This window comes from Alligator mississippiensis, chromosome 5, assembly GCF_030867095.1.
Source record: "Alligator mississippiensis isolate rAllMis1 chromosome 5, rAllMis1, whole genome shotgun sequence".
In the NCBI taxonomy this organism is placed as follows: Eukaryota; Metazoa; Chordata; order Crocodylia; family Alligatoridae; genus Alligator; species Alligator mississippiensis.
In genome coordinates this window covers 4,252,695-4,323,522 of record NC_081828.1, presented here as the reverse complement: position 1 = coordinate 4,323,522, position 70,828 = coordinate 4,252,695, and the positions used below count along the sequence as shown (strand labels likewise).

At 49.0% G+C, this 70,828-nt stretch overlaps 1 protein-coding gene across 4 annotated transcripts; it reads left to right on the top strand.

The window, feature by feature from the left end:
• Positions 1 to 10,169: 10,169 nt before the first annotated feature.
• Positions 10,170 to 67,714, top strand: MOB3C (MOB kinase activator 3C). Of its 4 annotated transcripts, none has more exons than XM_019479284.2 (4): positions 10,179 to 10,487; positions 27,638 to 28,154; positions 47,454 to 47,656; positions 62,687 to 67,714. In XM_019479284.2, exons 2-4 carry the CDS (start codon positions 27,737 to 27,739, stop codon positions 62,714 to 62,716), a joined length of 651 nt encoding a protein of 216 aa, XP_019334829.1. In that variant the 5' UTR covers positions 10,179 to 10,487; positions 27,638 to 27,736; the 3' UTR covers positions 62,717 to 67,714. The 4 variants fall into 4 exon arrangements, with proteins under 4 accessions (XP_019334832.1, XP_019334829.1, XP_006264101.1 ...); XM_006264039.4 differs by having other exon boundaries at positions 10,180 to 10,494; XM_059727806.1 differs by lacking the exon at positions 10,179 to 10,487 and adding an exon at positions 18,772 to 18,976.
• The last annotated feature ends 3,114 nt before the right edge of the window (positions 67,715 to 70,828 follow it).

Genomic DNA, 70,828 nt, shown 5'->3' with positions numbered 1-70,828 from the left:
AAAACATGTCAAGAGCCCAGCTGGGCTGATGGGCCAGCTGAGGTGCATCCCACTGGCCATGCCTCTCCCTCTTCTGAGCGTCTGGGAGGGGCGGCAGGTCCTTTACTTAAACCCACTTGTGGGAAATGGGCCTCAGTCTCTTCCAGAGGCCGGCTTCGAAGTGCCAGCTGCTTTGCTCCTGGGCCCTGTGCCCCTGGCCATAGTTTGGCCCTGGCTGGGGGGGACTCTAGTTCCTGCCAGCAGGTCTGACTGCTCTCCTCCAGGTATCCTGATATTACAGGTGGGGAAACTGAGGCAGGGGGAGAGGAAACAGGTGAAGTCATCCGTGCCCACAACTTGGAAGTCATCTGTGCCCATAGCAGAGCTGAGAACAAAACTCGGGTCTCCTGCTGCTGGAGCAATGGCTGTCGGCTGGTCCCAGCTCCCAGCCCTCGATGCCTCGCGCCAGCGACCAGACTCCCGGAGGTGTCGGAGACCACCAGTTCCTCGGGTGCATCCTCTGCTCTGTGGGCAATATGAGGTGGCTCGAGCTGCAAACCAGGCCTCCCCAGTGCCATCACGGGGCCCTGCCAGGATATAGCGAGCACTGCTGGGAGAGAGTAGTAGCATGGGCGTATTTCTTGGTCCTGCTTTCTCTAGGTGTGAGAGGCGGCTGCAGCCTGGGGTCCATCCTCGGGGAAACCCCCCTAGCAAGCACAGGCCATTGAGCAGAATCAAAGTGGGGTGTCGCTGTGCAAAACATAAGTCGTGGCTGGGTCTGCTGGCAAGTAGGGAGGGCCTAGGTGACTTCGGGGCTGTAGACAAGCCTAGTCCATGTAGGTGAGGCTGCTCTCCTTCTGGCCCCTCTCTCCACCCCACCGCCTCCCCGGACAGCTTGCTCTTGCACTTGGCACCCATGATAAAAGCACTAGGCTGCTCCCACCTCTGGCACTGCCCTGCGCAGAAGCTCGCATCTGCTGTATTAGCCTCTAGGCTCAGCACTGACCTTGCACAGCGAGCTTTTGAACAACTCGTTAGCTCCCTGTGGTATTATTACCTGGGTAATTACACGTAGCTACACCGAGCAGCCACTGCGTGGCAGTGCAAATGTAAACCCCTGCTTTGCTATATGAACTCGCTGCTATAAACTGGTACTGTTGCAGGGCTTGCACTGAGACATCACATTTGCTTCTGCTTTGCAGCGCTCTCTTTCTGGTCAGTGACAGGCTCCCGACTCTCCCCCTAGGCTGAAGAATACTGCACACTTGTATCGGATTAATTCATCTCATTGTGGCCTTTAGGGGCAGCACATCCAGCAGGGAAAAAAAGTTAAGGTCTCTGGTATAGCCAGAGTGAAAGGTGTTTTAAAAACAGGATGGTTTATATGATATCTGAGAGAAGAAGTTAGCTGTGTTAGTCTGAAGTCGGTCAGAAGGCAGGGTAGGGATGTTAGAGATGTACTTTTTATAGATTAAATAAGATTTTGTGTGTGTGTGTGTGTGTGTATAGAGATCTATATAATCTATAGCTATATCTTTATCTATTGATAGATAGATATAGCTATATATAACTATATAGATCTCTCTCTCTCTTATCCATCCATCCATCCACACAGCACAAGCTTTCCTGAACCCAAGTTCACTTCATTGCTTATAGATGGCACCATGCTCAGCTGAATGAAAACGGCGTCTGATGAAGTGAACTTGGGTTCACAAAAGTTTCTGTTCTCTCTCTCTCTATTTTATTTACTTAGTCTATATAAAGGTACATGTCTACCCTGCCTTGATATGATTTCTGCCTTACTTAAAAGCTTGGGTAGGGGTTTGGGGGTTAGACTGTTCCCCAGTAGTGTCTGCCTTAGTTTCCCCTTTAATCATCTGGCCAGAGAGAGAGTGTCTTTAAGCCTTTCTGAGCCCTGGACACCATCCCCTCCCATCTCCTCCCCCATCCCCATGTTGCAGATGGCTGACAAATTCCTGTAGAAACCTGCTTAGCAAGGCCATGGGAGTCCAGCCGGCCATCCCGGCTGGCAGGTCCAGCATTGCAAGCGTGTGTTGCAGAGGAGGGCAGCCGCAGTGTTTCCTCTTCCTCTTGGAGTGCATCCCCCTGGCAAGACTAGTGAATGAACACAACATCTGCATACAGTGCCATATCAAGGACTCCTAGATCATTGATTTGGAGCTGCCGGCAGTCACAGGTGTGGAGTTCATCCCTGCTCAGCACCGACTGGATGGGAGCAGCGAGCCACAAACCACAGAGGAGGCGAGTGTCCAATTGGCCCCAGGTACACAGCATCCGCCTGCAGCTCGAGCTGTATTGTTTTGTAAGAGGGGGCGAGGGAAGTTGCTCCAGCCAAAAAACTAATCCAGGGTTGCAGGCCAAACCTTTTGAGATTCCCTGCTGGTTCCCATGCGGTCGCTAACTCTACCGCTTTAGGCCCAGCTTCCTGCTGGCAGTCGGCTTTGGGGTCCCAGCCCGCAGCCTCTCCTCTCCGACCTTTCTGCATGAGCTGCGCTCGGTGCTGTGCAGCTGCGCTTAGCGGGTCTTTGGAGCTCAGCCCCAAGCCTATCGTATCTTCGTCCTGTTATGAAACTGAAGTGTCCTATGGTGACGCTTGGCCGTTCTCCAGCAAGACCCTTCTGTGGATCATCTTAAGGTCGCCCTCCCAGTGTCCCAGGTGCTAACGGACTCCTAAAGAGGGAGTAGGGGTGACTGCTTCAGCCCCCAATGGGGAATTGATCCTCTCTGATCTCATTCACAAGGAAACAGCGGCCTGACCTTTGCTGCCATTCCTCATTTTTGCATTAAACTTCTTGATTGTCCCCAGGTTGCCCTTCTTCTCTTTTCCTTGCTGCCAGGTTTTGTAAAGAGGCTGCTCAGTTCAACAAAACGAGCCCTTCACGACTGCCAGGATTGAAAGTGGGGAACTGGCTCTTTTATTTAGCAACCTCCCCACTGCACAACGGAAGGCATGGCTACAGCAGGCCATAGCACTCGGGTAACCCCGTTCCTTCATTTCAACCCCTTTGCCACATACAGGACGTCATGTGGAGTCTTTGGTCGTGCCTGGTTCTGGGCCATGCCCCAGGTGGATGCTGGCATTACAGTGAAACCTGGAAACTGTGGCTTTGAAGATGTGAGCTTCTTGATCTACCGTATTTACTCACATGCCACGTGCACTCCCCCACTTCCCCACCCCTCCCAAAAAAAGAGCCTTCCAAGATTAGGGTGCACGTGTTAAATGGAGAATCTGATCTTTCTGCCCAGAAAGGAATCTATTTCGGCAGTGCTGAGGCAGCGGATTGACTTCACGGCACATTATAATCTACTTGATTCCTGCTCACTGCTGTTCACTTCAGCAGGGGTTAATGACCCACTCTCCCTTTTAATGGTCTTGATAGGCTGCTAATCAAGATAACTTTTCTTTGGCAATTCTGATGAAGAATTTGCAATTTTGCTACTCCTGGTCTCTCCTCCTCTGTTTCTAGCACTTTTCAAACTCTGAGATCTGCCCCATGGAGTCCCAGTCTTCAGCAGCACCTGTGGCTTCAGCTTTTGGCTGAGCTGGCAGTCCAGCTGTGAAAGGGTTAAAACAGCTTTCGTCTGAGCAGGAAAGGGACGATGAATGTGCTGAAGATTGGGACCATAACTCTGGAAAAGTCTTCTTAGTTCTGCCTTCCCCAAAACAGCATGCATCTTGAGGGTGTGTGGCAGGCAAGATAATAGAGTACAAGTCCCACCTGGAGCAAAATCCTCAACTTCTGCCCGCAGTCCTATTGCCACCGGAGGACAACAGAGCAGTCATTACACTGTCAGTAATGCACAAACTGAGAAATAACCCAGGAAGCAAACAGGGAAAGGAGGCAGCCTGTCCAGAAGCAGCAACCTGGTCTATGTGCTCTCTACCAAGGGCCCCAGTGGCTTCAGTTTGAGGCCGAGGGGCTCTGTGCGCAAGGCGCTGTACAAACCCAGACCCAAGAAGAGTGTTCCTTCCCCGGAACGTACAGTGTGATTGTGTGATGGATGCAATGGGTTGATGAAGGCTGGAAAGGAAACTGGGGGGGTGGGGAAAGGAGTGAGATTTGTGTAATACAAAGCAATCTCCATTAGGGCTAGTGCCGGGCATGGCATCCTGAAGGGGCACGGGGTGCATTTTATGGAAAGTATTAAAAAAAAAATGGAGCAACTTTGCCTCGCTCTATTCTATATCATCATCAGCGATTCCTAGGAAGCATCTCGAAACAAGGCTGAGATGCTGCAATGGTTTTGTTTGATATTTTCCTTCATTCCCCAAATGAGACTGGGGCCGTGCTGTGCAAGCTAGTGCCTGGCAGGTATGTGTGGACTCTGACCCCTCCAGGCCCGACGGGTAGAAGTCGCGAGTCTGTAGCAAGCACCAGGACCTGGCTATTTAGTCTAATAGTCATTGCACTATTGGTCATGTCTGCTGCCCTTGAGGTCCATGGTTCAATCCCTGGGGCCATCACGGTGCAATCCCTAGGGCTGCCGCGGCCGTGACAATAGCACGGCCAGCAAAGATGGTGTCTGAGATGAGTGTAGAGCAGTGGTCCTCAACCTCTCAGAAAATGCCGCCTCTTAGTTTTCACTTTTTTTGAATACAGTAAAATAGCAGAGCATTTCTTTTGTTGCAAAGAGCTCTGAAAGACTCTAGCAGGTCAGAGTGTTTTTACTGCTGTGGGTTCCTGTTTAAAATCTCTGGGTTTATGTGGCGCTAAGGAAATCCTGATGTGTTATTGCTTATTGGGAGGGTCTCAGGGGTTGGTTCAGGCCGGGAGCAGCATCTTCTGTGTGTCTGCCTCTGCTGTCTCCTCTGCACCGATCAGTCTGGAAGGTGAAAAACAGTCAGTGCCCTACAGGTGGCGAATGGCCATTCGGCTGTAAGGGGATTTTTTGTATTAAGGCTGCTACACACAAATGGGCCCGGTGGTTGTCCCTCACTCCCAAGCTAAACCTGGCTGTAGCATCCATTTGTATGGCTGTCCCTAAATCCTCCTTGAGGCATCGTAAAAGAGAAGCCCCTTTACTTATTATTAATATTTTTATTATTGCACAGCGATTCCCATCATGAATCAAGACTCCGCTGTGATACGTGATCGGTTCTGTGCAAATGCAGACCAAAGATAATTGGCGGCAGGTCCCTTTGAATGAAAGTCCTTAGGTTGGTCGATTCATTATCAGCCTCCCCAAGCAAACAAACCAGAGCTCGTTAGAAACTGAAACAAATAGTTTGCCAGGGTGGCAGGCTTAGTGTTAATATTCAGTCACGGTCCCTGAATCCGGTGGCATAAAAACAAAGCCCAGCATCATCTGAGAGCAGAGACCAGGGTGACAAGGAGCTGATGTTGCTCCTGCGTATATGGACATCTCGCAGACCTGCGCCGTTCTGTAAGTGGTAGGTAAGACGTGTGTGTCCAACAGATGCTGTCTGCGTGCGAGCACATGGAGCCCTGGGGCCACATCTGATCTTCGAACCATCCACCCAGAGCGAAAGCAAAGCTTGGAAAACACATTCCCCAAAGCCCCTGGTTGGATGCAAAAATATAATAGTCCTAATGAGACTGGCAGTACCAGCATGGCAGTCCCAGGGACGGCGAGAGCCTCCAGTGAGGACTGAACAAGAGTGTGAGCCACAGCTCCTGCAAACTGCCCTGGCTTCAGCAAGGCTGAGCTGGCTTGTAACAGCCGAGGTTGTGGTTGGGGGAGAGACGCTGCAAAGCGGAAATAGGTCTGCATCGAGCCGCGGCCTCCTTGTTTCCTGCTGCTCTTGATGCACAGTTGAGACCGCTGGGGAGGGCGGGTCTGCGACGTTGCAGCTTAATGGGTTTGTGGCTTCCTGCCTCTCACTGTCACTCTGGTCACGGCCGTTCAACGAAATCCCATAACGTGACAGCAAGGGAGAAGCAAAATGAAGTGCACCACCCATCTCACACCAGGCTGCGGTGGCAGGTGACGCCCACCCCGTCCCAGGAATAGCTGGTGAGACGATGAAGATAAGTGACACTGGCCGACCACAGGCCCCAATTTGCAGCCTCCTGGTGTCAACAGGAGTCATTCGGTGAACTAACTCCAGCGGGCGTTGGATCCGATACCAATGGCTCTGATCTCCCGTGACGCTCATGGGCAACTCTAAACCGAACCCGCGCAAACCACGGGAGATGCAGCTATTTGATGCACAAATGGAAAATTAAAAACTCTCCGGTGTGTGACTACGGTCACCCAGAACAAATTGTGGAACATGTAACGACTTAATGTCCAATCCCCAAATACGAAGGAGGTTGCACAGTGATTGATGCTCGTCACGCAATGGTCTGGCTCAACCACCTAAATGTAAAACTCGAGTCGCTGTTCTGTGTCGACATCAGCCGTACGAAAGAAGAAGATTGGATCAGAACTGCATTAGTGTTGACGCTGGCAGGTTGGGAATGAAACAAAACCCTGGCTCTTGCTCCAGTTTTACCCTTTGGGTAATCTCCTTAAGCATTCCTGAATTTTGGAGTGGTTCCACTCTAGATGTAAAATGCTGAGGTTTTGGGGGTATTCACCCCATAAGGATCCTCATGCATTGCATAGCATTTCAAGCTGGCTGTTGGGAAGCTGGTAAGCAAAGGAAAGAAAGATGGGATTTGATCTGTGTGGAAGTCCCTAGGCTTGTCTGTAGTTGCAGATGACTGAATTAATGCCTCTTCCTTTAGGAGTGGCTGTGATTTCAGAGCACGGCAGCAAGGATGTGAGCAAGAGGGGACCTGACAAAGGCATGCCAATGATGAATCACCGGTCGAGGGAGGATCAGCTGGGAACTCCTTCCTTGCAATGCCAGGACCAAGGGGCAGGCAAATCATTTGAAACGTGAGAGACGGACAGTGCTTCTGAAGCAATCACCCAATGCAACTCCCTGCCACGGGATCTTACTTACTTCCTGGGTGGCACCAGGAAGCTCCATGGGCAAAAGCTAGATCCTAGATGAGGATTTGGCCACTCCAGGGATAACGACTGTCGCTAACCAGAGACTAGAGAACCTGGACCTTTTCAGCCTCCGCAAGAGAAGGTTGAGAGGCGACCTTGTGGCTGCCTATAAGTGCATCACGGGGGCACAGAAGGGAATTGGTGAGGATTTATTCACCAAGGCACCCCCGGGGGTTACAAGAAACAATGGCCACAAGCTAGCAGAGAGCAGATTTAGACTGGACATTAGGAAGAACTTCTTCACAGTTCGAGTGGCCAAGGTCTGGAACGGGCTCCCAAGGGAGGTGATGCTCTCCCCTACCCTGGGGGTCTTCAAGAGGAGGTTAGATGAGCATCTAGCTGGGGTCATCTAGACCCAGCACTCTTTCCTGCTTATGCAGGGGGTCAGACTCGATGATCTATTGAGGTCCCTTCTGACCCTAACATCTATGAATCTATAACCAGGTTGAAAATGTAACCTGACCACCACTCAGAAAAAAAATGATTTTTTAAAATGTTTTAATATATTTATTTATTATGTTTTTTTATTGTAACTCTATTTTCTATTATAATTTTATGATGTTATTTTATTAGATATTATAAATGAAATATATTATAACACAGTTATTCAGTGTTACGCTTTTGCATTTAATTCTGAAGCCTCTGCGATGTTGATTCCCTGGCATTCTGGGCTGATACGATGATTTTTGGGACCTCCCTGTACACTTGATGAGTCGTGGTCATTGCTTAAGAATTAGCAGGGAATTTATGAAATTCACCCCGGTGCAATGACTCTCTCTGCTGTCGTGGAAGTAGGGGAGGGATGCTGAGGATGACTTGTGTGATCCTGACATGGGTACAGTTCATGGGACCATAGGAAATGATCAGCCAGACAGAAAAGGCCACCGCTGCCTTGCTCTGTGAAGACCCTGGAGGTCCAAAGGAAGCGGCGACTGACTGTAAGAGCAGTCAGACGATGGACAATCTGTCTGGGGAAGCTGGGCAAGCAGAGAGGCATCTGTCCGGGATAGTTTGGAACTGGACATCCTGCCCGGGGTACGAGTCGATGACCCCTGGAAGGGTCAGTGGACAAATGACTCTGCCCACCAACTACTATTTGAGCTGATGTCACATCTCTTCCAGCCTCAAGACAAGGGAGAGCCAGTTACCCGTGTGACTCCCGTGGGACGCTGGAAGCCCTGAAGCCAAGAAGATCCACATCTGTCTGTTGTGCTCTTCCCTCCGCTCTAGGCTTGGCCAAGAACAAGACCAAAGACTCTTCCAGGCCCTATGAAAACGGATGGACTTGGAGAGAGAGAGAGATGAGGCAGAGGGGGCCTGTTAAGTGACCCAGCTGAAGGAAGTCGGCTGTGGAAGTCAAAGCAGGGATCCGTTAAGAAATGCCTATGCCTGATTGCTTCCATCCTTACGTGTCCCCAGAGGTGTAGTCTAGCGTGCCTGCAAGGTGGTGGCCTGGGACAGAGCGCAGGTAAGTCGTCATGCTGCCTTTAGCAGGGTCCACATTGCAACCGAGCAGCTGGATCATAGGGACCCACTTCCAAAGCAAGGGATTAGCAGCAGATTTTGGGCCTTGGAAGTGTGCTAGAGAGGCCGGAGAAGGGGGTTGAGGGGGTCTATCAAGAACACGGGCCAAGCAAGTGGGCCCAAAGACCACTTCTTGCCAAGGACAGGAGTGGGATGTAATCCCATCAACAGGACTGGGATATAATCCCAATGACCTGCAGGTTGGAATTGGGAGCCGGAGGGGGGATAATTCGGAGGGTGGCACCAGGAAGCTCCCCGGGCTCGGAGTAGCACGCGGCAGCAAGCAGCAGCACTGGATCCGGCGCGCTTAAATAAAGCTGTGGGTTGCTGCGGTCCAAATGGAGCCCCTTTATTGTTGCACAGTGCTCCTCGCATGAAACCTTGATGTGGAAGGGGCCTCCTTAAGAAGAAGAAAAGTATTAGCACTAAATTGCCGGGCAGCCCTTTGTGGGGGAGGGAGGGGGCAGTGGTGTGATCCAGTCAAGCCGTTTAGCCGAGCTGTAAATTGATATGATCAATAGGGAAGCGCGCCAGAGTTAAACTCTCATAAAACACAAAACCAAAAGTGCTTTATTAAAAAAGCAATGACCTAATAGAAAACTCCCCTGGGGTTTCCCTTCCCAGTGAAAACCACCTCCGCAAATGCTCTCCAGCTACACCGGCGACTCAAACATCGCCCTGTAGCGAAGCCGACCAGGCACGAAGGCCCAGCACCTCGCTGGCCGCAGCGCAGGTCGGCTGAGCAAACCCATTGCGAGATCAGTCAGGCACTGAAAAGCTTTTTGGGTTTTTTTTATTCTGGACCTGGGAACTGGAATAAGATGGGAGATGCCTCGTCCGAATCGGAGAATGGCTGAGCTGGCAGGGCCCTCGGGAGCCCGCCTAGCCGGACCCCCTGCTTAAGGCAGGATCAGCCCTGTCTGCACCCTCCCAGCCCAGCATTTGTCTGTCCCGATGATGGGAATTCCTCTGCTGCTCTGGATAATCTCTTCCAGCACTGAGCCGCCCTCCTAAACGCCGGGGAGCAGGGGGGAAGCGTGACTATTTCATACCTCCCTCCAGTGCCCAGAGGCTTTTTCCAGACCTCTTGGCAGAGCCCAGACGCCGAGATCCCTTTCAAGAAGCGGAGAGGCAGCATGACTCTCCCCAAGTCCCAGCCCTGCCTCCAGCCAGGGGCTGACGTCAGGGTTACTCACACCGAATTGCAGGGGCAGACCTTTATTCTCAGAGCCACGCTTAAAGAAAGCAGCTGAGAGCCGACTGCTTTGATAAGACATTTCCTGGCAGCCCAAGGGCCAAAAACAAAAACAGAAAGTAACTTTTATTGCTCAAAAAAGCCTTTTTTTTTTACCCTGAGAACTGACCAGGACTAAAAAGTTATGTATAGGGTTTAAATGGGTGCAGGAGGGAAGAAAAGTAGCATGTGTCTATTCCTCTCTGCCCGCTTTAACATATTCTTTTGAGCTATAGCATTTTATATATATATATATATATATATATATATATATATATATATATATATATATATATATAGTTCCTGAAGTCTCTGGTTTAGAGCCAAGCAGGGGGACGCCAAGTGGATGGACCCGTAGCCAAAAGATTTCGTACGGCAGCCAAAAACGCAGTGCGTGTGTGCGTGTGTGCGAGACACTTTCCCAAGAAGCTCGCTGCACGGTGAAAGGCCCCACAGCGTGGGAGCAAGAGGGAGGGCGGTGGGGGCAGGGAGCGCCGCTTGCCTTTCTTGCAAGCGAGTTATTACAAGGACAGCTGTAGTTTGAGACACAATCAGGATGTGACATCACTGACAGGGCGAAAAAAAAATAGAAGAGGGAGAGTCCGGCCAGAGTTTCTTTTAATGAAAACCCCAGGACGGTTTTGGGCGCGTGAGTTTTCTCCCTGGCACCCAGGGAGGGGGGCTTGAGAGCTGACCCTGGAGGGATTCAAAGCAGTTCTCCCAGCGTTTGCTGCCTTAACACGGTGGATTAAATTCTTCGGCTCTGGTAGGAGGTGAGTGGTTTTTAAGGGAGGTTTTGGGTTTTTTTGCTCTGAGAATTGCCGTCTCCCAGCAAAGTTGGCTGCTCCTGCGGGGCGGTGTAGGGGAGCTCTGTTCCTTGGGGAAAGGGGCTGGTTTCTGACGGTGGAAGGAAGGTAGCGATGGGGCTGGGGGGCACTCGCGGGTTTGATGCCGTGAAGGGTGGGGCAGGGAAGCAGCTGGCGAGTGTGTCGGTATTTCGTGGCAGGGGAAGGGGTGGCATTTAGCGTGGCAGCGGAGGAGTCAGTGGCACTTTCTGGAGCAGACGTGGTCTCAAGTGGCTGAAGTTGGGAAGCGGCATCCAGCGTTTGGCAGGTCTGGGTGGTGGCACGCTGCTGTGTTTAGGAGTCCCCTAGGGACACTCCAGTTTGTGGTCAGAAAGCCCTTGGAAACTGTCTGAGTCACCAAAGAGGTTAATTGGGAGGCGAGGCCGTGCGCACTGGGAGTTATTAGTCTGTTTGAACGGGGGGTGCAGCACACGGGAGGATCTCACCCCAGGCGCTTGGTAACAAGTGTTGTGGGTCTGAGTCTTTTACCAAACCCACCGGCTCCAGAGGCCAGAGTGTCTTGGGTCTGGCCCTGTATCCCTTTTCCCAGGGATTGAATCCAGACCCCTCCAGGCGAAAACACGGGCGACTGCATCATTCCCCTGGCTTAGGATCAGCCCCCAAGTTCCCCAGCTGTTAGCTGCGATGAATTCATGTCCTCCGCGGGTCTGAATCCCTAAGGGGTCATAGCTACGTGCCAGGTTTTGGCCAGAAGGATTTGGGTTCAAGTCCTGGCTCTGCTACAAGCATCGCATGGGACATTGGGCAAATCACTTAATGCCTCCATACCTCCTTTTCCTGGCTGTAAAATGGGGATAAAATCATACAATGATAGCAAATGAGGGTGGGAAGGGACCTCGGGAGGTCACATCTAGTCCAACCCCTTGCTCAAAGCAGAACCGTCCCCATAGTCGCTGCACTTGCTCCCGTTGGGCTCGGGAGGATAGAGACGGAGGGGTGCTCGGTTACGACGGTGATGGATCGAGGAGGGTCAATAGCCCTTGTACAAATGGGGGGGTCCAGGTAGGAGGCTGAAGCAGCCAGGAGCCATTACAGGGCCGGGGAGGAGGCAGGTTGAGTAGCCCTAGGCGGGGAGCATGGAGGCAGCGGATGGCGCATGGCGGGGGGCAGAGTCAAGGGGACCGTTGGCTGCAGCCCAGGAGCAGAAACCTCGAGCAGATCTAGCTTTGTGTTGCTTGCGGAGGGGAAATGCAGGGGGGTTTCCAAGTCCGGAAGGAAGCAGAAAGGAGCAGCCACAGGGGAGCAGGCTTCCTGGCAGTGGCGTTGGTTTTGGAGGGGCTAGGACGGGCCCACCAGGAAGCCCCTGCCCATCTCGTGCTGCTTCTGCCCCCAGAAGCCATCTGGGGAGATCTCGCTCGCGGCAGTCCATCCCACCCCCCCACATCTTCAGACCTGGCTGTTAGGTCGGGTTAGACCTCTTTGGGCTTTCCCGCTGGCCCCAGCCTATCTTGCACGGGCCAGCCAAAGATAATCCCCACCTCCCACCCCTCCCTGCTATTTTTTTGGCCGGTTTCCTGGAATTTTCCACAGTTGGCAGGAGGCTGCGAGCTCGGGGACGCGGCTCAGCTGGGGTCTGCAGGGAGCAAGGAGAAGCCAGCCCACTTTGGCGGGGACTTCTGCTCCTGGTACCCGCACGAGCGGCCTGGCCCTGCCACCCCCCCAGGGACAGGGCTGGAGGTCAGGGTCGGCTGACTCACACCCCGCTCCTGCTGGATCCAGAGTGGTCCCCATCCATTTGCAAGCGTGCTGGTATTCGGGTGATGCTTTGCCCTATGGCCGAATGAAGCCCATCCTTGTGCATCCTGATGCTGGGGCTCGGTTGTAAGGGCAGGGAGCGGAGGGAATCAGTTTGTGAATAGAGACCATATTTAGTGACCGGGAAGGGGGAATTTAGCGTGGATTTGTGAGCAGAGGAATGCACGGCACTGTCTGGAGCAAAGTGGTCCGAAGTTGGGCCGCGGCGCCCTGTGTTTGGCAGGATCTGGGTGGCCGCGTGCTTCCGCGCCTTGCCGGCTGCAGCGAGACCTGCTTCGTGCTTAAAATGAGCCAGGGGTTCAGGGGCTTGGAGAATCGGGGCCCAGCTAGTCGATCCAGTCGTAGGTGCGTTGTGGGACGATCGCTCGTTTTAAGCTCCAACTCGCAGCACCGCTGCTAACGCTGCCAGGAAGGGAAGCCTCAATTTTTATCATTGAGGAAAAGAAGGGAATCACCTGAACGGTGGAACCGAAACCAAGGGCCAGATGGTGAGGGTGAAGAGGAGCGGCAGCTTAGCGTTGGAGGCAGCTGCACGCCCTTGATTGCATTCGGCTTGGCATGTCGGCCACCAAGGTCATTCCCACCTGCAACGCATGGCAGGAGAGAGGGGGATGCCATGACCGTCATCCCCCCTGCAAAGCTCAAGCCACAGTGAATAGCATGGCCCTCTACCTAGGATCTCTTGAGCATAGATTAGCTATCTTTTATAGAAGCAGGACGTGGGATGCCAGGGTCCTCCTGCCTTATCTGTGGCAGGTTCGGGTGTTGTGTTTTGCGTTGCGTCGATGGTAGTTTTATGAAGAGTTTAGATTATGGATTTATATAGGATGGTTTGGATAAGGATGATCCCATCTCAGGGGTTGGACTTTCCTTCCAGCCCCGCTTCTCTACACCTCTGTGACTCCTGAGCAGGGTCTAGCCTGGGAAGGGCAAAGGAGCAGGACCGAGTTGATCCAGGAGGTGCTGGGACACCTGTAGGCACGTCCAGGACTGCATGTGTCCGGCAGGGATTGATGTTGCAGCGAGCTTGCAAGTAGTTACTGGTAGCTGCAGGCTTTGAAGAGGCAGAGACGGGTTCAAATGGACACGCTGATCTTTGCACAGGGAGGAACGCCTGCAATTTTGCATAGCAGCCCCCACATGTTGTCATGTCTTCCCTTCCCACTGTCATGTTTGGGGCCTCAAACTAGGCCCCACATCTAGTGGTCCCCACTGAATTATTTTTCCTCTGTATCCTCCCTTTTTGGAAAGACCAAGTTGAAGGGGCTGCCTTCTACCAGGCTTCCCCATCTGAGCGTCTCCCTAGGAGTCAGCACGGCATAAGTGCTGCCCTACTGAAATCGGGTACCCAGGTTGTAGCTGTATTGGCCTAGAAGAAAAGGCAATCAGGACTCGTAGTACAATGTTATCTTTTATTAGACCAGCAAGATTTTTGTAGAAAAATGGGGGTTTTTTTGCAAAAATCTTGCTGGTCTAATAAAAGACATCATCTCTACTACGAACCCTAATGAAATGTGTGGTTTCATCAGGGCGCTAGAGGCCTTGCTCTGTCCCAGGGTGAGAACAGCTGTTACCGCTGATTATGCCGTTTGGAGAGCGCTGCTAAGTGCTGCCTGAGGTTTCGGCATCGCATGCTTGTGTGAGTATGTAACCGCCGGTGGGGGGGACGGACGGGACTCAACCCACCCAGCGTTTCGGCCAGCCTTGCCCCTGCTCAGTCCTGTGCAGTATCCAGTTATGTGAGCTGGCAAAGGCCTTTCTGTGTCTGGTCTGTCCATCCCGAGCACCGCCCCGCGCTGATGAGCCTCCTTTCTTGTTTTCTCAGCAGTCCATAGGAGCTGTTTGCTTTTTACTTACTTGCTCTCCCAACTCACGAAGTGCTTTGCAACCTTGAGGGCAGCCCTGGCTCGGCTTTGAAGCGCCGCGATATGCAATGGCATCGAAGCGGAGAGAAGCGAGCTCAAGGAACGGAGGCAAGGAGCTTGTGTCCTGCCTGGTCCTGGGTCTGCTTACCCTCTCCCGTCCCCAGTGAATGTGCTCCCAAACTGTCTGCTTCCCACGTGAGTGGCAATGGGGGGCAACGCTGGGGTGGCTTCCCCACCACGTTTCCACGTGGAGGATGGGGGGCGTCCCTAGGCAGGCACGGTTCTTTTATTAGATCAACTAAACAGTTGGAAAAATGTGTTGGGTTTTTTTTTTTTAAGGAAAATTTTTCGTGTCCAAAGTCAAATCAGCCAAATCCATTCCAAATCCATGAGTCATTCAAAAACCATATGTGGCCCTAGCACCGGCGAGCATCCTCCAGCCCTGCCTGCGGCTTCAGATGCATCCAAATCCTTTAGCAGGCATCCTATGTGCAGGCCCGAGCTCGGAGACTTGGGGTTCGGATGCCCCCAAGTTTTGCTTGCTCTTGGCTGTACGGCTACAGGAGCAAGCTAGGGAGGGGTCCCCCCTTTCCATAAAGTCGGCGTGTAGCTGAGATCTTCCCACTGGGAGCGTCAGTGGGAGGCTAACTGTGCAGTACTTCAGTCAGGGTTACTATTCCCTACCAGGAAAGTGGTTTTCCCCTGCTAGTAGGAAAACCACCTTGGTGGTCATGGTATTTCCCCTGCCTGGTAAATAGTTGCAAGCTGCCGGGCACAAGCACCCTTCTTCCTCGCTGTGGGGTGTCCTCAGAGGCATCCTTCCCTGAACCCACGTGTACATACCTGCGCGTCCAAGTCAGAGCTGGGGTGCTGATCCGTTCCCGTGCCACGTCCTTGTACCTGACCACAACCCTCGTCTGCGTGCCATCGGAGCCGTGCTGGTTAGGGAGGTGGACAACTCAGACCTTCCAGCTCTGCCTCTCTGCCGACCTGCATCTCTTTCCCGGCGGGCCTGGCTGCCGTGGTTGTAGCCCGCTTGGCATAGACCAGTGGTACTCAAATGGGGTGCCACAGCATCCGGGGGTGCCTCGAGAGCCTTTCAAGGATGCGGTGAGGTGCTTAGCCCTGTCAGGCTTGCCGACGGGATTCACAAGATAAACCCAACTTGTTCAAATAGAAACACATAGGCTCAAAAGCATGCTGCCCTGCTTTGGGCTTTTTCGGAGTTTGTCGCAACAGCAGAGTTGCTCTGCTATATTTCTTTAGTGGTGAACGACCTGGCGTTTTCCAAGGGGTGCCTCGAGTCTAAAAGTTGAGAACTACCGGTGCAGACGCACGCTACTTGAAAGCATTTTATAAAGGAGCATGAGTGAATGAAACAGGGGTCAACTTAAATGATTTCAATACATTTATACAGCCATGGGAGCGGAGAGATTGAAATGACATTGGAACGTCATCTACCCGTGTCGTTGAGTGTTGCTATACCTGTTACATCTGTCCAGGCCCGCAGGAGCTCCAGGCTCTCCCGGTCTTTTCCTTCTCCGCTACAACAGAGTCAGATTTTTCAATTGAAGTATTTATTTTTCCCTGGCAAATCCTGTCGATTTTGCAACCACCAAAGCACCGCGTGAATTGGTCTTGGTTTTACGGGGATGTATTTGGTAGGCGTGTTGGTCAGAGGGACAGATTTCCATCTTCAGCTTCCTCTGTGCAAAAATGAAGTTTATTTTCTACCTATGGGACTTTTTATCATCTTTAATTTTCCCCGAGCCTGAGAAAGGGCGCGTGCACCCAAAAGCTTGTGGGAAAAGATGATTTTTTTTTTCGTGATTTCTTCATTGGTCTCCTAAAAAGTATCTTCGCTGAACCAAGAGTTTTTTAGAGTTTTGTATTTCTTTTTTGGTTTGACTGTGTTGTCTGTGTTGGGCTGGGGGGTCATTTGGGTCTTCTTCAAAGTGACTCCTGAAATGTCCTTCCGTGTCCTGGTTAAAAAGTTGGAATGACTTAAACTTCACATTTGAAATGAAACACTTTATTTGACCCCCAATATTTTGGGTTTGGAGTTTTTTTGTAGAGGCTGAAAAACAATCGTGTGTCTTTACTGGTTATATCCCGGGGTCTGTTTTTTTTAGCGTGGCGTCTCACCCACGTCTCTTTTTAGCGTGGCCTCTCGTTCACGTGCTACGACCCTGTCTCCTTCGGCGTGTTTCGGGACATGAAGGTCGAGGTAAGGCACCTGCAGCCGGGTTGGTTTTGTGCGCGTCCTGCTGCTGTCTGTCAGGAGGCTGCTCCGGTGCGCGGGTCGCTGGGACGTGTCTGTAGGTCGTCTGATGATTTCGCCGAAAGGCTGGCGGAGGAAGCCTGCACGCTGTTTTATTTGTGGCTCCCGACGTAGCACCAACCGAGGCCAGAGCTCCACTGTGCAAGGCGCTGTACAGTCCGGGTGGCAAATGATGGGCCCTGCCTTGATCACAGTCTACTCTAAATAGACAAGGCCGGCAAAAGATGGGAGAAGACACAGAGGGCGAGACAGGTGAAGTGGCTTCTGGGGACAGGTGAAGCCGCAGAGGGCTGGACAGGTGAAGTGGCTTGCCTAAAGTCATGTAACACCAGAACCAGGTGTCCGAGGCCCAGTCCCATGCTATCTCCTGGCCCATGCTGCTCCTCTGCCTTGGTCAGGTGTTGCATGGCTTTGGGCCAGTCGCATAGTCCCCCTGCCTCAGTTTTCCTGTCTGTAAAATGGAGAGAAAAAAAGGGATGAAGCCAGTTTTGTAGGGAGCCTGGAAGCGAATAGGTAAAACTCTTAACTCCAGCCATGCTCTCCAGGCACTGGGAAGGCTGTTCATGGGGCATTGTGTTGGGAGAAGAGGCAGGCTTCTTCACTTTGGGCTTTCACGTCTCAGGACCAAATTGAACTGGTTTTTTTTTTCCCTTTAACTGGTCCTAAGCCTCTTCTTCGGGACATTTTTAGCTCAGTACAACTGTGTTAGTGGTCAGTGCTACCCCTCGTCTGGACTCGGTTCTGTTGGTGCCGTACGGCGTTATGCACAGCGCCATCGATTCACCATCCCCTATGGACACACCTATGCCTGCACAGCACATTCACGGGGCGATCACTGTGCCCACCTGGCAGGACCTGCCCCAGTGGTCGAATCCAGATGTCATTTGAGGGGGTCAAAAGTCTCTGCGTCAAAACCACACCTTCGTCTCTCGCCTTAGCTTTGCTGTCACCCCCCTGCTTCAGCCACTCGTGGTTAACCCTGCCACGTGTGCATGTGCGTGCATCTGTGTGCATGCATCTGCCTCTGTGTGTGCATCTTCAACTTGCTTTGCTAAATCGGTGGGCTTAATTTAAAACCCTGTGTTAAACCGGTGTCAGAGTCCAGGCAGGGGTTTTCCCGGGTTTCTGTGTGCGGATGAAGCTGGGTGGGTCCAGGGCTGAGGCTGTTGCAGTGATGCTCGGTGGGACAGGACAGGGGCAGCGGAGCGAGTGTCCGGCGGGTATCATTCCTCCCCCGGGACAGCGACGGCTGCTCGGTGGCAATGGGAACAATGATGAGGCGGGAGGGAAATGTCGGTGCTCGAGCTTCCTGCCTCTTCCCGTGCCATTGTGAGAGGAAGGCCCCATGGACAATGGGGCCGGCAGGGCCGGAAAGGCAGCCGGGGCCCCCGGTCACCTCCCACATCTGCTCCTACCCCTCCTGCAGCTGGAGCACGGAAACAGGGTGTCCTGCCACCCGCCGGGGTGGACGTGGCTGCTGGAAGTGCAGAGAAGCCCGTATCGCAGCTCAGGCCCCGCACGGTGTGGCAGGACACTGGGCGTCCATTCCTGTCTCTGCCACTGACTTGCGAGATGTCCTTGGTCCAGTCACTTACTGATGATGTGCCTCAGTTTCCCCCTCCTCTTCCTTTATTGTGCTTGTTTGGTGTGTAACTGCCTCAGGGCAGAGAGCATTTCCTCCTGTTTGTGTGTGTACATGTGTGTATACATGTATGTGTGTCTGGCACCTGGCCTTATGGGAGCTCAGTGGGCTCCTGCACTGTAGTCCTCAGCAACAGTGACTTTTCTGAGATCCTGCTCGAGATGGGTCCAAAGTGAAACCCCGGGTGCAAGTACACCCCACTGGCCGGGGGCAGAGAGAGCGTGCCATCCTGATCGGGAGGTGTCTGCGCTAGGAAATCGGACGGCTCCCACAGCGTGGAAGCCAGCTAGCTCGCATCACCTAAAGCTACACAACAAAATAAGGTGCCCAACTCCCACTGATTTGATTTTTTTAAATGGAAATCAGCATCTAAGCCCCTTTTGGGGAGCGGGGCCTCAGTTTCCGTGCGCCTCACTTTGCTGTCTGTAAAATGGGGATAACAGCGCTTCCCAAGGAAGTTGTGAGCACGTGTTGAAGAAGGAGCACGGGGGTCATTCTGGACACGGGGGACATATCAGGGCCGGAGAGGAGATACGGAAACGGGGCCAAGTTAATAATGTTTTGTTTCCGTGAAGGAAGTGTGCCCGTGGGCGGTTCGCGTGAGGCAGGTGATGTGTGGGAAAAGCCTCACCTGTTTGTTTTTTTTGCCCAAGGTAAATTGTACATCTGAACTCACAAAGAAAGCAAACCTCAACCGACCTGTTCAGCTGGGTTTCATTCTCCTGCGGACTTCCTGGCATGTCAAGCCAGGGTCAAGTTCACCGGTGGAAAGAGCAGCTTGTTCGGCACGGGTTTTGCACCAGCCGCTGCATCATGCCAGGGCCGTAAGTGGGACAAAGGCTGAAGGTTATTATCCTTCTCTGGCATTCATGTGAGAGGGGAAAGAGTGATGACATATCCTCAGGGGTGAAAGGGCAGCTGTGAAAATGCTTTCTGATTCAGATTCAGCAGCTCCATCACGTGGTAGTCTATCTCCTGGTTGCCAGAACCAGGCTGCGGTCTCTGATCTGTCCACCTCCGCCCCGGGTCACTCTGAAATTCAGCCCCTTGCAGCTGCGTTGTGCAGCCGAAAGGGGTAGCGCGTCCTCGGCAGATCGGGAATCTCTCCGAGGAGCTCCGAGCAAATGCGATGCAGCAGCATGCGCTGTACGGGGCATCGCCTCCGTTGCTCGGAGGAGGGAAGAGGCACAGAGAAGCGACAGCTGTTTTCACGGGTGCTGTTTTGTCTCTGTCGGCTTTGATGCACAGGCTGCCAGGGTGGTGGGTCCTGAGCGGCCGGCACTAGCAAGCCGTCTTCCACGTACCAAAGGCGACACAGAAACGAGGACTCAAATCCGTGTTCAGCGGCAAAAACTCCGAAACTGTCCCTGGACAGCCCCCGAGTTGGTGTGGTTAGTGGTCAGCAAAGCTCGCCGGTGGGAGGTAGCAGCACAGTACGGTCTTTATGCTCCTCGAGGTCTCCACAAGGAACAGGTCTCGCCGCCCCTGTATTTATACTCGAGCACCGTCTCGTATCAATTCTCTCTCTGTCCAAATGTTCACTTGCACTAGCTTCCTTTGCAGAATTGCCACCCCTGTGCTAAGGTTTCAGCAACCCCTGTCTCATTAGCAAGTTTTGACATTGTGTTTGTCCTTGAGGTTGGTTTTTTTTTCAGCTGCTGTTTTCTTGCTCCCTTCTTTGAATCAGTGCCTTTTCACTCATTAGCGTGGTTTTCTTTTTTCCTTCCTTATTGGGTCATCCAGTGGTAAGGAGGCCCGTTTCCCCCCGGGCTGCTTTTCGGCACTTTTGCTTTAGCATGACCAGAACTCCTCCAACAGCTGCTTGTGCCCCAGGTCACGCAGTGAGCCCACGGCAGAGACAGGAATACAAGCCAGGTTCCCCATTAGCCCCATGAAAAATGCAGCAGCCCAGGCAGAAGTCACAATATTTGCATGTTGCTTAGGGGAGAGATGTCCAACTCACCTGGTCCCACACGCCGAGTCGTACCCACGGACCCTCTCTTGCCCTGCTTCCCAGCCCCGGTGCACGAGGTGCTCGCTTTGGCCAGTCCAGGACCTGGTGGGAAGAGGCCTGGCATCCCAGGGGCTTGGGCTGGGAACAAGAACTGTGGTGCTGGTGGGGATCCGATGCTGCGGGTTTTACCCAGATGCTTGACTGGCACCGGGGGACGGTCCCCCTCGAGGCTGCGGGCTGGATGCTCGACACCCCTGGCTTCGGCAACTCTTAGGTCAACAAATCGTTTCTTGAATGAAGGGGGGAAACTGAGGCACGCAGAATGGATCCTTCGATCCTACCTTTAGGGAACTGCCAGCAAATCTGGCTCCACGCGGTCCCCCTCCGCCAGCCCCCGAAGTCCTCATCTTCCAAGCAAATGCTTTCTATTTGCATTTCCTTAGTTTGATTTCAGCCATCTCCCTGGTGGAGTTTGCAATATCCTGTTGGAGTGAGATGGGGCTGTTCTCCCCTGAGGATCTGATCCTTTTAAGAAGGACGTCGATGTGAACATTAAAGGTACAGCTATGTCGACACTAAGCCGGGCCAGGGTGCATGGGAGAGGGTCGGCAGCACGAATGGTGTCGGCCCAAGGCTGCTCTGGTCTGGGTGCGTGGGAAACCCCTGTAGCATAGATGGACGGTGGGAGCCCAGACCCCCTACCTGGGACCCCGTGAGAAGCAGCTGGTTTTCTAAGGAGCGCATGGTAGAGGAATTCATAGCCTCAACGAGATGCCATTGGACTCGACGTGTCAGCTGCGACTTGGCGGATCTCCTGTTTTCCTACCATGTGTTGTGGACCCGCCAACCCCTCTTTGTATTTGCTTGCTCTGTCTAAGTAGCATGTTTCTAGTTGGGGTTTCCTTCCTGTGGATTTGAGTCACAAAGTCTGTTTAAGTCAAGGGAATCCATTTCCCTGGCCTTTGTCTCCAGACTGTATCGGGGAGCCCACAGCTAAGGGCATCAATAATAATGCTCTGCAGTCATATAGCACCTTCCCTGGCAACTCTTCTCAAATTTCTCTTTCCAACGGGTAGAGAATAGTTTGCTAAAGATGGGGAAACTGAGGCACAGAGTGCTAAAGGAGCTAAGTTTGCATTCACATGGTTGGGCAGCCAGGAATGGGACCTGGGTTTGCTGAATCCTGTTGCAAAGTGTTAAGCCCAAGACCCAGAGCTGGGATGAGACCCTACATCTGCTCTCCCTGATCTTGTCGGTGGGACGGCAAAGCTCCTGTTGACTTGAGCATAGCCAGGATTTCTCCCACAGGCCCCTCTTGAGACTGAGCCCACGTACTTTCCTCCTGCAGGACTCGCATTGTTTAAAAACCTCCGACTCCGGAGGGAGACCGACCCGAGGTAGCTTTGCAGCTCTGCAAGCCAAAGGTGAGATCCAGTTTCATCCCATAAGTGCTATAATGGGATGCCCTGCATTTGGCCTTAGCATGCCTGCTTCTCCAGTGAGTATTTGTTCTCGCTGATGCGTGAACAGCGTTTGGAGAACTGCTCTGACTTCCTGCAAAGATTGACGAGGCCGGGCAGCCTTAATGACTTAGCAACTTGGCAGGGATGCCGGGAGTCATTCAGTAAGCAAAACCACAGCGAATAATTGCCATGTGCCCCACTGCGCACCGAGCATCCAGCCTGGACGGCAGTGACTGTGCATGTTCTGCACTGCCTTTTCGGGGGCGGTGATGAAAGGGTCTGAGCATTGGGAAATCGGCTTGTTTTTGCTCCGGTGGTTTGTGTCAACGTTGTACGGCCGCGCCGTCTATACAACAGGGCAGATGCTTCATAGCCTCATTGATTTTAATGGGCTTTTGTTAAGGCAGCGGCATCTAGAAATGAAAGGCGTCACCATCTGCCTGATGATGGATGAGTTCCCTTCGTGCTGGAACATGAAACGATGCGGTGGAATAGGTTTCTGTTGTGACATGTGTCCGCACAAGCTGGTTTTTGGAGCAGGGCTGCTTCCCACTGGGTATAAAGGATTTGCTAAGGAGCAGCGTAATAGAGAACGTGAGGATTTCAGGGACAGGTCGTTAAAACTTGTTGTCACCGCGAAGTGCCGACTTTTTTTTTTTCTCCTGCCCCTTCTTTTAGTGACAAGTTTTATGGTCTCTCACCTGCCGCAGCCTTTTGTACCGAGGATTCGCTGTAGACTTGGGTACCACAGAGCCCAAAGGGCATGCCTATATGGCTTTCGTGATGCCAGCATGGTCCCACCCACACATTCCCAGGCTGCATGGGCTTAGCTGGGAAATGGGGCAATGAAGCTGCTGCTGGGGGTACCCCAGCTATTGCTCTCAAGTTTCCTATCTCTGCATGTCCTGAGCCACACTTCTCCACCTGCTGCAGAAGTGTAGATGCGATTGAAAAGAAGACAGGCTTTGCCTCGATGGGCTTGAAGTCGGAGGCAAGCGCAGAGGTGCTGGACAGCAGTGAGAAACTCTTAAGGAAGTGACCAAGGGAAGCCTCTATTAGCACGTGACCTCACACAGCGAATGTCCCTGATGGCCAACCCTAGATGCACCAGAATCACTTGGATTGCAGGAGAGTTACTCTGCATGTGTGCGGGGCTGTGACAGGAGAGGCATCTTCCTGCCGGTCCAGAGCTGTCTTGGATCTGTGCTAACTCCGCTTACCCTCGCTGGCAACGGACACTTGGTTCTTCAAGCTAGGGGACCAAAGGCAGCTGGGGGTGTCACTCCCTTGGGTGCTGTAGGCTACAGAAGCTGTTGCGATATAACCACGTGACCCTCAAGAGCCATCTAGGATTGGGCCACCCCTTGACTTCAGAGTTTCTGGGTGCGTCTACACATTCAATGAATGCGCTTGAGGTTATGCACATTAAATCTAGTACCTCCATTGTGAGGTACTAGGAGAATGGGCATTAGCGTATTTTAATGCTCATTAGCTAAAGAGCTTTTTTTTTCTCTAATGCTTTAATGTGCATGAAAACAGGCTAATGCACATTAAAGTGCATGTGTTGATGTGCCTTCTCTGATGCAAAATAAGTTCCATCTCCTACACTTGCATCAACCAAAGTCCCTAGAAAGGTGAGACCCATACAGTGCCAGACAAGATAAAGTGAAGCTGGAGTGACCTCTCCATGCTGCAAAGGCCTGGAGACGCCGGGCCGTCTGCACCCCGGTATATGGAGACGCCGGGTCATCCGCACCCTGGTATACGGAGACGCCAGGTCATCTGCACCCCGGTATACGGAGACGCCGGGTCGTCCGCACCCCGGTATACGGAGACGCCGGGCCATCAGCACCCCGGTGTCCTCCTCTCAGCCTTGCTGGTTGAATCCAAAGGAAAATTAGGTGCTGACCAAGCTTGGCTGCAGGAGCTGCCCAAACAAGGGAGATCATTCACTTGTCTGTCTGTTGGGGCTCTGCACTGAGAGTAGCTGCCAACTGGGATTAAAAAGCAGTCTACCCCATTAGGGAGAGGACTTCAGTCCCGTAACCTTTGGGTGGCATTTCCTGTGCCAGGTGTAATACTTGTATTCCTCTCTAAGGTGCTCTTCTGACCAAAGCCTAGATTTGCCATGTTATTTAACGGCCACCTAGCACATGACATTACAAGCACAGGTAGTATTGTCTACTGTAAATTATGGTAGCAGGCCAACCTGCCCTGACCTGCACCAGTCCTAGGTTGTCCCTATAATACAGCGTGATGGCTTTACCTTCTGCCCTGCACAGCGAGGAGGGGTAAAAGGCTGTGCCCTGTATTATGTACAAAGTCAGACCAAACCCTTATAGTGGCTCCTTAAAATACGTGACAAAAGTGCAGATGCTGGTCTAGATGAACTGAGGATTTGGCATGTTGGGAATATACTGGTGTGAAAATGAAGTAATAGAGTTGTGAATCAAGTGTGCGCAAGTGTGAGAGAGAAACCTAGAGTATGCATGTGACGGCATTTTAGAATCGCAGACAATGATGGTTGAAGGGAGCTTAGGAGTCACATCTAGTCCAGCCCCTGCTCCAAGCAGCACCAGCCCCAACTACAGCATCCCAGACAAGGCTTTATCCTCCTGGGTCTTGAACAGCTCCAAGCATGGAGACTCCACCACCTCTCTGGGGAGCCTGTTCCGGTGCTTCACCACCCTCCTCGGGAGAAAGCCTCAACTTCCCTTGCTGCAACATGAGCCCATTGCTCCTTGTCCTGCCATCTGCCCCCACTGAGAACAACCCAGCTCCATGCTCTTTGCGGCCCCCCTGCAGGGAGGTGAAGGCTGCTATTTTAGCAAAGTGCAGATTTCAATGCAGCCTTAAATATGGAGCCACAGTGTTCAGTAGCACTTCGCGTGCGCAGTGATTATGCTGCTGTTTAGGTAACTATTTCAATGTGCACGTTTATCAGGATAGAGCTTTTATAGGGCTATGCAAAGCAGCTGAGAGAGCTCCCATAATGCCGTGCTAGTTATGTTAAAGCAAGGGTGTCCAACTCATCTGGCCCCGCGAGCTGGGTGAGCGGCTGGTCTGTGGGTCAGGTCAGGCCTGTGGACCCCTCCCCTCCACATGCCTGATCCAGCACATGCAGCACCCACCGGGGCCAGTCTGCAATGTCCTGGGACCCAGTCCGAGCGGGCAGCACGTGTCCGAGGTACCGCACTGGGCCAGTCTGGTGTAGCGTGTACGTCAATGGGGCAGCACCGGATTATGGGGCTTTCCGAGCTGGATCCAGCCAGCAAGCTAGACATGTGACACCCCCCATTAATAGCATTTTAGTTTATGCCCGCTTAACCGTTGTGAGAATCATCCAGTCTTTCCTTTCTCCATTGAATTGTCCGAGTTGTGTGAAGGAAGCCCTTTCAGGCTGCGCTGACCCAAACTTCCTGCTTCACATGAAATCAATGGGGTCCGGGGGGGGGGGTCGCGTGAAGCAGGTGCTTTCGCTGCTTCGCCGGATCCGGGCCCCGCACCGTCTATTCTTAGACGCGGCTGGAACTGGCTGTGTTCGGAGGGCCGAGAGCGGTGGAGAGCCAGCTGGTATCAGCAGGATGTGCCTTGAAAATGTGACAGCCGTGCAGGAAAACCCACGATAAGGCCCATTCTTTCTAGTGCAGCAGTTCCCGGTGCTGCCTGGGAAAGTTTTGTCTGCTTTGGCTTGAAACCCCTTGGCCTCTATTCTGAAACCCCCCACTCGCACCCCTGCTCTCGGTGGCTTTGTCCTGTGCTACTCGACAGGGAAGGGTCACGCCACTGGTGTGGCCTGGAGCTGATGGTCGGCAGGAGAGGGCTAGGGCTGAAGTGAGGCACCAAAAAAACTCCTGTTATCCCTGAGGAACCATTGGAAAGAGGCAAGTGGCCCCGTTTCGTAACGTGCATGCCAAAAATATGCATCGTGTACAAGCCCCCTTCACCTGCGATGGCACCTGGTTCAGACAGAGCAGAGCTATCTCAGGTACGGCCAGCCACAGCGCAAAGCTCGGTGCAAGCAGCAAAACCCACTGGAGGATCTGGGTGATCCCCGGGGCTGCTAGCTTGTACTGAGGTGCAGGCTGCTTGCAGGGCTCTGATACGAGCTGCATTGAAGCACCTTGGCAGCATGGACATGGCCACAGCCTCAAGAGGAAACCCCTCTCCCTTGAGTTTTAGCAGTATTTGTAATAGGCAGTTGCTGCGTGCCGTTACGGAGCTGCGGCGCTATACCCCCCAGAGGTGCCATGCTTTACTCTAGTGAGCAAAGGAGTTCATGGATACCTTGCAAAGGTGGTTGTAAAGGCCCTGTGTGAATATACAGGGCTGCTCGTATTGAGGCTATATAGCCCAGAAAATAGATCGGACTTGGGTTCTTGTCCCTTCTGCGCGTTACTTTGGGCAAGTGGCTTCTCCTGTGTGGGTTTCTCTCTCCCCTCCATCCAGGAAGAGCACACACCAACTGCAGATGCTTCCTCAGCCTGACAAAGGGTATTTCTACCCGAAAGCTTGCAAAGAAGATTTTTTTCCCAATTATTTGAGTTGGTTTAATAAAAGATATCAGATTTACCCAAAGAACCTGGTCTGCCGATGTCCTTAGACCGACATGGCTCCAGTCGATACGTCTCTTCCCTCCTGACCTTTCTCTACCTTATCTATAGTGTGCAAGCCATTCTGGGACTCTGGCTTCCTATGTATACGTGCAGCACCTTGCACAGCGGGGCCCTCGTCACAGCCATTAGCATGATTTGCATTGGGTGCTGGGTAAACATGCGCAGTGTCTTTGAGTGGGTCCTTGTGAAGTCTGCAGAGCTCCTTTGGAGAATCGGAAACCCGGCTGGGATTTTCAGTTCAGCCTTCCAGGAGAATAAACTGGATCTGCTTCCATGCCGGGGAATCGAAGCAGGCAAGAAGGCAGCTGGGAGTTGAATTAAGTTTGGTGCATGGAGAGCCCTCCACGTTGCTCCCCCCGGGTTGATGATGACCCCATGCCCTCTCCTCAGCACCCCCAACGCTCCCTCAGCAGGGACAGAGATAATGTCAAGACCGATACGGGGCCAATCTAAAATGCATTTAACTTATCCCTCCCAACACAGGCGGAACGAGACCACTGTGCTGCCGTTGTGTTTCTGCTTTGCATGCGGAGGGGGCTGTTTCGTTTTATGTCCCTTTGTTACACTCAGCTGGTGCCTCCCTTGGGACTGCTTTCTGCATCAGATTGGGGCCTAAAGGACTTCTTCTTTTTTAATTTTTACAATAACAAATACCACCCCCGCCCTCGCTACACATCAGTAATAGTCCTGTGTGAACCACCGGCCATCTGCATTCACAGCACACCCCCAGGGGAACCGCCAGCCAGCTACAGGGGCAGGCCAGAAGACCTATTTTTATGAGCTGAAAAGCTCTTGGGGGGGTGGAAACATCGCTCTTGCCCAAAAAGGAAACCTACACTAAGCTGCTTCAGTTGTGATTGGACGGGGAGTTTAGGCGGATGTTGGGGGATGCTGGGAAGACCTGGTTGGAGGCAAGTGATTTTTTTGCTTCAGAGCAACAGTTGTTTAAATGCCCCGGCGATATCCGTGCGATTGGAGACTTGTTCGGTAAAAGATCATGGCATGGTTCAGAGGATAGTGGCTTAGCCTCCCATAAGACATGTCTTGGTTTATACATGCGACGCATCTTGAGAGGCCATGGTTGGTAGCACCAGTAGTATATCTTGCAATCTGGGTTTGTGGGATTTGCAGACTTCCACTGAGATTAGGGACTCCCTCTTGCAAGGCACTAAAACTACACATAGACGCGGTCCCTTTCATCTAAATCTTAACTAAGGGGGTAATATTATACCCATTTTGCAGATGGGGCAGGTAAGGAACACAGAAGGGGTCGCAGGACTTGTCCCAGGCCACCAAGATAAACTATGGCAGAACCAGGACCTGAACCCAGTTCATTTTTGTCCCAGTCCAGGTCTTTAGAAACTAAGTCGCCCGTCCTCTTGAACATGCTGCCAGTTTCTCATGAGCAGCCCCAGCAGTGAGGTCCCGGTACAGCTGGCTTGCTGTATAACTGATCTATCCATTTGCCTTTCAGAAACCTGCAGCATCGCTCACAATGAAGCTTCTGGCCTAGGAGAGATTTTCTCAGGGGGTCGAGCTGCTGTGCTTTGAAACCTGGCTGTCCTCACTCAAAATGGCTTTATGCCTCAAGCAAGTGTTCAACAAGGACAAAACCTTTCGTCCCCGGAAGAAATTTGAGCCTGGCACGCAGCGGTTTGAGCTGTACAAGAAAGCCCAGGCTTCTCTCAAGTCTGGGCTGGACTTGAAGGCCGTGGTCCAGCTACCACCAGGGGAGAACATCAATGACTGGATCGCGGTGCATGTGGTTGACTTCTTCAACAGGATCAACCTCATCTATGGGACCATGTCCGAATTCTGCACTGAGAAGACCTGTCCCATCATGTCCGGTGGGCTCAAGTACGAGTACAGGTGGCAAGATGATAACAAATACAAGAAGCCGACCAAACTGTCTGCACCCCAGTATATGTGCAGGCTGATGGACTGGATCGAGACGCTCATTAACAACGAGGACATTTTTCCTACCAGGATAGGTAAGCAGCCTACAGTAAACTACTGGCGGGTCCTATATCTACCTACCTGTGTATCACATGCACCCCTTCCCCCAAAATCAGCCCTACAAAGTTGGGATGCATGTCTTAAGTTGGGAATTTAATTTTCTTCCCTGGAATAGAAGCAAGGAGAGACTGCTGCAAAATGGCTGCCGTGCTTGCATCTTGGCACCCTTCAGGGTCAGAGCGACAGTGTTAACCCTGTCACAGCCACAGCTGCTGTAGTCAGGGTCACTTGTGGTCAGTGTTTAGCCATGACTGGAAAGATGTTTTTTTTGGTCTTCATTCTTCCTTTCCAAAACAAGGTCTGCATCTTATTTGCGGGTGTATGATATGCAAGATAATACGGTAGCTTAAAGCAGGGGTTCCAGATGTGCAACCCGAGGGCTCCTTGTGATCCACAGCCTTTGTATTGGGTTATTTGTCTCAAATGATCAGCGAGAGAATTTGTATACGTGTTGACATATGATGAACCAAGCAATGATCCTCCTCGTTAGAGCTTCGTTATATGTTAAGTTGAGCAAAAAAGGATTGCATTGCAGGTTCACTTGGTGGTGTGGCTCCTTATATCACCTCCCACCTTTCAAGTGGCCTTCCAGGAACAGAAATGTGGGAACTGGTGGTTTAAGACCCAATAAAGATATTATTGTGATCATATATCACAGGCGATGGAATTTCATCCAGGGATTCCCACATCCTGCCCTGACAAGTCATGGGACTTTTTTTAGCCAATGATTCAGACTTGATTTCAAGCTGATGAATGATGGAGAATCTACCACATCCTGGTAATCTCCTTCCATGCATAATTATTCTCCCTCTTTAAAAAGAATTGCCTCAGACTAATTGGAAAGGGAAGGGAAAATTAGCTGATTGCAGCACAAAGCTGGTGTAATGAAGTGGTACTAGCTTGTGGAAGTGTATTTTTTCTTAAACCTGGGCCTTTGTAGAGGTGGGAGAAGTCCTAGAGCCAGGCAGGCTGTGTGGGCAGGCGCATCTCAGGCTTCCTGCAAACTCTTCTACACATGCACCTTGCTCTTGACCTATGTTGTACCTGATACGCCTCGTCTTAATGACGGTGGGAACAGCCAACGAGGTGGTGTTACTTCTTAAATCACCACTGAGGGAATTAGGACTTGGCACACCAGAAATACATGCTCTTACCACCTGAGCCATGATTTGAAACCTGGCTCCTAGAAGCCAAACACGGATGAATTACTCAGTGCTGTTGCTTAACCTTCAGATTTAATCCTCGTTAACCAGCCGGGGTAATGTTACACCTGCTAATCAGGTTCTTCTGCATTCTTTGAGAAGCTGAGAGTTCAGGAATGGAAGTGTTGTGCTCTGTGGTGGGTATCGGTGAACCACCCTGCTCTCTGAAGCACAATTACTATCAATTTTGTTTCCTAAGAGGTTGCTCTCATTGTGTTCAGTGTTTTCACGAAGGGCTGGGACTCTATAAATAAACTTCCCCCTAGATAGCAGTCTCTCCTCTCATTGGTTTATATGCCACCAAGCCTTTCTGTCTGTCTTGGAAATGTTGTCTTTTCAAATGAAAGAGGAAATTCTTTATTTTTAAGAGAAACTGATAAGTAGTTACTGATGAATATAATCTTTCCATCAAGCCACGCTGACTGGCATGTGGTTTTTATCATTTCTGTTTTTCAAGGCATGTGAATCTGGGATAAATCTTTGCATTTTAGGATTCCTTTTTCAGTTATCATGTTAGAAGTACCTTCAAAATTACCCAAGAAAAGGCTGATGAAGGATGACTGGGCGAGCTCTTCAGCTGGTGTGAAGTGGCATAGCTCCTCATCCCCTCTGGTCTGTTTCCAAGGCTAGGGACACAAATTACACATAAACCGGTATAAGTGATTGGAAACCAGTTCAGATCTGTAACACAACAGAAGTTCAGTGCACATAAACTGCTTGCAGAATGGCCGAAACCGGTTTAAGGTAAACCTGGATGGATGTAGTATCAGACTTAACTGATTTAAGTTAAATCGGTTTATTGAACTTCTGTCCTTGATTCCCCCCCGCAGATTCAAGTGAACTCACAGTCCCCCAAGATGCTTTGCATCTCCCCTACAAACCCTGCTTGTTAGGTGGGTGGGCTAGCCTCGGCCCAAGCTGTCTGCTCCAGCTGAGCAGGGAGGCGTGGTCTAGCGCCCCCTGGCTTCTGGCCTGGGCCACTGCAAGCACATGGCTGCATTTCCAGAATCAAAAGTGAATGTCTGTTCACTTGTTTCCTGGTTCAATCTATGCAGCTTAGACTAACCTGTCAAAATTGAATTGACTCAGCCTCGGGCTTTTTGACTCTGCACTTAGCCCAAATGACTTGTATGAATTAGGATTCCATTAATCCCAAAAGATGATTTTTGCATACCTTAGGGATATGCCTGTGTTACGTGCACAGGCCGGCTCCTCAGTCTGTCTCGATAACCAGACCCAAGATAAGTCAGTGCAATGCAGTGAGTGCAGACTCACATTGCGCACACGGGCAGTGGTTGCATCCCTGACTCTGTGCTACCACAGCATTCAGATGTGTTCTGGCATGCTGTGTCGGACACTGCATGGCCTTCTGGGAGAACTTGGAAGGAAAGGCTTGATTGGAGGCTGACTGGAGAGGACAAGGTTAAGTGGCAAAGTGGTTTCTAGCCTGGGTCACTTCTTGCTGTAAGAGGATAGGCAGGTGGCAGATCATGAGAAGATCATGGGGTACTGTGGGATAGCATTGGAGGACTGCCTTGGGCTGATGGTTGTACCAGAGCACTGCTGTCCTATAGAATCATAGAAAATGAGGGTTGGAAGGGACCTCAGGAGGTCATTTAGTCCAACCCCCTGCTCCAAGAAGGACCAGCCTCAACTACATCATCCCAGACAAGGCTTTGTCCACCCGGGTCTTCAATACCTCCAAGGATGGAGACTGCACCACCTCTCTGGGTAACCTGTTCCACTGCTTCACCACCCTCCTGGTGAGAGAGTTTTTTTCCTAACACATCTGTGTTGGGTCCAACACAATTGAGGTACATACTCTTCATCCTAACCTGGGACTGCTCATGGGCTGTAATTTGGGGTCTTTACGCCGAGCAGGGAAGCACGCAGAATTCCTATGAGTCAAAACAAAGATGCAAGGAGAGAACTGCGAATTTTTTAAGCAAAGCTTTCTAATTGGCTTCCTAGCTTCATCCCAAGGGACACAGCCCAAATCCAGACTAAACACAGTTACACCCTGATCTTACAGGTGATGGAACGAAATACAGTAACCTTGGCTGTAAGTTGGGTAGCATTGAGAGCACCTTTGCAGAGGTGTCTGCAGGAGATGATGGAATGAGTGGATATTGACTGTTGCCATAGGACAAAGGTATTAATTGTCCTCTTCTTGTGCTGACCCACAGGTGCTTGCATGAGCCACCACTAAGACTGTCCAAAGCAGGTACTGTAATGCATCCTCCTAAATAAGCGTCTCGGTTAACAGAGGTTCTGAGTAGCCAGAGCTGCTAACAACGTAAGGATCTACTGCTTTGCTTGACACTTTTGGAAGATCAGCGCTCCTGAGTACTTAAATACAGATTAAAGTGCCTAAGTTTTAGCCAATTTCCTAACCTGAGATCGAAAGCTGCTCAATAACTTCAAGATCTAGCACTTTTGTTGACTGCCACCCATCACTGGGGCATCCGTGCTCCTCCTTCAAATCAGTAAGGGCAGTGAAGTCTTTTTTTTTTTTTTTTTGCATTTCATGGCATCTCTGACCCATGAGGAAGAATCCTTTCCAGGGGTCCACGTTTTGCATGGTGAAAGCAGTGGTCTCTCTGTTGGTTTTGGTTTCAGTTCTGTGGCGAGGAGGATTGGGTTGGATAAGAAGATGCCAGTGCATCAGTGCAGGTGGGGACTCGTGTCCAGAAAGTCTTCCTCGTGACAGCCAACCCAGAACCGTTCTGTCGTGTCTTCAAGCCACGTTGTGAACAGAGCAATTATTAAGCCCACATTAATGATGCATTTGCTATGTTGATGTGTCCTGAATCCCAGTCCAGGCTCCTCATTCTGGGGTCCTGCACCTTCTGCTTGGGCAAGAGCAGGTCAGTTAGCGAGAAAGAGGTCCAGGCTCCTTGGATGAAGACTCCAAGGGCTGTGGACAATTCACCATGGCCCTAAGCTGCTCCAATGGATAATTACCCTCCTGGTTAGCATTTGCACCTCATGCTTAGCTGGAATTTATCTAACTTCAGGTTCTAACTACCAGACCTCATTACTCCTTCTCCCAGCTGGATTAAAGAGCTGTCAATGATCAGAAATCTCTTCTCCATGTGGGTACCTCAAGGTTATTGTCAAGTTGCCTCTTAACCTTCTTGGCTGCATCCAGACGAGCACAGCCATGCAGTATGTGGAGCCACAGACGCATCCGCCATGCTACATACCACACATTCAGCTGTTCTCTATGCTGCAAGAGAGCAGCTCAAGGAGGTTTGTTGGCCCCCAGATATCCAGGGGTCAAAAAAACCTGTGCAAAGGGGAAAAAAAAGCAGAGCAGCAGCATACACTGCTCAAAACCAGAGCCTGGCCGGCTGGAGCCACGCTTCGGCAGGATTGGGAGGCCCCCAGGTAAGGCTTCTGGGGCCAGCGCAGTGCTTGTCCCAGCCTCTCCTACCCCACCTGGGGTAACCTGCCGTGTACCAGAGGGCACGTGGCATGGGTGTTATCCAGGGATAACTAGCGGTGGTACAAGGTGTGCCGTCACTAGTTGTTCCTGGGATACCAAATGTCCTTGCTCATGTCGACTCGGCCACTGGTTCAGGTCACCACCTTCCAGTCATGGTGATGCTGGCACACCACAGAGAGGCCGTACCCCCTGCCCTAGTGATAATTGATATTCCCTACTTGTTCATTTAGGGATCCTGATCTCTTCACTATTGCACTTCACTGGGAGCTCATTGACTTGCTTATTGGCCATCAGTTCCAGGTACTTTTCAAAGTTGCCTCATTCGATCCCCTGTGTTTTGACTTCTTTGAAAAAAAATGATCCCCCGCCCCCCTTTTCTGTTTGGAAATGGAGACATTTTTCACTTTCATTTGAATTTTTTTTTTTTAAATGACAATTTTTTTGTGCTAAAAATATTCGGGTTTTCCTTCTCGCGCACTTTCCATAGCCAGGAGAAGCCAGATAAAGGATTATCACACAACACTGACACATCGCGTAATGTCTTTCATAGCGCTACCGTCATGTGGCAAAATCCTTACTTAATTTCTGATCAAATGAGGATTTTGTAAGATCCTTGTCTAAGCCCTTTACTGACTGGAGGAGGTTTGCCCTGGTTTCCGAGTCCCTCTTCTGCATATTGGTGTTGTCTTTTTTCTCTCATGGCACGATGTTGCCATGTCCTATGGACTTCTCCAAGGGCAAGCAGCTTCCTGGCAGGGGCTGACAGATGCCTGGCAAACAGTCTGTTCTTGGAAATGTCGAGCGTTGCTTGGATTCACTAACATTGTTTGAGGTTAACCTCAACTTTCCTCGTTTGTCCCAAAATCACAAGCCCAGGGATAGGGCACGGTTCAGGAAGACGAGACAACCGCCCACATTGACAGACGGTGAACCCGTTCACCCTGCACACCCGACATGGAGAGCGATTCATCCTGGATTGAGGAGAAGAAACCCTGTAAGCCTTCTTCTCCAGTGCAGCTCCTTATACGAAGGTCTGTCAGATGTACTTTCCCAGATGCATTCGAGCATGGCCTGGAAGACGTACATACTTTACTATTATTTCATTATTATTAAGTGGTATTATTTCATGATTATTAAGTTGGCTACGTTCTAACCAACTTAAATCCTTACCGTGGTTTCTAATGCACACAGTATTCTCAAGTGTTGCGGTATCGCTGAGTGCTGTTTGGCAGATTTTCATAGATTTCATAGACATTAGGTCTGGAAGGGACCTTAAAGATCATCAAGTCCAGCCTCCTGCCCCAGTAACAGTAGTAAAGTCCAGTAAAGTCTTTCTTTTGCTAGCATTGCTGCAGAGGTAGAGGTATGACTTTTTCCTCCCCTGCATTGTACAACTTTAAAACAGAGGCCAAGTCTTAGTCCCGTAGCAGAAGAGCAATGAGCTATAGTGATAGACTGGGGCACAGGTGCTATCTGTGTTCATATTGTGGGTTATATTATGAGAATCATTTCAGTAAAAAATTGCACTGGTACCCCAAATAATTTTTCTAGTTCAAATCCTAGTTGTAGACCAGGGGAGCCACATCCAAAAAGGCAGTCAGGAAGCTAACTCTTACTTAGGTGCCCAACTCCTGCTGGAGACCAGAAATATTTGGACATGCAGGTGCTTAAGAAGACGCTGGACACAAAAATACCTTTCTGGATCTCTGGTGCGATTGAAAAATCATAGCAACCCCGTAAGTTTGGACAGGGAAACTAATGAGCTTTATTTCTGCTCTTGAGATTCAAGCGAGCATCAAAAGGAGATTTTGTTTGCATCTTATATAATGCACTTTCCCAAAGAGCACACTTACATTAAAATCAAAACCATCTCAGACTTCTTTGCATAATAAAGGAAAAATCATAGCAATCTTTGACCGCAGCGTGTTGTTGATGTTTTCTCAGCTGGCTGCTTTTGCAAAAAGTTTTCTTTCCTCTTTTTTTTCATCTCCTTCCAAAATCAACACCAAGTAATGTTTGCAGCTGCTCTTATACAATTAATTATAAGTAGTGTTTTTTTTAAAGGCATTCATAAAAAAGGGACAATTCAATTACCAGTAAGCTGACAAAACCAGGATTTAAAAATAATAATAATGTCTGCTGTAACAATCAATAATTTTTGTGTGTGTTTGTTTTACTATTTCATGGTATTGGTTAATAATTAATTTAGCTGGCCCCAGTCTAATCTGGGCAAAGTAGTTCTGGCAAGAGAGATACAAGACATATTAGGCTGCCATTCCCTTAGTTATGAGTGCTTTCAGATTTCTCTTGTTTTAATGCCCTATTTCGCGCTGCCCCACATGGTTCCCTTCTGTTTTGAGGCGATCAGTGTAGCGTGCAGAAAACATAATTCTCTAAGCATTAAAGCCCAACTGTGGGTTTCAAGCAAAGCATCTAAACAAAGCTAAAATTGAGATGCTGAATCAGTGCCCAGCTATGAATTGCTCCTCGTCCCATTCTCCTGGCCATCTCCCAACTAGGGAAATTTATATTCTAACCAACTTATATCCTTAGTGTGGTTTTTAATGCATGCCGTTTCCTCGAGTATTGTGGTATTGCTGAGCACCGTTCAGCAGATGTTCTCTTCCACCTCGGACAGGATTTCTACGAATTATTCTTCTAGATGTAGATTGTCCCATTAGTGGAGTAGGACAAAAACTTGAGGACAGCAGCCATTATAATTGATTGACCATTCATAGAATAATAGGAAATGAGGGCTGGAAAGAAGCTCAGGAGGTCACGTCTAGTCCAACCCCCTGCTCCAAGCAGGACCAGCCCCAACTACATCATCCCAGACACGGCTTTGTGAAGGTCTTCAAAACCTCCAAGGATGGAGACTCCCCCACCTCTCTGGGTAGCCTGGTCCAGTGTTTTACTTCCTTCCTAGTGAGAGAGTTTTTCCTAATATCCACCCTCAACTTCCCTTGCTGCAACTTGACTGCTGATACCCTTGCTTGCGTGGGAGGAAACCTTGGTGCATTATTAAATGAGAGGAGTTATTTTTAATTATGCCCCTTAATCAAAGTGAATCCTGTGGAATAGGACTGCGGCAATACCAGAGCATATCATTTTAGTTGTCGCACAGTGTCCCTTTTTCACGGTCACTTCCAGGAGGCTTATTCTGTATCTTGACTTGGGTTAATCTGAATTTTAGAACCACGATATTTCTTTGTCCTGGAAACCATGAATGTCTATAATAACCAGCTGTCAATATTTATATTGTCATTATGCTTACAGGACTGTGCTGGCTAGACAGTGTGTGGGCAGTGAGAAACAGCCCCCGGCCCTAAAATATTTAATATTCTCACATACACAGGACGGGGAAAAATCATACTTGCAGTTTAACAGATTCAGCTTCCAGCCTAGAGGCAAAGTGCCTTAAAGCACTTCATCATGGCAGAGCCCAGGTCTCTTGAGCCCCATGTTTTGACCTGCAAAACCATGCTTCCTCTCATTTTGTCCATCTCTACCTGAGGAAGAAAATATGTTTTTTAATAACATTTTCATTGCCCTCTGTTGGACTCTCTCCAACTTGTCCATGTCCTTTCTGTTGTGGAGGGCCTACAACTGGACACAGGACTACAGATGTGGCCTCCCCAGTGCAGAATAGAGGGGAAGAATCAGTGCCTCGATCTGCTGGCAACACTCCTACCAATGCAGCCCAGGATGCCGGTAGCCTTCTTGACAACAAGGGCACAGTGCCAGCTCATATTCAGCTTATTGTTCACTGTCAGCCCCAGGTCCTTTTCTGCAGAGCTGCTGCTTAGCCAGTTGGTCCCAAGCTTGTACCGGTGCAGGGGATCGCTCCCTCCTCAGTGCAGGACTTTGCACGTGTCCTTGTTGAACCTCATGAGATTCCTTTTGGCCCAAACCTCCAATGTGTCGAGGTCTCTCTCCGAATCCTAGCCCTCCCCTCCAGTGTATTTGCTACTCCCCCCAGCTGGGTGTCATCTGCAAACTTGCTGCGGGTGCTCTCTGCCATCTTCCAGGTTGTTCATGAAGACATTGAACAAAATCAGCCCCAGGACTGACCCCTGGGGCACTCTACTTGATACCAGCTGCCAATGAGACGTTGAGCCATTGATTACTACCCTCTGAGCCCGATGATCCAGCCTGTCTTCTTTCCACCATTTATCCAGCCCATACTTCATTAGCTTGCCTGCAAGAACATTGTGGGAGACTGTATGAGAAGCCTTGCTAAAGTCAAAGTCCACCACATCCACTGGTTTCCCTACATCCACAGAGACAGTCATGTCATCATAGAGGGCAATCAGGTTGGTCAGGCAGGACTTGCCCTTGGTCAACCCATGCTGACTGTTCCTAATCACCTTCTCCTCCAAATGCTTAGAAATGGATTCCTTGAGGACCTGCTCCATAATTTTTTCAGGGACCGGTGTGTAGTTCCCCGGATCCTCCTTCCCTTTCTTAAAGATGGGCACTAGATTTGCCCTTTTCCAATCATCCAGGACCTTTCCCAGTAATCATGAGCTTTCATGGCCAGCAGCTCTTCAATCACATCTGCCAACCTCTGCAGCACCCTCAGCTGCTTTCTACATCCCCATCATGGGCTGACTTTTGGCTCAAGGGATGCAATTGCTGTAATTGCTAGGGAAAGGGAACAAGAAACAAGGAGAGAAGGAGCGATGACTTCTCTTCAAGGGTTCTCCAAAATGGGTAACCATTCGTGGGGAACCTGTGTAACCCCACAAGAGAAGGGGGAGGTTTATTCCCCTCTAATGGATGGTCAACATAAGAGGATTGAATCACGTGCTGCTACCTTGCCTACGGGCTTGAAGCATCACTCAACACAGTGGATCTATGCAGATTTTTGACCAGCCGGTGACCTGGCCTGTTTAGCTTTTTTTTAATTTCTCCTTGCAGATCCCTCCCAGCTGTCCCCCAATCATTTTCTGCTGCTTTTCTTGATGTTTCTGACACTGGATTCATGGCACTTTAATGACTCTGTGTCTCTGGTTAGTAAATGTATCCCCAGGCATTCAGACCAGAAGGCTCCTCTTCTAAGAAGGATGGAGTGAGAGGGCGACTCATGTAGCTCTTCAGGTCCCTGCTTGTAGCAGAAGCCCATGACAAGTCCTGCTCTGCTGTCAGGTCAGATATTGGTCATTGTTTTAGGGGCAGCTCAGACAAGAGCCAAAAGAGAAAGCATTGCAAATGCACATGCACGGCAATGGTATTTAAGGAGATATTGGTCATTGTTTTAGGGGAAGCTCAGGCAAGAGCCAAGAGACAAAGCATTGCAAATGCATGGGATGATATTTAAGGAGCTCTACAAGATTAAATGCAGCAGGGCATGACATGAGCTGGTATTGTGTTGTGGCTGGGGGTAGGAGAGGGGATAGCAGGTTGTTGTGCATTCAGGAAGATCTGACTCCAAAGCTCTTCACCGAGGAGAGGAAGAAAATATGAAGCTGGCGCTTGCTGCTTTGTAACTTGTCACCCTTTGAAGTTCAGCATCTTGCTGTTATGACTTAGCTGGGTGGAGGCAGCAGGATGGTAAAAAGCCTTGAGAGCTTTGGAAATTTGCAGTGGCTTATAAAGAGAGGACAGATGGCTTATCAGATTTCCACCATGCTTCCTGCCCAGAGGAAGGTCTTCAGTCATCTCACCAGCCCCCCACGCTGAACAGATCCTGTGGACCCAACCTTGGCTCTTTGCTTCCTTGCTTTTAAACACTGGGCCGTGGCCTGTGTTAAGATCTGACTGGGCAAAATGGGGAAGTCTGTTTTCCTGCAGTGGAAATCTACCTCTGGCGCAATTGTCAGGGGGGAGAAGCTGAGACTCTATAGTCCAATCTCCACGCGCCGGGTCATTTCCTGGTCACAGTCGTGTCAGGAAGGAATTATGACTTCCCATTCCCCTAGACAATTGTTCCACACTCATGTTTTCTCCTCCCCTTCCCCATTCATCTAAAGCGAGCTGCCGGAAGACCAGACGTCACGGATCAGTCTAACAAAATCTGAGTTAAGCCAGCATCTCTCTCTAGCATGGCCTGTGGCTGATCAGATTTGAGGTGGATGTTTAGCAACGCAATGCTGTTTCAGGTTAAAAAAAAATCAAGTGCCGTTTGCAGCTGTATTATCAGCATTGCCTGCAAAGCACAGCAGCTGATAATACCACTCTACTCGGTATTGCTCGAGCCACAGCTGGCATATTGTTTGCAGTTTTGGACACTGCCTTTAAAGAAGGAGGTAGAGAAGCTGGAGAGGATTCAGAGACAACAGACAGATGACAACGCGCTTGGGAGCTATATGAGGAAAGGCTTAGAGGATGCAGTAGGGTGAGTATGGACAAAAGGAAATGAAGAGGAGACATGATTGCAGCTTTTGGAGGTTTGAAAGTGACTCTAAAGAAAAAGGAGAAACGAAGTTCTCCCTGCTTTAGTATGTCAGACACTAAGCGATGGAGCAAAGCAGATTTCAAGCAACATTTCCTTGCTAAGGACAGTAGGGACATGAACCAAGCTGTCTGGGGAAGTTGTGGGAATCTCCTTCCTTGGGCAGTTTTCAAGAAGGCTTTGGATGGAGGCATCTGCCTGGAATGGATCAGGAACAGGGAGCCCTGCATCTGTGCAGGGAGGTTGGACTAGATAACCCGTGAGTTCCCCTCCTGCCCTGTGATTCAAATGGCAGCCGTGCAGCTGGCTGCTAGACCCAAGTGATGGTAGATATGGGTGGAGAAGACATCCACGCTCCTGCCCACCCAAATATGAACACCCACACCCACCCACACACCCACGCGCGCACACACACGTCTGAGTGAAGATTGAAGGGCAGTTACTGGTTAAATGTAAGTGCATCTTTTGCCAAATGTGGTCATACTGGTCTGCCTGGTGCTGTTACATCTAGTGCAAAGCCCCTTTCCCATTCTCTATACTGGGATACTCAACCCTTGGCCAACGGGCCCCATCTGGCCTGTGGATCCATGTCATGTGGCCTGTGGGACTCCCTGCAGGTCCAAAAATTGGAGAACGGGGGAGCAATGGCAGTGTGAATTGCTCCTCCCCTGCTGCCAAATCTCCAGACCTGTGGGAAGCCCGGTGGGCTGGGTGGTGTGGCTCTGGGTGCTAGATTGGGTGCATGGGACCAGGGTGGCACAGGGCCCAATCTGGGTGTGCGCGGTTGTTTGAGGCCATATCTGGGCATGCGGGTCCCAATCTGGGTGCCAGCCTCGCGGATTTGGTCTGCGGCCCAGCCCTGGGCCGTTTGTCTGGCTTGCGAGACCAAAAGGTTTGAGCACCACTGCTCTAGGCTCCTCCCAATGAAATCAGGTGGATACAGGACCGCTGACTCTACTTTCCTTGGGAAGCACAGTCCTTTTAGTCTGCAGAAGAGAAGACTGAGGGGGATTGAATAGCAGCCTCCAACTCCTTGCAGGTGGGTTGCAACGAGGATGGAGCTGGACTGATCTCAGTGGGGGCAGATGACAGGACAAGGAGCAATGGGCTCAAGCTGCAGCAAGGGAAGTTGAGGTTGGATATTAGGTACAAGTTTCTCATGAGGAGGGTGGTGAAGCACTGAATAGGTTATCCAGAGAGTTGGTGGCATCTCCATCCTTGGAGGTTTTGAAGACCTTCACAAAGCCTTGTCTGGGGTGATATAGTTGGGGCTGGTCCTGCTTGGAGCAGGGGTTGGACTAGCTGTGACCTCTTGAGGTCCTGTCCAACCCTCATTTCCTACATTTCTACGATTCTTCCATCCAACTTGCTCTTTCCATATTTCCTGGCTGCTTTTTTTTTATTTCCCCAGCACTTCTTTCTCCCCCACTGTCCCCAAGGTGACCTCACCCATCCAGTAGGCTCAAATGTCTTCTTTGCCGCTTGTTTTTGTCAGGAAAGCAACGGGGGAAACAGCCTCTGTGATAAACAGCAGGCGACAAATGCAAAGCCCCATGCTGAGTTCCTGGTAGTGAGAGCCCTTCACCGGGGACTTAGGGATACGCGCTGTTCAGAACAGAGTGTATTTCCCAGTGGAAGCATCAGTACCATCTCCTCATTAGAGGTAATTTACTGTGATGGATTTTCTTTATTAAGGGGAGCGTTTCTGGCTGCCGCTTCACAGCTCTGCAGGCTGCGACGGGTCTGATGGGGCCACGGTGCCCTGCAGAAGCGCAGATGCGATTCGCACAGAGGTAAATCTCCGATGCTTTGTGCTCGGAGTTGTTGTTATTCCAAGCCCCAGAGCCTGGTGAAATCAATAGAAAGGCTTTGGAGCAAGGGGCTTTGAATCTGGACCTGGGTGGGCTCTATAGGGGGGATAGGATAGGCAAGACTTTCAGTTGAGCTCTCGCAGGATCCCATAGTCTTCAGGGAGAGCTTGGCCCTGGCTGTGCAATTTGGTTACCTTGGAGATAATTTCATGTGTTATTAATATATATTGTGATGTATATGCCAGGGGCCTCAAAGATGTGGTACCCAAAATAGATAAGGCAGGATTGCTCCTGGCTTGTACAGTGAATTGTCTTAGGTGGGTCAAGAAGCCTGTGGCAGAGATGGACGGAGCACACATCTCCCAAGTCCTCAAAGCGCAGGTGTGCACTGCATCCAGTAGCCAAGAAATTAATAAAAAATCCTTTTCTAACAGATAACCATGTACATTATAGCAAAGGGGCAAAGACGCTGAGTGCGAAGAGTGGTTTTCTTTCCTTTAGTAAAGGAAACTTACAGCTCCGTTCTCTTCCTCTTGCGTAAAACTAACATGGTTCCAGCAAACCCATGGGAATGACTTATCCCAGCATCAAGGAGAGCGGAATCTGGTCCGCTGGCTGTATACCTCTTGGTGGATATATTTTGAGCAGGATGAGCTTTTTGTTTTGTTGTGTTTTCAGCAACACAGCGGGCATGTCTGCATGTGCATTTACTGCACAGTAAATTTACAAGTAAGCAGATTTAGGCCAGTGTCTACATGCGCAGACGTTAAAGCACAATAACTCTATGTTTGGACTGACTTGGGAGTAGTTAGTCCCAAGTCAGTCCACACACACAGTGTTACTGCACAGTAATGCATCTACATGTGCGTTACTGCTCAGTAACTAATCGGGCATCAATTTGCTACCTGCATGATGCAGGAAGAAAATTTACACCTAAGTCAGTGTAGGTCACCATAGTTACTGCACAGTACAGGCATGCATGTGTAGATGCACGTCTGTACTGTGCAGTCATTTTTTGGTTACTGCACAGTAATTAGGTTACTGCGCAGTAAATGTGCACGTGTAGACACTCCCCCAGTAAGGTGGTCCTTTGTGTTGTAGTTTGTTTTACGAGCTAGTAGCAGCAAACGTATGTCCTTGGGGAGAGATTGCATCTATCGTTTTCCTCTTGAATACCTCAAAAAGACAGCCCAGCGGTGGCACTGATATAACTCTGGTCTTCAGGAAAATGGCATTTGTGAATGCAGGGTTTTACAATAATAAAAAAAAATGCAAAAGATGTTTCCATTTTCTTTTTCTGAAGCACCCAGCAGTCGGTCTCAGAAGGCAGACCAGACTGCTAGCATGACTTGTTAATAGAGTTAAGTGGCACCTTGATGGGGGGGAAAAACCCCACTCAGTTCTCTATCAAGTCTTAGAAAACTTCAGAATGAAATCATTGCTCTTTTCTTGGCAAAAGAGGCTTGGGGATTTGTTCTGAAGAGGAAAGTGCTTGTAGGAGCGACAGAGTATTTTTAAGTGAAGGACTTTTAAGCGAGCGAGTATTGTTTTATTAGCAATAAGCAGTTGAACGAGGCAGTAGAAATGTAGGAAAGAGAAGATACATAGAGGCGACTCTTACATGTCAGGAGTAGTGCAGGAAAATATTTTGGTCATGTTTTATTTGCTGAAAAACAGAGACTCAAGTTGATCAAAACTATCAGCAAATCTGTGTCAAATTTATCCAACGATTTCAGCTGGAAAAAGACCTGGAACTTGTTTAAAGAAGCCAAAAGGACTCATTTAGACACTTTTCCAAAAATGTCACTATTTCTTTGTCAAAACAGTCCTACAGTTAATTAAAACAGGTTCAGAAGACCTGGGACAGGGAGGGACAGGTCATCAAGTCTCATCATTTGCTATAGATGGGGACTGAGTAAATACAAGAAAACATTGCCTTCAAGAGATGTTTTGTTTGACCCAAGGCTGATTTTTGGTTGGTTTTGTTCTAGTTTGATCAATGTGTCACCAAAAAAAGCTGTCATTTGCAAGCTCTAAATGAGGGGCTATGTTCGTTCTTAGTGGCCTGGCTACCAGCTTTTATACCTGAATTCCAGGTGCCGCATGAAACTAAGCCCCTCTGAAACCCACCCCTCTTTCTCCAAATCCAGCTGTTGTGTTGCAAGCTTTCTTTTACAATTATCATGTATTTTCCTAGCTGAGTGGAAGATCCAGGAGCAAAGATCGCTCTCCTGGGAGATGATCTTACATTGGGATGAGCTGGCCTCAGTGGGCGCTTGTACATGTCATGCGTTGTCACCACATCCTCACGGCGTGGGAGTTGGTACGGTTTGATTTATGGGAGCTCCTATAGGTTGCAGTCAGGGTGTTGGGTCCCACTGGGGTAGGCCTGCATGCCAACCTAAGATAAAAGAAGGTGCAAGTCCTCCTCACACAAGAAGGAGTTCAATGCAAAGGACTCCCTCTCCCCTTGGCCTCTCTCCTGAGCCTTGTGGTCACTTGTCTACGTGGAACAAGGCGGAGACCCACCAACTAGTTTCACATCCACCACCAGACAGGAAATATTTCTCCTCCAGGAAAAAGTTCACTGGATCCTTCTAGCACTCCTCCAAGCCTTTGAAAGGAGGTGACTTCATAGGCCTGGGAGAAGGGATTAGACAAAGAAATGCCATGCAGCTATGCTAGTATAGAGAGCGAACCAAGCCTTTTAGCTGGTCTCTAATGATCTCCACTTTGCCCTGGTTCCTGTATGCACCCGTACATCAGGTCCCACACCCTGGAGCTTCATGGCTTGAATTCACCACTAGTTCAACCCTGGCACAGTTGTAAAAGGCAGCGAGTTGCATGCTGTCGGGTGCAGGGAAACCTGCTGGGTAACGGGGAACGTAGAGTAACGTGATGGGGCCCGTTCTTTAGCACAGCAAAGTTTCATCTGTGGTATTATGCAGACATGCCTCTGCTTAGCTGTACTTAAGCAATCACCTGGAGATTATTAAGCTGGGAGGCTTCATTGATTTAATTGCCCCTTGTTAGGTTTCCATTGAGGCATTTATTTGAAACGGGGGCTTAAGGTGGCTCATTTGAAAACCAGTGTGCAAAGCAAGTTGGTTACTGCTGGTGTGACTGCTTCAGGGAAGCTTGATTGCATGTAGAGGTGGAGCAGCAGCAGGGAGGGGACACTTGTGTTCATCTGCGGGATTCCCCACTGGGAAGTGCTGCAAGCATGGTTAGGAAGATCAGTGTGTAGTGCTGAGCATGTTTCAAAATTGGTTGAATACATGCAGTAAGGTAGGGTGGATGGATCTGGAAAGGGAATCGTGGATGCATCTGTAAATTGGCTGCACTGAGGTCTCTGCCCAGCCTCTTTGGCTCCCTTGGCTGCCTGGATGAAAATGCCGCATGGTTTAAGCATGCTGCTAGAAGCCAGGATCCCTCTGCCAGGATTAGTTTTGATGACGCTTCATTCCAGCTGGGTTGAGCAGGGTCGTAGGTGGAAGAGATAACAGAGAGGTCTTTCCTTCTTGCTGGCTGCATATAGGGCAGCCAAATTCTTGTCTTAGCAATCCCTATGGGCATGTTATATATGGGAGGTGTGAGTGCACAGGACACTTGTATTGCTGCTTTGGCTCTTGTCAGAGCATGTGGCATACCTCCATCGAGGAGACTCAGGACCGGCTGTTACGTGCGTTCACCCAGTGCCCTCTAGAGGCAATATTATTACTAATGATTTGTCTTCCAGTATTGCAGTGATTCTCAGCACTTTGGGGTGCCTTGAGACCCTTTCTGGGGTGCCACACAACGTTAGCCCTGTTAGGTGTGCAAACCTAATTCACCAAGATTTCAAATAGGAATGCACAGTGTTAAAACCATTCTGCTTTGTTGTGGCCTTTCAGAGCTCTTTGCAACAAAAGAATGACTCCAATATTTTTCTGTAGTCAAACCCTGAGTGAAAACTAAGAGCTGGCATTTTCAGAGGGAGGCCTTAAGTCTGTCAAGGAGCGCCTTGAGTCTGGGAAGATTGAGAACAAGTACAGTAGATTAGGGCAGGTCCAAGCTGAGATCGGGGTCTCCTGCTCTTCTACCAGATGCTGAGAGGCAACTGCGGCACCAGAGTCAGTCACGTAAATAGTGAAGGCAAGCTACTTCTGTCCTCCGAGTAAAGGGCAACTTTGCAACAACAAAAACAATATTTTCACTAAATTTCAACCAAGTCTAATACACTGCTATAATGGAGGAGTCTTGTGCAGATTGATTGGGTAAAGTTTTTAGTAAATCGTGATTCAAAATAGTAGAACTCCTGGTAGAGGCGATGATCTTTTTATTGGACCGACTGAACAGTTGCAAAAAAAAAAGTTTTATTTGCAAGCTTTCGGGCTCACATGCCCTTCTTCAGGCAAAGGAGAATGCATGGATTGTAACATTTCTCCCAGGTAGAAATAAAAGTTCATATCGCACAGGAGAATAAAAAGATGTTATAGGTTCCCCTGGGTGAAAAAGTTCATTGTTTGCAAATTGGGCTCAAATAAAAGTTGAAGCAGTCTGTTTACCTCAAAAGTGTCTGACGGCAAGTGGGGTGTTGCATTTTGCTTCTTTTTTGGGAAGGTGTTTTCTATTGCGTGGGAGAGAGGGTTGATGGAGGGCTTCTCCTGGCTGCGCTGTTGTGTACAAGTTGGTTAGCGGGTATGCACATTCAGCTCAAACAAAAGGCCAGAGCAGGGGGTATTCTCCAGGTTTCAGGGTGTTGAATTTTTGCTTCTTTTTTTTTGGAAAATTATGACGTTTTCATTTCAAAATGGCTAATTACGATATCTTTTGCATGTCTCAGGGATACAGGTTTTAGCCACGTTGGTCTACAGGCCAAAGTAGTCAGAACTCTTGGTAGAGGCAATATCTTTTATTAGACCAACCACAGAGTTGTGAGCCCGAAAACTTGCAACTAAAGACTTTTTTTGCAACTATTTAGTTGGTCTAATAAAAGATATCACCTCTACCATGGGTCCTGACTACTTTTTCCTGTAGACCAATGTGGCTAAAACCTGTATCCCTAATTCATAATAAGTATTTGTATGGCATTAGCACCTGTGGGCTTGCATCCGTTGTGCTAGGTGCTGTATCTCTGTCGAAGGAAAGGACAGTCACTTTACAAAAGAAATTACAATCCAAGGTATGATTAATCCTGGAAAAACTGATGCCAATGCATCATTGATATAGTCTGAATAGGGCTGGCCTTTTTTTTCCTCTTAATGCTGAAAAATGCTTCCATTGGAAAATAATTTTACCAATAGTGATTTTTTTGCAAGAAAAAATTGTTTGTCATTTTCCAGTGAGGCAAATTGAAATGGAAAAACTGTGCTTTGCGTTTGACTCAAGTTGCTTGAAACTAAACTAAAGGCAGCCTCTTGATATTTAAAAACTAAGTGTTTCCCTCTACAGCATCAAAACTGCCTGTTTCAGTATTACCAATCCAGAGACTTTTTTGAATGTTTGGGGGGTTTTATTTGGTGATTATTTTTCCCTTATATTTCTAGGAGCCTTTGAGACCCTTTCGGGTCCCATGTTCCTAAATTCACTTCCCAGGGGACAGTCATTTTCATTGTTTCTTGCCAAAGAAAAGAATCTGGGTTTTGTTTCTTTTTGCTCATTTTGTGGGGGAGGGGGATTGGTAGACTGGAGTTTGATGCAAAGCCTATTAAACTCATAGAATACTGTATTATCTCATATACAACATGCCCTGGAGTAAGAGACACACCTTGTTTTTGAAAGAAAGAATGAAGAAAAAAAATCTTTCCTTGAAAAGTATCAGGAAATAACCGAATAGCATCAGCTAAGGGATCCCAGCATGCTTGTTTTCTGGCTCTGTTACTTCCTCCTCTCCCCCGCTTCTAGGATACAGAAACTGCTATGACCTTATATCCTATTACCATATTAACATATATAATAAGCACTGCAATTTGAAAAGCTGCTTTTATGAAAAAAGGGGTGCATGTTGTATGTGATATATTATGGTAATAGGGCTGAAAGGGACTTGAGGAAGTTGCATCTGGCCCAAGCCCATGCTCAAGGCAGGATCTTTGCTAGCTAAACCATCCCAATCAAGTGCTTGTCTAACAAACTCGGCGGGGAACTTCCTATTGACGGCGGTGAAACAACTCTCAGTGCCTACAGTTAAGCGCGTGAATTAATCTTTACAGAATTAGGTTTTCAGTGTAATGTGAGAGGCAACAGGTGGCTACAGGAAAACAAACGGGGGTGCACAAGGTAACAGCGAGATGATTACGATGAGTGCAATGAGCCGTGGTGAGAATTACTCTGGATTGTCACTAGGATGATAATGCACTTGGGCTTTCAGCACATTTGTTGCTTGGGAATTGAGAGGCATATGAGACCTGCCAGTGGCTCCTTTTGTGTGTGTCTTGCAGGGATCCCCTTCCCCAAGAACTTCCAGCAGGTGTGCACCAAGATTCTCACCCGCCTCTTCCGCGTCTTCGTCCACGTCTACATCCACCACTTCGACAGCATCATCAGCATGGGCGCTGAAGCACACGTCAACACCTGCTACAAGCACTTCTACTACTTCATCAGGGAGTTCAGTCTCATCGACCACCGGGAGCTGGAGCCCTTGGTAAGAGCGTGATCTGCAAGGGTAACTCTCTGTCTGTTTTGTACGGGGGTGATGTGATCCCGTGGGCAGGGAGACGGCACAGCGTCAGCCCCCTGCAGAGGCCAATGCCCTCACCTTTGTGCCTGTTTGCTGTTTGGACTTTCCCCGTCTGGTTTCTTATCGGGAAATTGCTGTCTGCTATAGTTCTGCCAGCAATGTCAGCCATGATCCCTATTGCTTTGTTTGACCTCCATGCTTTCTCCTAAGCTGTCTGTTGCAATTAGGAAGAATTTCCCATCTAAGTTCATAAGGCCGTTATCACTGGATCCCTTTTATACATCATCCCTTAAGCCCCACCTCTGCCGTGGTGCCCGCATGTTACCATATTTTCTTGACTACAACACACTGTAGGGTATAATATGCACCTTGCTTTTGAAAGGTAGAATGAAGGGGAAAAATAATTTTCCAGACTTACGGTGGCAAAGAGCAGGGACTTAACCTTCGGCTGACTCGCCCTTTCTGGCCGGTTTAACTGAAGCTGAAACCCTAGCTGTTTCTGAACACTAGTTTCCATGGGTAAATATATGATTTGGAAAAAAACTAGAGTCTCAAAAGCTGTGAAATAGGAGGAGAAAGACAGCTAGCAATCAGCAGAATTGCCCTAAGAAAGGTTAGCTTGATTAGCTGAGCATCAAGACCCTTAAAAAGGAGAGATGATCACTAACACCTGTGTCACGAGGAACAATGAGACATTAAGTTAATTGACTTCCTGTTAGCTGCCCAAATAGTAATACAGTAGTAGTATTGTAGCATATGGGGATTGGTTCCTGTGTGGGGTCCTTATATACAATATAAACGCTTTGCCCAGGTCACTTGGTTGGATGACCTGAAGGTCACTGAAATGGATAGGGAAGGGATAAGGACCCTTGAGTCCACTCTTTTCCCTTGCTCTGCGAAGAACAGGGCACTGTGTTGTAGCTTTGTGGTAGTGCCAAACAGCTGGTGCAGCCAGGTACAGAGACACCAGCTCCAGAAGAGAGTGCAGAGGAAGGAGAAAGACGTCCTCCCTTTGCCTTTTTCTGCCTGCTTAATTACCCATCTTGCCTGATCATTTTGACTGTGACTCAGGGAGATGAGCTCATCGAGGGATACTCAAAACACAGTGACATCCCTGTTGATCATATCAGATGAACTGGTCCTGATCTGTATCCTCATACAATAGCCTGGAGTCCCTGCAGTCCTCTGCTCCACTTTCTCAGCCTTCTCATCACGAAGCTCCTCTGGCATCGACAAGACACAGACCGTAATTGTCTTTCCTTCTTGACTGATGCCTGGGTACTGTAAATTGTTAGCACCTAATGAATGTCACGGGGCTAGAAAGGGGACACCTCTATAGCCTCCAATTTGCTCAACGGCATTCGATACAGGTGATGTATCTGGCCTGCTAGGTGATTTATGGGTTCGCTAAAAGGGAGTACTTTGGTGGGATGCAATTTAAATGAAACAAGCCAGGCTCGTCCCTGCCTCTGCTTTGCTTAATTGTAAATCTCTCGGTGATCCCATCGGCCAACATCTAAACACGGATCCAGACCCAAGTGCCTGAAAGATCTGGCATAGCCACTGCTGAGTTTACTTTGGACATGCATCAGTTCACCCAGAACCAAATGGAGCTCCTTATTCTTGGGTGCAATACATAGGATGTGGACAGATGAAACATTTACACTGGTGCAGTCAGCATAAAAAGTAGAAGACAGATGATATACCCCTATCCCAGGATAGGGTCCCACAAACCAGTGGAGAATTACCCTTGAAAGAAGTCCCAGTGCAAGTTATACTGGTTTAGGTTTCATCGGCCTGTGTTCATCCCACAGTAGCTGTTTGCCTTCAACAAACAGATTTTTAATGTTCTTCCTTGTGGTAAAGTGCAGCAAAGCTGAGCACCCATGTTAACTGCATGGCTGTCTATTCATGATCCTGGCTGAATTTACACTGGCATATGTAACTTATACTGAGTAATGCGGTCATCCCTCCATGCCCATAGAGTCCACGGTTCAAGCCCCAGTAAGGCTAAGTCTATCATGTAGTCTACTGAGGTGGAGAAATTGAGTCCTGTAATGTTTGCCCACATTTAGACAATCAAGATCCTACCAGAAAAATCTCAGGACCCTTTTCCTAAGAACGAGGGGGTTCAATCCCTCTGCCACGGACCAGTCTGGTGTGCCCCAGAGGCAGCTTCATTTTGCCAGTTGGGTGCACAGAGTAGAAGGCCAGATCCCATGTGAGTGAGAGTGGTCTTATAGCTTTTTATAGCCCTTTTCTCTGCTGTACACGCAGAAAATATGGCTTATTACTGCCACAGAGATGCCAGCCACAATCCCCGTGGGCTCTCAGCAGCTGACCTAACAGATGTGTCCCGCCACAGCCCTTGCTCTGGCTTAGATATCAGGAGGCACTCAGCGTGTCAGGTGGGAGCTGCTTGTTTCCAGATAGCGCCTCCAAGATCGTTAAAGACGAGCAAACTACAGAGGCTGAGAGAGGAGAAAAATGCTTCTATAATAACCCATTCCCCCTACCCTTCCCCTTCCTCCTCCCACCATCCTTTCCTGTAAGATGCAATAAGTAGAAGTTTCTTTACTAACACCATTGCAGTCGTGTGACACTCAGCCACCTCGATTTTCTGCCCGGCTGTGCGAATGGATGCAAGAATAAGTAAATAATAGACTGTATTGCACTTCTCACCCACGGACCCCAATGTGCTGTATGATGGTGTAACGGAACGGCTGCAGAGGAGCTCCTGACTTGCACTGGGGCTACACTTGAGCCCAGGAGCAGGGCCGGCAAGTGTAATATTGTGGGCTTGCCTAGAGAATACCAGTGGCTTGGGAATGGGACTATTAGGAGAGGTCTTAGCCATCCCGGGAGCAGGGCTAGCTCATGGGAACAGGGCAGGGAGGGTAATAGGCCTGGGAGTAAAGCCAGAGACGGGGCTAGAGGGAGCCCAGCAAGAAGCAGAGATGAGGCTAGAGGGAGCCCAGAGAGGGGCCAAGACGGGGCTAGAGAGCACGTTGAATTGATTGAGCCCGAGAGCAGAGTAGAGCATAAGTCTTGCAGTGATTGACTGGAAACACCTGCAAAGCTTGAGTATGAGGAAAAGAGGATGCCACAAAATTAGCCCTTAAGGTGATGAGCAATTAGACCGTGATGAGATCTCACTCAAGGGCAATCTTCCATTTCTGAGTACTGATTTACATCAAGGAGTGGCAGGCAAGTAGAAGGGGAGGTGGCCGCGAGAACAGGGTGGGCCACCAGAAGTCATCATGGCCACCTACTGTTTTGTTACAGATGACCGTTGGACTCGTCCTCATCATTGGGTAAAGGAAACTGAGGCATGGAGAAGTTAAGGTCACATGACAAATCAGTGGCAGGCCCTGGGGCAGAACTCAGGTTGCCTTATTTTTCGGGTCCTATTATAACTGCTAGACAATAGCCCCCCACTCTATCCTCCCGGTATAACCCTGCTTGTAGAGGATTGCAGCTGCCTGTGTCACTCGAATCACAATTTGGCCCCTCGTGACTTGGATTTTGCTTGAGCACGTAACACTGGCGAGGCCTTTTTATGTTCCTGTATGAACAGTCCTCCAGTCCATGTCACCCTCTTCTCCCCGAGCCAATTAGTCGGCGTCTGCAAGCAGTTAGATCAATGCTTATTTCCTCGCCAGCCAACTGAACTCCCCTGGAGAATATAATTGTGGAAATTAATGTAGCACCAGCTGGAACAGCTGGGCCTTTTGTTTAAAGCAGTGGGGCAATTAAAATGCAGCTGTGACAACTGCTGAGCGTTCCTCCTCCGCCTGCTTCCGATCACAGCCTCGCTAGCTGTTTTTCGTAAGGGGAGGATCGGGGAGTGTAAGAGATGCCAAGATAGTCGGCCTCGGAGACAACGTAGTGCAGCTCCTGCTCTCTCTGCTAGTCGGGTGTTTTCTCCCTTTGCCCTTCAGAGCCAGCATAAGAAGGAAGGTGGTGGGGAGGGAGGGACGGTCCCTTTGAAACACTGGACGTTGGCCATGGCTAGAGGTGGGTGGGTTGTGCCACACTGCTAAGATGGTAGGGTTGGAAGGGACCTTAAGAGGTCATATCTAGTCCAACTCCCTGCTCAGGGGAGGATCATCCTCACTTCGACCATCCCAGCCACACGTCTGTCCAACCTGCTCTTAAAAACTTCCAAGGATGGAGATTTCACATCCTCTCTATCCTGTTCCAAAGCTGAACCACCCTCCTAGTGAGAGAGGTCTTTCTAATCTCCACCCTCAATTTCCCTTGCTGCAAGTGGAGACCATTGCTCCTTGTCCCGTTCTCTGCAGCCACAAAGAAAAGCCCATCTCCATCCTCCTTATAAGTATCCTACAGGTATTTGAAGATATCCAGGTTGTAGCCATATTGGTCTAGAGGCAAAAGGAATCAGGACTTCTGGTAGAGCTGATAGCTTTTGTTAGACCAACTAGATTTTTACAAGAAACATTTTTGCAAAAAAATTCAATTGAATAATATTTTTTTTGCAAAAATCTAGTTGGTCTAATAAAAGCTATCACTTCTGTCGTGGGTCCTGATTCCTTCTACGGGTATTTGAAGAGTGTTAATAATGTGGTACCAAGAAACCTCTCGGGTGTTTGGCTCATGGGTCTTGTTCACGTGCTCAGAGTCGCACTAATCACCAGATTTAGGGGCAAGGAGGAATTTCCCCCCAGATTAGCATGGCAGGGACTGTCAGGATCGTTTGCTTTTCTTTGGAGGATGGGGCATGGTCTGCACTTTGAAATCATCAGGGTGTATTTCACGTTGCACATGCCCTGCCACTGCAGTGCTGCAGCCCTTGATCCTCTCGCTCTCTTCCTCTGGCACACTGTAATCTTTTCCTCTCTTTTTTTCCCCCCCCAAAGATCCAGTTGTTAGAGTCACAGGCAGAGTAATGGGAGAGGAGGGACTGAACCCGGTTCAGGGGAGCACCGGATTTTCCTTCCTGCACTAGTAACTCCAGCAGTTATCTACCTGGGAGAGTATTATTGTTTGCATTGCATTCATGCCAGCGGATACCGGCCCGTTGTGCCAGGAAGGGTACGAATGGGTAACAAAGAAACTGTCTCTTCCCCAAAGAGGTCCCATTCCAAGTGGAAGACTACACATAATAGGTCGATGCAATTAATCTGGGGTCAGATGACCTGGCTGGGGTCATCTGACCCCAGTGCTCTTTCCTGCCCAGGGCAGGGGGTCGGACTTGATGATCTACTGAGGTCCCTTCTGACCCTAATATCTATGACATCTATGGAGAAGGAAGTCATGAGGCGAGGAGTACAAGGGAAAGACTGGATGCAGTTAATTGCCTTAATAGACAAAACCATAGGGTCCCCTGTGGGACGAAGCCTGTTGCTCCGTTAGGATCTCGTGGCTCCCTCCAAGGAAGCTATAGCAGGGAGCTAGGCCAAGGGAGCTCTGGGGGCTCCCAGACCATTTAAAGGGAATACTTCCAACTCCTATCCAATCTGTTCAGAAAGAAGATTGCAAGCCTGCTGATCAGACTCGCGTGTCTTAACACTCAAGCAACCAGTCATGCGACTCCGCAAGGGTGAAGGGACTGAGCTCTTGGGTTCATTGCTTAAAGACGCTTTACTGTCTCGTGGAACCCATAGGCCACAATTCAACACCCCGTCTCATGCCACACGTGTGGACAAGCTGGTGCTATTGGACCCCACATCTACTCATTATTCCTCATGATAGAGAGCAAGCAACCTATCTCTTGCTGCAACATCTTGCATACAACATTTTGCATACAATCGCCAGTGCCAGGAGTTATTTAGAAAATCAATCCCAACCGTGCCATTGGTCTGATAAAAGATATGCACAAGAATCCTTTCCTCTTAGAAAAATCAGAGGTGCCTTGCAAGAAAGTCTTGTTCTGGCGTTCAGGGTCATTCTGAGTGCCAAATTTGAAGCAGGATGGAGTTTTTCCCCTACGTCAAATTACCAGAGGTGTAAGTTGTGGGTCTAGGTTGTAGCCGTGTCGGTCTAAGGACATAGGCAGGCAAGGTCCTTTGGGTAAATCTGACATCTTTTATTAGACCAACTCAAATAGTTGGAAAAATGTTTCCATAACAATTCCAATAATAATTTTTCCAGCTCGTTGAGTTGGTCTAATAAAAGATATCAGATTTACCCAAAGAACCTTGTCTGCCAGAGATCCTGATGTGTCTTGCCTTCTGTAGCATGGGATGGGGTCCAGAGCTGAGCATCCCCTGAGCAGACATTATCCAAGTAGTTCCCTACCATTGCAGTGGCAGGGCACTGGCAGTGCCCTCGTCTCCCCCGTTTTTACTTACGGCGTGATGTATGGTGTTGCGGATATTGCGCCTGGCGGTTTGGGGGAGGACTTGAAGTGGTGATTTAGGGTGTTCCTTGGCTTAATGATTGCTTGTAAATGCAGGGTAGCAGACTTGGTGATGTAGGAGGCCTCATCCTATATATGACTATTTAACCAGTGCAGACTGGCCCTCAACATCACCCAACTGGGTCGCCTCTGTGGGATCTGCCTGTTACATTTGTTGGGCTTGTGTCGCCTTCAGCTTTCTGCCTTGCTAAGAAAACTGCGGGGGTGTTTTGTCGCTGAGAAACAACCAATTCATTTCTTTGCTTTAAAAAGCAGCGTGTGGGGGAGCATCATTGAAGTGTCTAGAGACTAGGGAAAGAAAAGTAGAAACGTTCCAGGATTTTCTACTTAGTAGAAACACCAGATTTGTTTGAAACGTTTCACAGCCTATAGGTCATGACATGGCTTATGCAGGCACATATGTAACAGGCAGTTTGGCCCCATGGACAGGACGTGGGCTGGGATTCGGGTGCTCTGGTTACTGCATATCTGGGGGCCCAAAGAGACTTTCTTCTTTAAGCTGTACCTCCACGAACTCTTTGGAGCTGAATGAAGCAGCATTAGATGTGCAATTCAAGCTTTGGAGGGGTGTCCTGTTTAGAAAACTGGGTCTCTGTCTAGAAAGGGTTTGTGGCCTGGTCACTCGCTGCTGGTGTCTGCTGCAGCTGAGTGGGGGAGGCAAGTTCCCCGAGCCCAGCCCTTGCATCAGTGAGCAAGACCTCTATTTTGCTGGGCTTGAATACAGGTCTGAATTGTACTCATAGCGTTTCAGACTGAGCGAAGCTGTCATTAGCCTGCTGGTTGGGAGGCTGCTTTCCCGACCGGCTTTGGAGGTGATCGGATGGGGGAAGCTTTTAAGACAGCCTGGCACTCCAAGCTAGGGATCAGATCACACACAAACCTGATCAGAAGCGGGTTGAAACCTGCAACAGAACAGACATTCAGTGCACATAAACCAGTTTGAAACCAAACTTGGTTGAATGTAGTATCAGACTTAACTGGTTTGGGACAAACCGGTTTATGCAGTGTCTGTCCCAGACCCCTATGTCTCCACAGCTCTTTCTGTAGCGCCCAGTGACAGGGCGCTACTAGGTACTAACTCCTCCGCACGTTGGCTGTAGCCCTGGATCAGGTTGGGATGATGTAGTTGGGGCTGGTCTTGCTTGGAGCAGGGAGTTGGAGTAGGTGTGACCTCCGGAGGTATCTTCCAACCCTCATTTTCCACGAGTCGGTGATTTCTTCAGCTGCTCAGCTCTGTTGGGGGTTCATCATGCCAGGCTAGCCTGATGGCATATCATCTCATCTAGACCTCAGCGATGCTGTAGAGTCACGCTCCAAGCAGACTCCAGCCTGACCTTGCGGGACACAGTGTCCAGGAATGAAGACAGAAATACAGGGGGGAAAAACACCCGTGCGTCCCTATGGGCCATTGTAGGCTCCTTGAACCACTGGTAGCTCATGAGAAACGCCAACCTTGATTCACCAAGAGTCTGTGAAGGTGACAGTCCCTTTGTGCTTCCCTTCTTGATCCCAGATCTCTTTTCATCCCACAAAACTTTCTCCCTGTGAAGTGCCAACCACCCACTCTCCAAGGTCAGTACATAGCATCTCGGGGAGCAGTGCGCGCCGAATGCAGTAGGCCTGTGCTCGCTGCTAATGAGGCATCTGTGCACGTTCATTAGATGAAAAGCTCTTCCTAGGCCGATCTCGTTTTACAGAGCTGGAAGATCAGGAATCTGTCTTTCTTTTCCCTCTCACCCTACATCATTTAGCTTGGCTTGTGTGCATGTGTGTTTGAGAACCAGCCTGTTCTATTTTTCTTCTTAGTCCTAAAGTTGGGTCATTTCTGGTGTTTACCCTGATGCCCCGTCCTTGCAGCCTTTTTTTCCCTCCCTAGCTGCATTAAAAAAAAAAAAGACATTAAAAGTTAAAATGATGAAGGCACATACTTAAAATCCCAGGTTCCAGCTTCTTATGGCCTTATTGGCAATATCACAAAGGCAGGTCTTAAAGGGGTGCTAAGAAACTATCCTGTTTTGCCACTCGTGTCTCTCCTGATGACCGTTCTTCCTTCTTCCCTGAAACCTCCAGGTCAGATTTGGTTTAGAAATGAACAGAAACACCCCTGCATGTGCCTGGGCCATTCGTACAAATTCCTCTCCCATATAAACTCCGGTGATTATGAAGCGCTGAGCCAGGGAAAAGCAGGAGCAAGATGATTTGTCCAAGGCAGTCAGGTTGCTGCTTTGCCAGCATCACTCTGCAGGTCCAGTGGGGAAATGCTGACTGCCAGCAGGTGCCGGAGCCATTGGAAAGGCAAGCGGATTGGAAAGGAAAAGACTCCTTTTGACTGAATGGAAGTTGGTTTCCATAGCTGGTATTCACTTGCATCTTCATGTGTAGCCCTTGGGGGATACTGAGGGATTTCTGGGCATGTAAAGAAGCAGGACTGAGAGGGGATTGAACCCCCTGCAGCCTTCAACTCCCTGCAGGGGGGCTGCAAAGAGGATGGAGCTGGACTGTTCCCAGTGGGGGCAGATGACAGGACAAGGAGCAATGGGCTCAAGTTGCAGCAAGGGAACTTGAGGTTGGATATTAAGAAAAACTTTCTCATAAGGAGGGTGGGGAAGGACTGGGACAGGTTACCCAGGATGGTGGTGGAAGAGAGGATTTTAAGACCCAGCTTGACAAAGGGATGAGATGATGTAGCTGGAACTGGTCCTGCTTGGAGCAGGGGGGTGGACCAGGTGTGACCTCCTGAGGTCCCTTCCAGACCTCACTTTCTATGTGACTCATGGCCTGGAGAGCCATGAGTCAAGTCAGACTGGGTGCTGCTTTTGCTTTTACCAAGCAGCTTTTTAGCTGTCTGTGGGTGGCAGTGTTGGATACGGGGCCTCCAGTTCCCCCTAACTCTCATACTGGGCCTACCTCCTGACTCCTGTTGCTCAAATGTTGACATGTGATTTGCAGGGATGCTCTCAAAGGAGAGGCAGCATCTCCCTGGTCTGTCACTAACACTTCAGGGCAGCTCTTCTAAAGGAACTGCATTTAAAGCATGGCTCTTTACATCTGGCAAATGCAAGATGGTGCTGTCCTAAACTAGCCATTTAGCAAGCATCTCTGCTCTTCCCTTATGGCTACTGTGTTTTCCCTTTGGACTGCAAGGAGGTGGCACTGTTTCACAGGCGGAGGTCGGATGGTTTAGACCCTGACTGAGGAATGGATTGATTTTTATTATGTTTAAATGGCATGAATCCAGAGCAGTAAAGCAGGGTATTGCATGCTGTAGTGGGTTAGCTCCCAGGCTGCCCATTTAAATAGAATGTATTTAAAATACATTTTATCTATCTATCTATCTATCTATCTATCTATCTATCTATCTATCTATCTATCTGCGTGTGTGTGTATGCGTGTATGTATATGTGTGTGTATATACGTATGTGTGTGTGTATATGTGTATGTGTGTGCATGTATGTGTATGTGTGTGTGTATATGCGTATGTGTGTGTATGTGTGCATGTATGCGTATGTGTGTATATAGGTGTGTGTGTGTATATATGCATGTGTGTATGCGTGTATGCGTGTGTGTGTGTATGCATGTGTGTGTATATATGCATGTGTGTGTATGTGTGTTTTTAATGTGTGTGTGTGTGTGTGTGTGTGCGCGTGCACAAAACAATGGAAGTGAGGGGAATTTTTTAACTCTGATTTTGGAGGTATACTGAGGTATACCTCCAAGATCAGAGTCTTCTCTGTGAGTCTTCTTTGTGACTTTTCACTTGACATGATCACTTTTGGGATGAAATGAGAGCTTCCAGTCTTAAAATGTCTTCACTTCTGTGGCTATTAAAAGCACCCCTTTAATGATACCGTGATGTCTTGGTGTGTATTTGTGTGCCACATAAATAATGTTTCTTCTTCTAGCTCGGTAATGACCCCTTTTAATGACAATAAACCTCCAGCAAGTAATTAGTGCTCTGTGCTCTGCATTTAATATTCTAAAAGGGGCATCTGTGAATACAGATTTCTTTTCCTCTGGTGATTTATTTTGCAGTGCTAATTGCCTACCAAGCTCCTAAAGTTCTGTATGAGCGGTGGTTCTCTCTTGGGCTTCCTCTTAAAGAAGTCAGATTGTTAACTTGACATATATTTATTCAGTGATCATTTTACCAATTGGGGCATGAGATAAATCTTTCAGTTTTCTGTCCAATGGTTGTAAGATTAGAAGCCCACCACCCCAGCACCCACAGTAAACATTTGCATGTGCAGGACCTGGACGTAAACCATGCAACACAACCTGCTGCTTTGGAAGGGAGACCACGAACTAGGAAAACCTGCTTTTATAATCAAATGTTTCATGCCAAGGGGTTTTGCCAACTGCCTCCAGTGCCGTGGGCAATGTCCAGCCCATGCATGGGCTGGATCCATCTGGGGGTCTTGATTCAAAACCAGGGGCAGGCATGGCAGGGCCTCATCGAGCTGTGCGGAGGGGAGCAGAGGACAGCTCAGCCCTCACCCAGCACTGCAGGGGAAAGGGATTTGACCTGGCCCTGAGCGGGGGGTATAGAGAAGGGGTCTTGCCCTGGCCCCAACCCAGCCCATGGGCATGGAGAGGGGGACTGGCCCAGTCCCCATCCAGCCGCACGGAGGGAAAGGGGTCTGACCCAATTCTGACATGCTGCTTGGGGTTTGGGAATTCAGCAATGGGGTGGATGCCATATTAATTGCCACCACTCCCCTGCTGCCAAATTTCCTGACACCTGGGGACCCCATGGGCCAGATGCCTTGGCTCTGTGGGCTGCATTTGGCCCATGGGCTGGAGGTCGAGCACCTCCACGCTGGCCAGGAAGAGTACAGGGTCTCATCGAACTCCAGTGAAAGTCCATAGAAAGATTCTTGTTGACTTCGTGCCGAGTCAGAACAGGCTCAGAAAGAGCCACTGAACAATGGAAGAAGGGAGAAGTTTGGATATGAACCCGTTTCCTCATGATAACCATCTCAGGATAAGGCCAAAGTAGAACAGAAGCATTTTTAAGGTATAATCCAAATGATTTGCAGAATAAGCTCAATGGTCTTAGACCGCTCTATGCTAAGTAATTGTAATGTGAGTTGAAAGTGTCCATTGTCTTGCAAGAATAACTAGATACTGTGGGGGACCGGACTCAGAAGGGTTGAGCCACAGTCCATTGAGGTTAGTGGGCTATCATAGACCTCAGTGTACAAGTTCTATGGTAGTCCATTGTGAGAGACTCGAAGACCTCAATCTGCTTAGCTTAATATAGAGAAGGTAAAGTGTGACCACATTACCCTTTAGCAAATATATCCATTTGGGAAAAGGAACTTGACAATCCAGGGGACAAAAGTATCATGAAAAAGGTCAGGACACATCTGGATAGAAACCAAGCACAAGCTTTTGTCACCCTAATTAGCACTTGGAGCAGTTTACCAAAGTTCATAGCAGTTTCTTTGTCACGGATGTTTAAATCTATACGAGACCTGCTCTAGCTCACATGAGAATTAACTTGGAGCAGTCCTCTGCCCTGTGTTACATGAAGGAGGTCAGATAGCATCATTGCAAAGGTCTCTTGCAGCTTTGTACTCTAGGGATATGCATTTGTTCAGTACCTTCTGTGCTTCATGAGCATTTAGAAAACTTGAAGGATTCAGTCACTCAGACCCTAGCTCAATGAAGCAGTTAAGCACATGCTTAAATCCCATAGCTTAATATGTACTTAAATGTTATCCTGAATATTTTAAGGGTGTACCTAGAAACTCTTAAATGCACCCTAGTAGAGGCAAGTGAAAGGCAATGTAATCTCTAGAGAGATAGTTAGACCCGTGTTAGTATGAAGTCAGACAAAAGGCAGGGTAATGACACACCTTTTAGACTAAATGAATCAGAAAGGCAGAAGCTTTATGTAGACGGTGATGGGCCACTATTTCTCAGGGCCAGATTTAGACATCTGTACTCCTATTGAGGAGTAAAGCAGGATGACAAATAAAGTGGGGAGTAAGGATTTATTCAGAGGGAGAGGTGAACCAGAAGAGCCTGGCCTGGTTCGCTTAGCAAAGCAAAGGCCAAAGGGGGACATGACTGCAGCCTATCGCCTTGTCGAGGGAGTGAACGACCAGGTTGGAAATGACCTCTTGAAGGCAACAGACACACGAATAACTGAGTATGAATGTCCATGAATAAATAAGAGCGGGGGCGGAGAGCTTTTCAGGCCAAAAAAACCAATGGTAGCATAAGATCAAAGAGCTGCAAACTGGCTATGAACCAAAGTAGCTTGGAAATTGGAAGAGGATTTCAAGCTATCAAAGTTAAAGCCCAAGCCATGAGGGCAAAGAACCTGCATCACTTGAAGATTGAACTGGAGATATTTAGGGAAGGGACGGTTTGGTGGGACCAGGGGGTTTGGGCTTCAGGATTCAGCATGTGCGATGTGTGGGATCAAGGATTTGCAATGCCCAGACTGGAGAACAGAGGCAGCTTGCTTGTACGGTGGTAGCTGTTGGCTAATCCCAGGCTTCAGGGCTTTTTCTGGTTGTCTATAGGAGCCAGGAAGGATTTCTCTTTCTTTTTATGAATACTACTAGCTTCTGGTTTTTTTTTTTTCTTTTATTTTCTTCAAAAGCATTAGCTATTGGCCATCACTAAAGCTGCGATGCACTGACGCTTCTGTGAGCACTTAGAAAACTCAGGTTCCTGGCAAGAAAGTCTTGGTATTCCACTCCAGGTCAGAGCCATCACTGAATTTGGGGTTAGGAAGACATTTTTACCCTGTGTCAGCTAGGAAAGGATCGTAGGGTGTTGCCTTCTTCTGTAGCACGGGACATGATCCTGTATTTTTGTATCTTTCCACATACAACCCACACATTCTCTCCCCAAACACCAGTCCTGCAAAACTGGGGTGCACTATTAAGCCGATTTTCTAACTGGGATAGAAGTCCCCTGCTTTGATTCCTGCTCCACAGTGCAGCTACAGCCTTGCTATTCAGGCAACTGAGGCACCCAATTGATTAATAGCTCATCTATCTTTACTCCAGAGGCCTTAACGAGCATCTCTCCTTTTTAATGGTCTTGGTATTCCACTAACCAAGCTCACTGTTTTTAGGGCAGTTTTGCTGCCTGCCAGCTGGTTTTGGTGTCTTTCCTCTTATTTCATAGCTTCGGAGACTCTTTAGCTATTTTCAAAAGCGTGGATCCCCTCGTGGAGCTCAGTCTTCCGCAGCAGCTAAGGTTTCAGCTTTAGTTAAGCAGAAAAAGGAGAGCGAGTCAGCTGAAGATTGGGCTCTGTCCCTGCTCTATGCAGCCACATCTCTAGAAAAATCTTTCCTCCGCTCTCCCATCCCCCAAACCAAGTGTAAATTTTATTCTTGTGTCTGAGCAAATATGGTATTAACCAAGTCAATCCTGATGGTTGTAACAGCAGGGCATTTGCAGAACCCTTGCTTCACCTGCTTTTACCTGTAGCAGTTGTTGGTGTTTCTGGCTCTTTGCCTTGTGTGTGAAAGAGCTTGATATAGCGATTTTAGGGAAGCCTCGGGTCAAGGATAACCTTTGAATGCAGGAGGTCCAGGAGGTCCCTTCCGGCTCTGAGTTCCCATGAGGAACGAGAACATGACCCGTAATAAAACCAACCAGCTCAGTTTATATTGAACTTTATTTGATCTCAGCAGCGTTTTTTGTTCGTATTTCAAAACGGCGGGCGTTGATTTAGGGTCTAAGTGAATTTGCAATATCATGACAAGACCCCCTAACGGCACTGAACAAAGGGAGTTTATTTGGAAGGCTATGCTGTAGTCCTTGCTCTCTGGTTGTCAGGGTCAGTGTTATCCTTTCTTGAGAGAAGCCAGATAACTGATATATTGGCACCTGCAGTCATCAGTGGTTTAGCAGGAAGCTTCCCCACTGCCCTCAATTATAACCACTTGGCTATTCTTTGTATTGCAATGTGGCCTGTCGGCAATCACAGCCTCTTTGAGCTAGCTGCCATCAACGCAGGGGAGACAGCCCCCACCCCAAGAAGCTTGTAGTCTCGATAGAGAAGCCAGACAAGGGAGAACAAACCCACAGGGAGAGGAAGGGACGTTTTAGGTCTCCCAGCAGCACAGCCAAGACAAAAGCCCAAGTTTGTGAGTTGTGATGCATGCTCTGTCTGTGGCCTGAGCTGTTCTGCTCGGTTACAGCTTGTGTAGGCTTCACAAACTAAATCTGAGATGAGATTGTGTAACATAGAGGGATGAAATACCAGAGAACAAATCTATCACAAATTAAACAGCTCCAAGGACGCATCTACACCTTCATTTGGCACATTAAGTTTAGTACTTGCATAACCAAGTACTAAATTGATGCGCAGTAACTAGTGCTACTGCTGAGTATGCAGTAGCACTAGCGTATTAGCAGTAGCGTATTAGCATGGGTTTTGCCCGGCACGCTAATGCACAGTGTTATTAGGCTACTGCTCAGTTAACGTCTTGTGTAGACGCGTCCCAAGAGAACCAACATCCCAAACCACCTCTGCTAGAAGTGCACGGTCAGACCCTAACAGCGTTTCGTGTAGCCCTCCAGCTGGCTGAAACTTCACCTTAACAGCACACAGTGTTTTATCTGTTTTTCTTTTCCCCGTGCAGAAAGAAATGACGGAAAGGATTTGCCACTGAAGGGTTTCCTGAAGAGGAGTTGGCCTGCATCGCACCAAACCAACTCGCAATGGGATGTTGGGACAATCTGTCTTGAAGGACTGCGCTGGGGATTTGAAATTTATAGAAATATGTACTGTTTAAAAGCCATATTATGGCCTGGGCAAAATCCTGAATAATATTAGGAGTTGCTGAACAGAGTTGAAAGACATCCCTGTCTCTATGGACTTGCTGTTTTTAGAGAACCAGTGGCTTGAATGGAATAAGATATATTATACATGCCCATATTGTGGACTGCTCCCTGAGCCCCCTGATGTCTTTCAAGTCCTGTCAACCACCCCTTTTTATCATGCTGCAGTGTCCTCAGCTTTATAAGGATCTCCTTAAACTCCGACGCTGAGCCTGGAGAGTGAAATATGTAGCTAAGTGCCGGGTATCAATGATGCCTGCCCAGAGTATTAATGCCTATTGAATAAGCACCAGTCCCAGCATGCACTAGGCTTGCTGTCAAGTTTGAGATGCAGTGTCTGCAATTGGTCTCTTCTTTGGTGGAGCCAAAGACCTGGTCAGAAATGTGAAGATGTCCCTGAGGCAATATAAAGCCATTCTCCAGCCACAAAAGCCACCTTGCTCCTGTGGAAGATTTGAGCCTTTCTTCAAGCACCTGTCAAGTTTGCTGTTCCCAGTGCCTGCCCCAGAAGCACTTCTTTCTCTCCTCCACCGGGGACGACCCTTGTGCAGCCTTGGGGATCCCCCCGTCAGGGCTGTTTCCAGGGACAAAGGTCTGGAACTTGGAGACAAGTCCAGCATTGTCCCTGTATCGATGCTGTGCACTTCAACTAGGGGTGCCAGTCTTTTCCCCGGTGATCTCTCAGTGTAAGTAGTGTGAGTGCCTACTTCTTGCACCCGATTAAAAAACAGCGTACATCATCTTATTCATCCAAGTTGCATGCCCCCAAAGAATGCTGCTTTGCTTCTGGCAGTAGCTTTCTCTTTCAGTGTTTAAATGATAGCTGTGGTTTTAAAAACAACTGCTCACCGTTGGTTCTTCCTCAGTAGCTTCAGCATCTGAATTGCTCGTCTTGCAGGTGAACCTTTCATCTTGCTCATCTCCCTGAGCCGTGTTCAACAACCCACGTGGGAATGGGAACTTGGTTTCTCAAACTCAATCCCTGCGCCTGGCTTCCTCTGCTCACACTGAGGTGAAAATGGTCTTCCTCTTCTGACCTCCCTTGAATTAGCCCTAACTCATGCTGGTGTCAGTTGGAAAAGAATTAGTTCTTGTGTGTCCATTATATAGCGTGTCACCTGGCAATTTACTCCCTGGTGCCTGAGGCCAAAGAAATGCAAGTTCATTTTTTTCCAGAGGTACGTTAGCTCCAGTGTGCTGTGGCTTGTTTAAACTGCAGGCTAAAGACAGCATGGCTCACAAGATACTGAGGGCAAAATCTTGGAGACGTGACTCAATATGCCTTCACTTGCTGAACTTACCTGGGACCCTGAGAAAGGAAGGAGGGCACATGGAGAAGAAACCTGCTGACCTGTAGAAAGGCAGGAGTCCCAGAGAGAGCCAGAGAGGTGCAGAATCAAGATAATGGACCACGTGCACTGCCGCCAGGAGTAGCACCATGCTTTTGACTTTCATGCAGCTGCTCCCACTAATGGAAATACATTTGGCTCGACGTCCTCAGAATCACTTGGGTGACCATCACCTTCCTGCAGTGGATTCTGCAGTAAACTGAAGATGCAAGACCACCGCCTCACAGCACGCAAACGTCTGAAGTCACGCGGGAGCTTCCTCACTGGCACCCAACCTCTCGATGCCACACCAAGGAGACATGACTACAGATGTGGAATGAGAGGCTGAAGAAAACACCTGAGAGTGGAAAAATGGACATTCCAGTGGCTGAGTCCTTGCCATCAGGGTGGACGAACCGTGGTCATGGTGGTGATGTCTCAACCACCTACGTACCGAAGGTGGACGCTCCAAGGAACCAATGAAGAAGTGGGGCTATGCCACTGATTCAACCACCTGTGATTGTGGCATGGAGCCTCAGACTATGCGACACCTGCTGCAACGCCCACTGCTTGAAGGCACGTGTACGGCGAAAGACCTCACAAAGTACAATAAACGAGTGCACGCATGTGTAATGCAATGGTCAAAGTGGTGTAAGAGATGCAGGAAGTGGACTGTTACCCCATCAGCAGATCTCAGCCCACCCAGGACTTCCCAGGTGTCGCTTTACCTTGGCCACGTGGCATCCCATTGCATAAGGAGCCAGTAAAGACCTTCTGAGCTCAGAGGCACACATCCCAGCTCCGTGAGCTGATGAAGCAACTCAGCTATGCCCGTGGCTGGCAGTGGAGAGATCCTGAACCCACCCCGTAGAGAGTAGCAGTGCACAAACATGAACCAGATCATTCCATTATTTTCATCCTTTTTTGTATATATTAAATGCCTAGCTGAAAGAGTTCATTTCACTCCCTAGCAATAACTGTAACAGAAATATGCATGGGTATGATCGGAGCCTAGTACGTGTGTGCATGTGTGTATTTGTGTGCGTGTGCATGTGTAACATGCCAGTGGTCTCTGATAGCCCCTGCCCTTGAAGGACAGGCTATGTGCCTGTCCATGCGGGCTAGAAGCCCTGGCACAAAGGAGCACGGCAGCTCCTGTGTGCCCAGCCGGTTCTGTAGTCCCACCTTCTTGCCATCTCGGCTGTAGTGCTGAGTCTTCTGTATAATGTCCATACCCCATTTTTCAACCCATTTTTATTCTGTGTTTGGGACTTGGAGCCTGCAACATCATTCTGAGTCTAGGGACTGACCACAGCCCTGCCACTGAAAAGAAAACTCCGTTAAAACTGCTCACGCTTCTCCGATTTTGTCAGAAAGTCTCCGCACAAAGCCTTAAATCAGCCTGCAGTCCGGATCCAGGTTCACTGCAAAGACGTCTCTGAACAAAGACTGCATTTTAAGGGCTCAAAGCTGTGGGTTCAAGGTCTGCAGCACCTTTTTTTGGTATCAGTGGGCACTGAGAGCTGACTGACCTCTGGTGTTTCCAAAATTTTCCAGACCAGGCAGCTGTCAGTGACGTCAAATCCTGAATCAGTCTTCACACATTTTTTTTTGCTTTTTATCCATAAGTTAATGGTCTAATAACTTCCATATACAGAACCAAATTCACTGCTGGTGGCTGCTTCCCTGAATGTGTTCCCAATGGAGCAAATGATTGTTGATTGAATGCATTTAAGTAAAATGTTCCCCACCATCCCACTATTTACAATGTCATGCACATCTCTACTGGGTTTGCAGGGTTGAAAGCCAACAGACCACTTTTTCAGCATAGGATATGGACAATCGTAACTGCGTTATTCCATACCAGTGGACTGCTCCATCTCTACAAGAGCCATTTTTTCTCCCAGGAAACAGATCTCCTCCTACTCAATGAAGGGAACTTCACAGTGTATCCAAGGCATATTTAAAATGGTCCGGACTCAGCAAGAGTTGGTCCTGGGAGTAGGACCAGGCTGCTGACCAGGCCAGTATCAGCTTTGCACTTCTTATTGGGATTTTTTTCCTATTTTGTGTATACCAGCAAATCCCTCCTAGCCTATGGAGGACTTGCCCATGGAGGATTTGCCACAGAGGATGGACCAGCCCATGAAGGATTTGCAGCATACGCAACAGATGAAGGATTTGCAGAATGAAATCTGGTGGAGTGGCAAGACATGACTCATCTTCCTCTTGCTGCTACAGAAAGATTAGCAGAGTAACTTTATGTTCTCTATATTATTGGGGTCTACTTTATATCAAGATTTTCATGTTCTGCGTTTTAGCATCCCAGGATTGTGCTATCAGAGGAGCATTGCGTCTTGTGAAGACACGCACCGCATGACAAGGTTTATAGTCTATGTAGGTTCTCCCCATTGATGGGGGGAGCTGCGTACCTTCCTGTACTACAAGTCTTGATCCGAAATGAAGGCAGGCAATCCTAAGGGAACAGCAGTCAGCATTTCGGATGTGCTCCTTTGCTTTGGAGCAGCAGATACCACTAAGAGACATTGGCACCTCACTGTGATCGACTCATGTGCTTTGATGGTTTTTAGCATGTAAACTCTGACGGACCATTGAGCTCACACTTGAGACTTTCTCCTAAATGCTTGGAGAACCTATTAACTAGCCTTGTGTCCCATTGTCTTAATGTTACTGTGTTTCTTTGCCTGACAATTGCCTACCTCTTGTCTTCTTGACAAGAAGGAAAGTGATTTTTTTTTTCTGTTTAAAAAAAAGAAATGACCTGAGCCACAGTATAGTCGTATATGTGTTTTCCAGCATTTTTTTTTTATAAAGGTTTTGTATAGTATATAATATTGATATTTATATCAGGTGCTGTCCTAAGTTTTGGCTATGAAATGTCAGTGTTCACGCCAGGAGAAATGTGCACCAGCAGATCTTTCTTTGTGCTCAAAGCAGTCCATTTGTTGTGAATGTCTCTTTAAAAAAAAATCTCATCTGCCAAATATATATATTTTTACAAAGACACAAAAAAGGAGCAAAAATGGAATAAGTGCCACTCCAATATTTGTTGCGCCTGCAAGAACTGGTAGGAGTCCAAGTGTTTTCATCTGTTACTAATTAAAGAGCCATCAATGAAAAGAAACCAAGAAATCGGCGTTTTCCATTCTTCACTGATTAACTTCCAACAATGAGGCCATCATCATCAGGTTCAGTGCTTGTGTAGAGGGTGATTCTGGGAAGCTCTCTTGAAGAATTGGGTCTTCCTCTAGTATGGGTCGTAACTGTTTGAGGATTTTCCGGATAGGTTCCAGGGAGGGATGGTACGGCATATGCCATCCAGGAAGAGTACAAAAGGAAGATATGGCATATCCCATCCTTTGGAAGAGTGCAAAACAACTGTGGATGCTCCCTCTGCCAGAAGAAGGGTATTTGTACCCAAAAGCTTGCAAAGAATTTTTCCAGCTATTTTAGTTGGTCCCATAAAAGATGTCAAATTTACCCAAAGTGCCCTGTCTAACTGAGGTAAAGGCTTTTGACCCTATATCTTATTTAAAATGAATGGAAGAGTTACCGCTGGGTCCTAATCTTTCTCTCACCTTGCTATAAGTCCAAAGCATCCCAGGGAAGTTTACCCAGCTAAGGTGGGCCTCTTCCATCAGCAAGAACGATCTATCCAGATTTTGTCTTGCTTTCTCATTTTATAAACCACATCACCATCTCTAGATGAAAAGGGCTGCAAAGTATTACTTAATTCCATGCATTTATCCACATTTACGTGGCCCAGTTGCAGCACGGTCCCCCCGGTGCTGCTTACGTTAACAATGTTGTAACCGGGTTAGGAAGCAGAGTCATGAGAGCAGGTTGCACGACCAAGCTAAGCTCTGGCTGTTTTTTCTAATGACATCAAGGTTGTCTCCAAGGGCCTGTATCCTTTTTTTTTCTATATTCCACTGGATGTAGCTGAGAAGAGATAGGTGTGAACGTTGATAATTGAGCTGCTCATCTAAAGTGCTATCAAAAGTTATTTGTGAAATCAGGGCTGTCCAACTTCTAAGACCCCAGGGGGCTACACTCAGTGTAGATGCCCCCCTAACCCACTGCTGCGGTGTGTGGGCACAACCCTCACCACTTGCATGTGGCCCCAATCCCATCCTTTCCCCTAGGTGAAGCTCTGTACTCAGTCTTGGCTTCCTGCACTGTCCCATCCGCTGGGACAAAGGCAGGAAGCGGCAGCCCTTCGGGGAGGAAGGAGCCTGGAGACTCTGCAATGGAGGGGAGCAGGGGCTGGGTGAGATCCTGAGGGCCACACATTAACCTCTTGAGGTCCACCACGTAGACAGCCCTGTGTTAGATTACACTTGTTGGTGATCTTCATGTGTTGCTGATTATCATTATCATCATGCTACGGTTGATGGAAAAATGTGTGAGCGGTCTGACCATCCGTGCAGTCCTTGTCCCTTTGAGCTGTACATGTATTATAGCGTGGATAAAAATGCTCTTGTAACAGGAAAAGGCAGAAAGAATTCAGGTTCCCTTTTGCAAGCGATAAACTTGGGGCCTGATCCAGCAAAGGCTGACCCGTGGGCTTAAATCTGCACGTGGTGAATTGTCTCGTGGCACTGAACCTGTCCTATTCCCTGTGCTCCAAGCTAAGTGCATGTGCAAGTCTTTGTAAGATCAGGAGCTAGCATTGCATTGCAAACCTCAAAAGTTTGGGGTCAGGGAGTCAAAGGTTTCAAGCATGCATCTAGGCACCCAGAGTTTCAATCCCTGCAGGGATGTGGATTCCCTGCAAGACATTTGGGTAAATCCAAAGTTTTCAAGGCCACATTGAGCAAATGAATGCTACATCCCTAAAAAAGTAAGAGTAGCTTCCTACTTTCTGTTTGTGGCACGGATCGAGGATGAGATGGGGCCACAGGTGGGCAAGAATCAATCATCCTAGTGCAGATGTGAAGAGCCTTCAGTCGTGAGCCTTACCTTGTGCGTGTGGGTGAGTCATCCTCACAGAGGGATTTTTGCAATCAACTCGCACCCTGGGAGGTTGTCCAAATTATTTTATGAGATGCTATTTTGCTTTTCTTTTGTGTGTTGCTGCTAATCCCATGAGGCCTGTAAGTGTCTCCCACTGCTGGGTTTTCCGAGTGACTACACACATTTTACCACTGGCCTCTTGCGAGAAGCTGTAGCTTGAGGGCTATACATTTTGCAGCTGAGGATGCCAGCTTTGATTTTAGTTTACAATCTTGGACTCTGCATAGCAGACGGCCACCACCACTCATTAGAGCTACATCAGAGCTCATGCAGCAGCCCGGTGCTTTATTTCAGCATGGGGTCATTCCCTGCTTTTTATTTGAATGGACAAAGCCGTGAAATCAGTATCAGCCCTGTAAATCGTGGTTGTCTATCCTGTTATAGCATTTGAGCTTTCATAGTCTTCTTACAGACAAGGTTCTTTGAGTGAATCTGATATCTTTTATTAGACCAACTTAAGTTATTAGACCAACTTATTAGACTCACTTAGACCAACTTAAGTTGGTCTAATAAAAGATAGGCAGACAAGGTCCTTTGGTGCATCTGATATGTCCTTAGACCAACACGGCTACAACCTACACCCCTGCATAGCGTTTTTACTACATTTATGTATGCAGAGCTAGGGGTGTAAGGAGCAGAAAGCACTGATGATCCTGTTCAGCACTGGTGAGGCCACATTTAGAGTCCTATGTCCAGTTTTGGCCCCCCACTACAGAAAGGATGTGGACAAGTTGGAGCGAGTCCAGCGAGGGGCAACAAAAATGATTGGGGGCTGGGGGACAGGACTGGTGAGGAGAGGCTGAGGGAACTGGGCTGATTTAGTCTGGAGAAGAGAAGACTAAGGAGGATTGAATAGCAGCCTTCACCTCCCTGCAGGGGGGCTGCAAAGAGGATGGAGCTGGGCTGTTCTCAGTGGGGGCAGATGGCAGGACAAGGAGTTGCAGCAAGGGAAGTTGAGGTTGGATATTAGGAAAAACCTTTTCATGAGGATGATAGTAAAACATTGGAACAGGTTGCCCAGAGAGGTGGTGGCATCTCCATCCTTGGAGGTTTTTAAGATGCAGCTAGACAAAGCCTTGTCCGGGATGAAATAGCTGGGGGTGGTCCTGTTTTGAGCAGGGGGTTGGACTAGATCACCATTTCTCAACCCGTGAGTCATGACCCAAAAGTGGGTCGCAAGGATATATGAAAGGGTGGCGAACAAACTTTAAAAATGGATTCTCCTTTTAAAATGTGGGAAATGGTGGCTTTTCCCTTGCAGTCTGTCAGAGCTCCAGTCCACAAGGGGCTGCTTGGGAGCCCCATGCCTCCCACACACCCCCTCCTGCCCCACACACCCACCCCCTGCCCCACACATGGGGGGCTGGAGCCCGGGGGTGGGAAGCAGTGGGCTGGGAGTGAAGGGCAGTGGGCTGGGAGTGAGGGGCATGGTTGGGGCTGGCCATCAAATGGGTCTTGGTACAAAAAAGGTTGAGAACCATTGGACTAGATGACTTCTTCCAGCCCTCGTTGTCTCTGAGTCGGTGATCTTCATGGCAGTGTGTCTACATGGTAAACCTCATGGCACTGCTCTGCATA

Coding starts and splice junctions, on each gene's coding strand:
- MOB3C (XM_019479284.2), top strand. CDS start 27,737: ATGGCTTTATGCCTCAAGCAAGTGTTCAACAAGGACAAAACCTTTCGT. Junction 28,155..47,453: donor CATTTTTCCTACCAGGATAG/GTAAGCAGCCTA, acceptor TGTGTCTTGCAG/GGATCCCCTTCCCCAAGAAC. Junction 47,657..62,686: donor ACCGGGAGCTGGAGCCCTTG/GTAAGAGCGTGA, acceptor TTCCCCGTGCAG/AAAGAAATGACGGAAAGGAT.